The 71,712-nt window shown below is 44.8% G+C and overlaps 1 protein-coding gene and 3 long non-coding RNA genes across 12 annotated transcripts; all 4 read right to left on the bottom strand.

Moving 5' to 3' along the window:
- Positions 1-4,672: 4,672 nt before the first annotated feature.
- LOC144327724 (uncharacterized) lies at positions 4,673-18,504 on the bottom strand. Its single transcript, XR_013392797.1, has 2 exons — positions 17,496-18,504; positions 4,673-7,083 (listed from the first exon to the last, which is right to left on the bottom strand). It is a non-coding gene; the product is annotated as an uncharacterized LOC144327724 (long non-coding RNA).
- Positions 7,013-17,168, bottom strand: LOC114589983 (uncharacterized). Its single transcript, XM_077929534.1, has 5 exons — positions 17,150-17,168; positions 16,762-17,106; positions 10,088-10,179; positions 7,984-8,094; positions 7,013-7,599 (listed from the first exon to the last, which is right to left on the bottom strand). Exons 1-4 carry the CDS (start codon positions 17,166-17,168, stop codon positions 8,077-8,079), a joined length of 474 nt encoding a protein of 157 aa, XP_077785660.1. The 3' UTR covers positions 7,013-7,599; positions 7,984-8,076.
- Positions 18,505-32,326: 13,822 nt separating the features above from the next.
- Positions 32,327-47,276, bottom strand: LOC144327723 (uncharacterized). Of its 9 annotated transcripts, none has more exons than XR_013392790.1 (4): positions 47,106-47,270; positions 38,660-40,533; positions 38,341-38,451; positions 32,327-37,955 (listed from the first exon to the last, which is right to left on the bottom strand). It is a non-coding gene; the product is annotated as an uncharacterized LOC144327723 (long non-coding RNA). The 9 variants fall into 9 exon arrangements; XR_013392789.1 differs by lacking the exon at positions 47,106-47,270 and adding an exon at positions 46,779-47,052; XR_013392795.1 differs by lacking the exon at positions 38,660-40,533 and having other exon boundaries at positions 47,106-47,276.
- A 7,863-nt stretch (positions 47,277-55,139) lies between these two features.
- On the bottom strand, positions 55,140-70,120 carry LOC144327722 (uncharacterized). Its single transcript, XR_013392787.1, has 2 exons — positions 69,524-70,120; positions 55,140-59,481 (listed from the first exon to the last, which is right to left on the bottom strand). It is a non-coding gene; the product is annotated as an uncharacterized LOC144327722 (long non-coding RNA).
- Between the last annotated feature and the right edge of the window lie 1,592 nt (positions 70,121-71,712).

The raw sequence follows: 71,712 nt of genomic DNA, 5'->3' as shown, positions 1-71,712 counted from the left end.
CAGGGAGAGAAGATGAGTCAGGGGTGGCCACGCCTCCATCGCAGAGTGAGGGAACGAAGGGAGAGTCAGGTGCAGCTAGCCTCCCCGAAGGGGGAAGCAATGACAGGAGCAGTGTAACGGTCAGGAGGAAGGTGGCCGGCTGGGCGCGCACGCCAAGTTCGAATATACAGGCGCGCGGCACAGCAGGAAACCCGGATTGGGAACCAGGTCCTAAAGCCCGCCAGAGGGAGGGGGAGGACTCAGGAGACTCAGCGTCAGAAGAGTCTAGGAGAGGCGAGACCCCAGCGGACAGGCGGGCCCAGAGGAGAAGAGAGCAAAGGAAGAGGTGGAGCAAGGCTAGAGTCTTAAACTGGTGTCTGGGGGGAGGAGATTCAGACGGAGCTTCGGCAGTCTAGAGTTTGAGACGTAGAGCTGCGCGCCGCGGCTGTGAAAGCGGAACTGAGCTTTAATAAAGACTGTTTTATATAACGACGAACTGGCGTTGGTCCTTTGTGAGCTGGGACCTAGGGCAGCTCTGACACAACGGCTTTTGCTTTGTCTGGACATTTCACTTCCTTTTGGATTTTTGACGGATATGCATGCACAACCAAAAAACATGAAACCAATCCAAATAAAGCTTATTCGTATTTTTCTATGCAAATAGAAGCAAAATCAATGAGTTTTCGTTTGTTTGGGATTTTATGAAACAAAAGAACTCTGTTTAAAACCCTCCTTTGTTTCGTTTGGGCTTCTTTCACCGCTTTGTGTTTTTTGGGTGAATATGCATTCACACCTAAAGAACCAGAAACCGTGAAATACACCCGAATAAAGTTTGTTCTTTCTATGCAGATGGAATAAAACATAACCAGTTTTCCTTTGCTTGGGATTCTCCCTTCGTTTGCGAATTTTGGGTGCACAGCGAAAGAACCTGAAACCAAGGGAAAGATACCCAAAGAAAGCTTATTCCTCTTTCAGCTATGCATATGGAAGCAAAAACAACGAGTTTTCCTTTCTTAGGGATTCTTTCACTTCGCTTTGCTGTTTTTGTGTGCAAGGCCAGAGAACCTGAAACCATGTCAAAGCCCAATCAAAGCTTATTCATTATTTTCTTTGCAAGGTGACCAAAAAACAATGGCTTTTGCTTTGTTTGGACTTTTCATTTTGCGATTTTTGGGTGAATATGCGTTCACAATCAGAACCCAAGTTAAATAAACGTCTTCTTTATATGCATATGGGTGTGCATATTGAAACAAAGTGAACCTGTTTTGCTTTATTTGGCCTTCTTTGTTTTGCCATGTTTGGGTGAATATGCGTGCACACCCAAAAAAACCCGAAACCAAGATAAGCCCAAACAAAACTTATTCGTCTTCTTACTACGCATATGCAACAAAAAACAGCCTGTGTCTCTCTCATTCTCTCTCTTTCCCCCTTCTCTCTCTTCCTTCCCCCCTCTCTCTCCCTTCTCTCTCTCTCTCTCTCTCTCTCTCTCTCTCTGTCCTTCCTTCTTTGCTTCGTCCTTCCTCCCTTCTCTTTCTTTCCTTCCTTCTTCTCTCTCTCTTTATCTTTCTCTCCTCTTTCTCTCTCTTCCCTTCAATCTTTCTCTCCCTATCGCTTTCTCTCTCTCCCTTCCTTCCTCTCCTCTATCCCCATCCTTCAATCTCTCTTCTCTCTCTTTCCTTCCTTCCTTCCTTCCTTCCTTCCTTCCTTCCTTCTTTCTTTCTTTCTTTCTTTCTTTCTTTCTTTCTTTCTTTCTCTCCTCTTCCTTCCTTCTTTCCATCTCTCTCCCTTCCTTCCATCTCCCTCTCCCCTTCCTTCCACCCTCTCTTTCTCTCTCTCTTTCCCTTTCTCCCTTTCCTCTTCCTTCCTTTCTCTCTCTCTCTCCTTCCTTCCATCTATTTTTCCTCTCTTTTCCCCTTCCTCTCGCTCTCTCCTCTCTTTCTCCCTCCAATTCTCCCTTTCTCTCCCTCTCTCTTTCCTTTTTCTCTTTCTCTCACCCCTTCCTTCCTTCCTGCGCTCATTCCTTCCCTCTCTCACACCTTCCTTCCTTCTCCTGAGCTGTTGAGGGCTTTCTCCATTAGAAGTAGCCCTTGGAATTGGGTGCAGCTGGTGCTGTCAAGGTAGGATCTGTGTCAGATGCTGAATCCGTCTTGCCCCGGTTAGCAACCTGGCTGCCAACTTCTGCACTGGCTTAAATGTCCGAAGTGTCTTTGGAGGCAGCCAAAGCGTCTTTGGAGGCAAGATGCGGACCTTGAGGCTGTCCAGCTGTCATGGCTTTCCCTGTCCGGGGGGGGGGCAGCTGGGTCTCCAGTCGAAGTGGAGGGAAGGCCACAGAGGCCCCCCGGCCTCAAGCAAGGACCCTGAAGCAAAGGACCCCCCTCCTTCCGACAAAGGGTCAGTCGAGGAAGAGCTGCCCACTGGGGTTGCCTTATGATGGGCAAGAGAGCGAAATCATTCAAAGATGAGGCACAGAGAATTTCCGTAGACTTCTTTCTAGTTTTGCCAAGCCTGCTCCTGTCCCTCTAATAGGAGACTGATCTTCAGATATCAGAAAGTCAAGCTTTGGCTGGGTATAAATTATTGGGTTGTCTTTGTTTTTATTATGTATTTTGTGTGTTTTTTTATTTTGTTTATCTGATGCTGTGAACTGCCCTGAGATTTATGGGTAAGAGGATGGTATACAATTTATTATTATTATTATTATTATTATTATTATTATTATTATTATTATTTTGTAAACTTTAAAAAAAGAAGCCAGGGCCATTTGATAATAATCTGCCAAAATAAAAGTTAGCAACCAGAGGCAGCTAGCTTTAATGGTCGTATCGGATCTTCTTCTCCATCTTTTTCAAATATTTCTAATCTTTCAACTCTTTCCAATCCTCAGTGGGAAAAGAAAATGAAAGCTCACCTCACCAGTGTTTCTAGGGGACCCAAGCACCTGGAGGTCACAGCATTATGGGTGAAAGGATGTCAATGGCAAGGAGGCCTGGGACAATGGGCCAGGTGTTTGCATGTGCCCCCCCCCCCCCAGTTCAACTACAGCCTCCACTGGGTTTTCCAGAAGCCATGCAAGATTTTTCAGCCAAGCAGGTCAAGGCAATGTTATTATTACATTGATTAAACTAATTTTATTAAATTTCTATGACACCCCCTCATTGGGGGGATCATATGCTTGTTTCACCTCTGCACTCTAAGTTATGGGTGGCCTTTCTCTCTTGCCAGCATTGTATATTGAAAACAAAAAATGCCCAGTTTGAAATTATTATTATAATTATTATACATTTATTTGTACCCTGCCTTTCCCCCTGATGGGGACCCTGTAGTGCTGCAAAGTCAGAAATAAAGGATGTAAACAGACGTTTCTGACTATCTCTTTTCCCTGCCAGGGAAGCAGGAGGGAGGGGGTGTGCATTTCCCACGCTGGGAAGTGTCGCCTATTGAGACCTAGCCTGGATCCTGCGGGGATTGCAGCCAGGGAGGTCACCGGATACCAAGCCGGGAGCCTGGGAGAGTTGCCAGCTTCTCCCGAAGAAGGAGGCTTGTTTCCAACATTTATATATATATATATATAGAGAGAGAGAGAGAGAGAGTGTATTTTGTACTTCTTTGATTTTACCAACTGAGGGATTGATATAGGCACAAAAGGCCTTATGATCTTCAGATGGACAGCAACTCCGTTGAACCTGTGTGAGTGGTGGAATCTAAAAAATGAAAACACTTTTTAAAAAAAAGGTGTTTTGAAGAATATATTGAATTTGCCATAACCTCACAATTGCCATCTAGTGTCACATTTGTATAATGCACCTTAAACACTTCAAACGTTATATTTGCAGCCGTAGAGTTGACTCTGGTGTCCTGGGCAGCGGTGGTTGGGATCCCAGGGTAAATATAAGGCGCAAGATCTTCTAGCACCACAAGTTTTTGCATGCAGTGGTCTCTATGATAAGCCAGTCATGTGTTGTGCTGAGACTTATAGTTTAGGGGCAAACTACAGTTCCCATGATTCTTGGGGGGTGGAGTCATGTGCTGTAATGTTATGCCATGTCCACAGCCACTAACCGCAACAAAGAGGAATACTTTCTGGTGAATTTTCCTTAAATTGTCTCTTCTCAATTATATTTTTAGCATTTCTCCTGAAAATTTTTTATTGATTTGACATTTGTTTTAAATACAGAACGTAATCTGCATTTCATCCAGTGTTTAATCCAGAAGCTGGCCAGTTTGGTGGAAAGATTAGCAGAGCAAATATTAGCACTGCTCGATCCAAGGAATACTTGGAGGCTTTTAAACCAAGCCCGGTCAGAGAGCAGATACTGTACGGTGTGAAAACCCCTATGAAGAAAAAGAGAAAGGTCAGAGCACTTTCCATTGGGAGTTTCCCAGTTTGGGAGAGAGCAGGAAAGCAAAGGTCTTTTTGTAGTCCAACCCTCTGCAAGGGAAGAATCTTTTTGCCCCTCAAACCCAGGTCTTTGAGATGGATTTTCGGCGTCTGGGCATGCGCAGAAGCAATTTCCAGAGCCGCAGACACACACAGATGCGATTTCTGTGGGAGTGATCTGGCCCATGGCCTTGCCAACCCCTGGGTTAGGGTTAGGATTTTGTTAGGGGTAGGGTTCCCTTCTTGCCAGGGAACTCTGGGAACATGGGGCTCAAAGGATGGCCCTGAGATTAAGAGATTAATGAGCTATATGGATTGATTTAAATAACAAACACTATTTTTTATTATTTAATAATTTACAGTGATGTAAAATAAAGGGCAATATAAATAAATAAATAAATAATCCCTCAACTGCCAAAACAAATGGTCTTGTAGCACTGTCAAAACTAACAGATTTTGGGGAAACTTTTTTAAGAGGGGGCCTTGATGAGTGCTAAGAGGGTGCCATGGAGTCCACGTGCCACCATGGGAACCTCAGTCTGGACCCTAATGATGAAGCGAATCACCAGTCCCTACATAATGGGAACACCATATGTAACATTAACCCCACAAGAGAGGTTGGTCTTTGTTCTCGGCTGGGAGCAGAGCGATCGAGAGAGTGAGGAGGTGCAGGCACAGTAGGTGAGAGATCCTCCCAGGTTGTCCTTGTTACAGTTCAAAGGCCTGGGACGTGCCTCCTTCGCATCCAGCTGCCCCAAGGCACGACACCCACCTCCCAAAGAAGAGAATTACAGAGTCTCATGTGCCTTCCATTTCGGGAGAAACTTCTCAAAGGAATATTTGCTCCCTTACAGGTTAACGGGTGACCTCTCCCTTCTGTTTTAGCTGATTCTGGAAAAACAAAACACTATGGGTAAAATTTTCTGTCCTGGATTGTTGATATTCTCCTGTGTTTTGGCAGGTGAGCTCGTCAGAGTGTTAAATAAATTTATCCCAGCAACACAAATGAGGGATGTGGTTATTTAGCAAACGCAGGGGAGTTTTCCTATTTGTTCCTATTTCCTATTTGTTCTTTGACTGATTGTGCATTAAATTGTGCAAAGATGTGATTTCTCCAGGCCAATGAGACATGGCCTGGAGAATGTGGATGGAGGAAAGTTTTTCTCCCTCTCATAATGGTAGAACTCATGGAGCTGGACGCTGGAAGATTCAGGACACATCAAAGAAAGGAAGTACTTCTTTACAAAGCGCACATTATGGAACTCCCTGCCACAAGAGGCAGTGGTGGCCACCAACTTGCAACTTCCGCTCAGGATTTTCCCCAGGGTAAGCCCCATTTCAGCCAGCATACTTTGCACCCTCCTCAAATGCTTTGGCCTGGTTGGGAGGTTTCCTGGTAACCCCCTCCCTTCCGGTGGTGCCAATGTTCCCCTGGCCTCGAATGCCCCCTTGACCGGTCACCGCAACCCCGTTCATCTCCACTGTCGCCACAGTCCTCGGTGCGGGCAGGGGCCACGCAGCTGCTTGGCAGGCACGGCTTGCCTGGGGTGCAGCTCCAGGGACTTGGAAATGTTGGGACGGTTAATGAGTTGCCTCCAAGCAATCTATCTGGTTGGTCAGGTTTTGGGGAGGCGGAAAATAAAGCTTTACTTTGGGGGCCACAGTTCATGAACTACACGTTGTCCAGTGCCACACTCGCCACCGAGGAGAAGGTCACCTGCGCTCTTGACATGCTCCAGATAAGGAGCCGGCCGGGGAGGGCGAGGAGCCCAAGACCTAACTGGAAAGCACTGTGGACTCTTCCGGTGTAGGCCAGCAGGGGGCGCCAGGTGCCTGAGGATGAGGCAGGGCTTCGCCACAGGGGACAATGTGGTTGCCGTGGCTCAGCTCCACAGGGAAGCTTCCGTTGAGTCCTGCACAGGAAGGGCGGAGGGGTGAGGAACCAGGCGTCATCTAGCCTGGCCCCTGCAGGTGGGAACCATAGTTATATAAACAGAGGAGATGGGACCCGGGGGTCATCTAGCCTGACCCCTGCGAGAATTGCAGAATGACATCTCATCTCAACTGCTCTCATTTTTATCAGTCAGCTGCCAGGAATCCCAAAGGGGGACGGGAAGCAGGGCATCAGTAAATTTCATGATAAGAATGGTATTTCATTATGCTGGCCCTACCAGGCGGGTCAGTGGTCTGGAAATCAATAAATAATAATTATATGATAGCACCACGATATGTCCTGCAGCTTAGAAATGTACGGAATTACGACAACTGTGCCTGGTGGCATTTCCTCCACACAGGGAAAAAGGCCAAGTACATGGCTCTGCTCCTGTTGGTTTTCCGACCAGTGCCCCAAGCTTACCTTTCTCAGCCATACTGTACCAGGTGCGGAGTTCACAGGCTGTGGCTGCGTCACTCATGGTCAGGGAGCGGAGTCAGGCGGCTTGGTTCGCTGCTCCGAGGTGCTCATGTACCAGCCTGGTTGGGGGGTGCCAGGTCAAAGGGGTGCTCTAACTGCTAAGCAATGCTTCTCTGCCTTTCAAATGAAGCAAGTTTACCCTGGTCGGTGCCCAGAATGTGGTTGAAGGGGGAGTCGGGGCCGCACACCCAGCCTCTGCCCCACCCTGGGCACCACCAGTACCCAGACATGCTGACGTCCTCCCAGCTGCAGGCGGTGCCTTCAAAGTCGCAGGCCAAGGTGACACTTGGCGGTTCCAGCCCATTCCGGTAGCCTAGAAGGAGAAGGAATCAGGCGCCCTGAGCAAGCTACAGTTCCCAGAATTCAGGACACCAAGTGATGTTCCTCCCATGAGCTACAGTTCCCAGAGTTCCCTAGAAAAAGAAATGGGCTTGGGAACTAGATCTGTCAAGGGATTCGCAACCCTCAACACCCAGAGCAAGCAATAGTTCCCATGGTGCTTTGGGGAACATCGTGGGAACTGTAGTTTGTTCTGTTTCCCAAAGAGACCCTCTCAGAGTTATAACTCCCAGAGTTCCCTTGGGAAAGGTTGTGCAGAATATTCTCTCCCCCCATAGGAAACTACAGTTCCCAGGGTGCTTTGAGAGATGCCGTGATGGGTTAAATACTATCTGCGAGGGGAATTGAAGCACATCTCCCTGATTCCTTTGGTGACGCCAAAACTAGTGTCAATGGATCTTGTCAGAGCAATCCCAGCAGTCGCAGGCAAAGTTGCAGGCGCCAGCACTTGGCTTCCTGGAGGCGGCCCAGCTAAGAAATGGAGGCCCAGCTAGGAAAAAAAAGGGGGAAGTGCCATTAAAAGGAGAGTAACAGTGAGAGAGATAGGGAGCATGGGAGACATGGAAGGGGCATCAAGAGGCATCTAGTCCAACCCACTGAAAGGAAGCTCAGAGCTATAATTCCCAGGACTTCTTTGGGAAATGAAAGAGGGAAGAGAGAGAAATAAAAAGCATAGAGAGAGGGATGGGATTCACAGCCCCCCCTCCCTCACCCCAGCCCAGCAGGGCACCCCTCAGGCGCGCCGTCCTCACAGCAGCACCCAGCAGGCCTTCGCCCCCACCTTATCTGCAAGCCGGCAGGGTGAGGGGGGCCAAAGGTTGGCAGGGCGGAGGCCCCTGTACCCCAAAAGGCGCCCAGGGGGACAGAAGCCTACCTTGTGGGGCTACCCTGGCCTCCTAGGCGCTTCTTCTCTCGGGTGGAGCCTCCCGTGCCAGTGGCAGTCTACCTGGGCAGCTCCTGAAGGAGCTTAGCGCTCAGGGAAATGCTGCAAGGAAGAGAAGGAGGAGGAGAATAAGGATAATACTGAGGATAATGATAACAGCAGCAGCAGCAGCAACAACAAACCAGAGAAAGGCCAAGGCCCCTAAGGCACTGTTGGAACTCCTCCCTGAGGGGATGGGGGGGCTCCACCCTTCCTTCTCCACAGGGACCCCTAACGTCTCCTGGGACCCCTCAAGAGATGAGGCGCCCACCTCACAAGGGAGACCAGTGCCACAAAATGGCCAGGCTAGGCCCAACTGCCCTCAACCAATATGGCGGTGGTGGCATGTCTTCATTTGCCTCTCCTCTGGTGGCGCCTCTTTCCGGTCACTCTGCCTTCATCCAAAATGGCCTCCTAGGACCCCTAGGACACGTGCACAGCAGCAACATCAACAATAAAAACAGCAGCAGCAGCAGCAAACAAACATTTGTGAGCCAAAATGGCGACGGAGGTAGCAGCCTAGCCAGAACCTCCTGCCTTCAATTAAGCTTTTAATTAGGTTTTAGCCATCTTCTGGCCCTATGTTTATATTTTTAGTTGTCATTTTGTTTTCTTTGCTTTTAGCCTAATGGTTTATTGTTTTAATGTTTTATTATCTACTGTTTTAATGTTTTATTATCTACTGTTTTATGGCTCAATTCGATTTAGCGTAAGAAGGAACACTAAAGAAGGTAGACTGCAGTCTTTGCAACTAACACACAGCTTTCATCCATTGAACATAAGGTCCAGTCATGGCCGACTCTGAGATTGCGCACTCCTCTCGCTTTATTGGCCGAGGGAGCCGGCGTACAGCTTCCGGGTCATGTGGCCAGCATGACTAAGCCACATTTGGCAAACTAGAGCAGCGCACTGAAACACCATTTACCTTCCCGCTGGAGCAGTACCTATTTATCTTACTTGCACTTTGACATGCTTTCAAACTGCTAGGTTGGCAGGAGCAGGGACCGAGCAACGGGAGCTCACCCCGCTGCTAATTATGCCTGCTAGAAGGAAAAAACGAGGCATTAAGAGCCAAAACAGCATATCATATTTTTCACTCTGTAAGACGCACCAGACCACAAGTTTTTGGAGGAGGAAAACAAGAAAAAAAATATTCTGAATCTCAGAAGCCAGAACAGCAGGAGGGATCGCTGTGCGTGAAAGAAGCAATCCCTCTTGCTGTTCTGGCTTCTGGGATAGCTGCGCAGCCTGCATTCGCTCCATAAGACGCACACACATTTCCCCTTACTTTTTAGGTGGGAAAAAGTGAGTCTTATAGAGCAAAAAATACGGTAATTGGGACTCACAATTCCTCCAACGCAGAGAAGCGGCAGAAAGCCAACACCTTCATTCCTAGCTCGGAAACAGAGCAAATTGTGAGTAATGTTGCTGGGGGAACCCTCCCCCACTCTAAGAAGGAAGGAGATGATCCGACCCCTCCCCCCTTTCAAGGAGGGAAGGAGATGATTTCACCCAGAAAACAGGAGTAGGAGGGATCCCCCCCATCCCAAATGCTGACCCACCCATGTCTTTAGAACAAGACAAATAGAGGAACTTGTTTCCAGCAGATTCCAGATATATACCCTTACCAAGAGATTTATATGATGTCAGCAGAAACTATGGTCTAATTAGTTCTTCAAAGACTGAATGAAATATAGAGGAATACTTGGATAATTGCCCTCCCTCTATAAATGCCCAAAGGGCTAAAAGGAGGATTAGACACAACTATGCCAGCGAACTATCAGTACAAGTCATGGATGAAATAAAGCCTTGCCAGGTCCTCCAAGTGAACCAGATAATGCTTGAGATTCATCAAAATGAGTACAAGTGGATGAATCGCAGGTTAATTATGACGTCCTTATCTCAGCTTGTGACCTGCCATTACCAAAAAGTAGATCTAAAAAATTTCCATTTCCTGCCCAGCATAAGAAACATCACACACCTATTTATGACTTTTAGATTGCCAGCTCTTCCATCTCGACTTATGGAGATGAAAAACATTTTATGGCGGTCTCACCTTCTTTACCTGATAAGGGTTTTCAAGGATGAGACAGTGAGGCAGCCAGTCCCCGGCAGAGAACCAAAGCAAACGCCAATAAGAAACAATACCTGCACGAAGGAGGAAGATAAACCCGTGAGTTTGGAATTAGAAGAATTAGAAGAACTGAAGAGGAGATTATTGAGCATAAAGAGCATAAAATCTCAATTGAGCATAAAATCTCAATTCAAAACATAAGGACATTATAGCTCGGAACACTATATGCCCAATAGCCCTTCATCTCGAGGAAAGACGACTATGCAATTCCCTGATCTTTCCCCAAGCGATAGCGATGGAGAAGATGAACCTGGCAACTCTGACACTCTCATGGCAACAACTTCTAAAGAACTTCATGTCGCAGATAGATTGCTGAAACCAAGCACCCAGGCTATACTCGGGCCTTTGCCTAATACTCCTAAAACTTACAAGAATGACTCACCCAAAGGGTGAGATAGGACGGACGGAGTCTCTGAACATGAAGCGGCTCTCTGCTGGCTAGTGACCTCCATTTTACAGCACATGCCTCTTTAATACTCCCAAAGGCACAGAAAGAGTTAATAGCCTGGCTACCTTATGAGGGAGAGAGGGATTGACAGTTAGTGGACCAGTGTGGGGCTCCCCTCGCTACCTGGGGTGTGGCTGGATGGGTTTTACCTATTGGGGATGTTTGTCCTGCTGATTTTTCATCTCAATATCATACCTTTTCAATTTGGGAGACTTGGCCCAGGGATGTTATGTTATCATTCCTCTACAGGGGAGGCTAGCGTGGGGTCTGGGATTGCCACCGTCAAAGGGCAAGGGAGGTACGGCAGTGGGGGTAAATATTATCTATGAAGGATTTTGAGATGCGATGATGCTCGAACCCCTTCCAAGCTACGCCCCATCCCAAGGGACATGAGCAGGGATTATCCACCTCCGTCATTGGTGCTGTGCAATGCCAGGTCCATAGGCAATAAAACTGCCACCTTGCGAGACTTATCTCGCTGGGGGTTGACCTGGCTTGTGTGACAGAGACCTGGGTGCACGAAGGCGAAGTATTCACCTTTTATGAGATGTCACCACCAGGTTTCTCCATCCTCCACCAATCGGGGACTGTGGGTCGGGGGGGAGGGTTAGCGTTGTTAATCCAGAAGGATTGCTCTTTCAGGGCTCTGCCATCACCATCAATCTCCAGCATTGAATGTGCTGGCCTAGTGTGGGGCACAAAGGAGAGCTTGGCTGTCTGGCTGGTGTACCAACCACCAGTAGCCACCCTGTCAGGCCTGTTGGATGTGGTGGCAGGCTGGGTCTTGGAGGTTTTGGGGGACTTCAATGTCCATGCTGATGCCACCCCCTCCTCACAGGCTCTGGACCTGGTGTCTTCCATGGCAATATTAGGGCTCTCACCACATGCTGGATTTGATTTTTGGTGCGGGTATAGTATGATTTTTGGTGAGGATCATGTCCTCACTTGTGGAAGTGCCATGGTCTGATCACTACATTCTGAAAGCCAGGATTGACTTCCCGCCCCCACCCCGCTTGGGTGGTGAGCCTATTTGGGCTTGATGTATTGATGTAATGAGGCACAGGATAATGTAAAATTACAAAAGGGACAAGATAGGGTTGACCCCTGTCACTGTTATTGTTTATTTTAGTTACTGTTTATTTTATTGTTTATTGTATATTTGTATTAGAGACCCTGGCAAGGAACAAAAGATCTGATGAAGAAATAAAAGGTATAACAGATGGGTGCACAGCAAATAAAAGGAGATCATTTGCAGATGACCTTGTAGGAAACCTGTTGGCGAGTATACCAAATATACACAATATCTGAGGTCGGACAGGTGGCAGGATTCAAGTTAAATAAAAATAAAACAAACCTACTGGTGAAAAATATGACAGAACAAAATAAAAATGAGCTACAAGTAGCAACACAATTGATAATTGAGGGGAAAGGGGAAGGCATGGCTAACAGTCAAGAATATAAATATTTTTAAGAATAGGTATGTAACAACGTGGAAAGAGATAAAGAAATTACGGATGTCTGGGGAAGGATGAATTTATCACTTTGGGGAAGAATTTCAGTTATGAAAATGAATGTACAGTTGTCAGGGGTTCAGGGACAGAGGCACAGGTGAGGGAGGAGACGGAGAGCGAGGGGGAAGAATCCCAGGACAGCGAGGAAGAGGATGACAATGACTTGAGGGATTCCATGAGTCTTTCAAGTGAATCGGAGGATTCCCAGAAGGGGGCGCCTGTGGTCAGGCCAAGGGGAGTCACAGGGGGGACTCGTCAGGAGCAGGGGACCAGCGGGGGAACCCAAAGTGGGAGCTGGGAGTCGGGACCGGCTTCTCCGCCAGAGCGCAGTGAAGGGGGTGGAGATTCCAGAGTGACAGGGGAAGCAGGTCCGAAAGCAGAGAGGGAGGGGAGATCGGAGCAAGACATCGTCCCGGAAAGGGAGGGGAGTAGTGCAGGGAGTAGTGTAACTGTCAAGAGGAAGGTTAGAGGTTGCGAACGCGCGCCAAGTTCAAATGTGGAGGCGCGCGGAAGAACAGGGAGCCCGGAGGAGGAGCCAGGTCCCAAAGCACGCAGGAGGGGGGAAGAGCTGTCTGGGGATTCCGCGTCAGGGGAATCCAGGAGGGGCGAAACCCCAGGGGGCAGGAAGACCCTGCGGAAAAGGAAAGAAAGGAAGAGGTGGAGCAGCACAAGCCTCTTAAACTGGTGCAGAGGAGGGACTGACTCAGAGGGGACTTCAGCGGTCCAAGCATAACAGACGTGGGGCTGCGCGCCTCGGCTGTGGAGCGTACAATACACTGCAATAAACATCTTTGTATATAAACTGGACTTGGCGTTGGTCTCTTGTGAGCTGGGACCTGGGGCAGCCCTGACAACAGTATTGCCAAGAATGTTATTTTTATTTCAAACAATACCTGTGGTCAGTGGAGCTTCAAACAATGGCAAAAAGATGTATCTAAATTCATCTGGCAGGGGAAGAAACCAAAGATTAAATACAAACTATTAACAGATAGTAAAGAAAGAGGTGGCTTCTCTCTGCCGAATTTGAAATTATATTATGAGGTGTCATGTCCCTACTGGCTATAGGAATGGATAACTTTTTAAAAATACAGATATTCTAGACTATGAGGGTCATGATAGCAGATAGATGCACATCTAAGGTATGAGAAGACCAAAGTGCATAAATGGTTTTTGAAACATTTGGTAAAAAAAGCAATTTATGGGGAAAATATAAAAACTTGTTGGAGCAGAAGACATCATGGTGGCTTTCCCCAGGGAAGCGATATCCCTGAGAAAGACTAATGCAAAAAATGAATGGGCAACCTATAGAGAGTTGCTTATGGAAGTAGAGCAACAATTGAAATTGAAAAAGTTTTGAGGATATAAGACAGTAACAGACTGGTTGCAATATCAATTAAATGATGTGTTTAAAATAGATAAGAAAATTGGATTCAGTAAAGAAATTTCAAGGTTTGAAAAATCTTTAATGGAAAATAATGTGGTTACTTTCTAAAATGTATAAATTGTTGCTAAAGTGGCATACCAAAGATGAAAAAGTTAAATCGGTAATGATATATTTGGCACAAGATATTGGGCATAATATCCAATTTTCATCTTGGGAAAAATTATGGAGGGTTAGAACTGCTTCAAATGTTTGTTGGAAATGCAAAGAGAAAGAAATGTGGTGGACAAAAGCATTCTGAGAAATGATTTATAATAAATTGAAAAAAATGTTTAAAGTAACGTTTGCGAAAAATCCAGAGTCTTTTATTAGGTGTTAAATAGTGGGTAGACATAGCAGACAACACAGCAATTTCTCCAAAGCAGCTCTTTATTTGTAAGCTGGAACAGAACAGAATAGCAAACAGCTCAGCCGGCCTGCTTTTATAGGCAGCCGGCTGTCAACATTGTAGCAACAACAACCCAGGGTTTCCCGCCTAAAGTAACTGATGTGGATCTGTGTGAATACTATATACTATACACGATACTCCAGGTGGCCAGGGTGAGAACTTCAATACATAACACCAGGTATTTTAGGTGCAGAAATTCCAAAGGAGCAGAAATGACTATTTATGTAGGCGATGACAGCAGTGTGGATACTATTGCAAAGAAGATAAAGTCCTGAGCAGAGATGAATGGTTGATATGGCGAAATTGGAAATTGACTGGGAAAATCAGAAACCAGGAAGAGACTAAATTTAAGAAAGAATAGGAAAAAATTATATTGTATAAGCTACTAAAAACTTTAGCAGGATTTGAGAAATGCTTGTAATGTACAAAAAAAATGGTAGAAAGATTATTTTTATATTAAAAAAAGAGGTAAAATAAGGGAAGCAGCTGGGGAGGGAGATTGATAATGGGAACCATGGAAGGGTGGAGGGGAGTCGAAGGATTCAGGGAATCCTAAATGATTATTAAATGTCTGAATTTAAATTTGTTATGTAAAACTTAATAAAAATATGTTTTCATTTTAAAAAAGGATAATGTTCCAAGTATAATAATACTTTATTATAATAGTAAAAAAGGTAAAGGTACCCCTGCCCGTACGGGCCAGTCTTGCCAGACTCTAGGGTTGTGCGCCCATCTCACTCAAGAGGCCGGGGGCCAGCGCTGTCCGGAGACACTTCCGGGTCACGTGGCCAGCGTGACATCGCTGCTCTGGTGAGCCAGAGCCGCACACGGAAACGCCGTTTACCTTCCCGCTGGTAAGCGGTCCCTATTTATCTACTTGCACCCGGGGGTGCTTTCGAACTGCTAGGTTGGCAGGCGCTGGGACCGAACGACGGGAGCGCACCCCGCCGCAGGGATTCGAACTGCCGACCTTTCGATCGGCAAGCCCTAGGCTCTGAGGCTTTTACCCACAGCGCCACCTGCGTCCCATTTATTATAATAATAAAGTGCAAATATATAGATATAGCTAGCAGTATGCAGTAGAGCTACATACCAAATTTGGTCAAATCCCAAACTCAATCAAACCAGTTCAAGGCACAGATCCACCTTCCCTGATAAGGGTTCCATGACAAATCTAAGCTCCAATTCCCTCCACACAAAGCAGCCCATCATATGCCCATCAAAGCACTTTGCCCATTCAGTGACCGGAATGGGATGCTCTATCCCATACCAATAGTCAACTGAGGGCCAGATAACAGTTGACCTTAACTGCATAGTTCTGTGCAGGTTTCTTTTCTTCATCCCTTCACAAACTGCAGATGCAGAGTTCCTGATTTAGTTTGCAAATTGAGCATATAGGAGGACCTTGCTGTGGCCCTGGCCCCTGACTCTGGGGTTGCGGCACTCATCTCGCTTTACTGGCTGAGGGAGCCAGCGTTTGTCTGCAGACAGCTTCCGAGTCATGTGGACAGCATGACAAAGCCGCTTCTGGCGAACCAGAGCAGCACATGGAAATGCCATTTACCTTCCTGCCGGAGTGGTACCTATTTATCTACTTGCACTTGACGTGCTTTCAATCTGCTAGGTTGGCAGGAGCAGGGACCGAGCAATGGGAGCTCACCCTGTCGTGGGGATATGAACCACGGACCTTCTGATTGGCAAGCCCTAGGCCCTGTGGTTTAGACCACAGCACCATCCTTGTCCCAGTCCACCCTAACCTTATACCGTAACCCTAAACCCTACCCCCAACCTGACCCTAACTCCTAAACCGTAGGACACCCCTTACCCCCTAAACCACAGATACTTCTTGCACCATTAGGGTTAGGGTTGGGTTTGAGTTAGGGTTAGGGCCAGGGTTAGGGTAATGATTACAATCAGGGTTAGGGTTAAGTTAAGAGTTAGGTTTAAATTAGAATTAGGGTTAAGGTTAGGTTTAGGGTTAAATTAGGCTTAGGTTTAGGTTTAGGCTTAAGTTTGGGTTAGGGTTAAGGTTCGGGATAGGGTTGGGTTTAAGTTAATATTAGTGAGCGCTAGGGTGAGGGTTAGGTTTGAGTTAGGGTGAGCATTAAGGTTAAGGTTTGGGATAGGGTTGGGTTTGAGTAAGAGAAGAACAGCAGCAGGAGCAATATAATTATATTATTTATACTCCACCCATCTGGCTGCGTTTCCCAAGTCACTTGTGGCCACTTTCAATAAAAGGTAAAAACATGAGTGGATGCTCATGAATGCTCATGAATTTAGAAACTCTCAATTCCCATAGAATTCCCAAAGAAGACCTGGGAATTGTAGCTCTGAGCTTCTTTACAGAGGGTTGGACTAGATGACCCTTGGGTTCCCTTCCATCTCTACCATTCCCTCTCTACCATTCTAGGATGCTCCCTGTCTCTCTCTCTCTCTCTCGCTCACTCACACACTCACTCCTCCTTTTCATGGCAGTTTCACCTTTTTCTGCACTCCTAGCTCGGAAGGGCTGAAGAGGCTGCGCTGTCACCATGTTGGGCGCGGGCAGGGGTATCGGAAGGAGGGGCCGCCGGAGGAGAGGCAAGAGGACAGGAAGGGGAGGGAAATGGGCGAGGGCAGGGATACCGGAAGGAGGTTCCAACCGGAGGAGAGACGAGCGGAAAGGGAGGGGAAAGGGCGGAAGAGGCGCTGCGACGCTGGGCCAGCAGAGACGTGCCGAGCCAGGCTGGCCCTCTCTCTTTCTCCCAGCCGCTCTCTCTCGACCCCGCTCTCCCCAGGGTGCAGCCCTGCCCCCCGCCCCGCCCTCACCTGCCTTTCTCCCCCAGTGGCTTTCTTCTAGTGCCGCCATTTTGGGCTGTGCTGCCGCCATGCTGGGCGAGGGCAGGTGTACCGGAAGGAGGTGCCACAGGAGAGGCAAGAGGACAGGAAGGAGAGGGAACTGGGCGGAAGAGGCTGTGCTGCCGCCATGTTGGGCGAGGGCAGGAGTACCGGAAGGAGGTGCCAGCGGAGGAGAGGCAAGAGGACAGGAAGGGGAGGGGAAAGGGGGGAAGAGGCGCTGCGACGCTGGGCCAGCAGAGACGTGCCGAGCCAGGCTGGCCCTCTCTCTTTCTCCCAGCCGCTCTCTCTCGACCCCGCTCTCCCCAGGGTGCAGCCCTGCCCCCCGCCCCGCCCTCACCTGCCTTTCTCCCCCAGTGGCTTTCTTCTAGTGCCGCCATTTTGGGCTGTGCTGCCGCCATGCTGGGCGAGGGCAGGTGTACCGGAAGGAGGTGCCACAGGAGAGGCAAGAGGACAGGAAGGAGAGGGAACTGGGCGGAAGAGGCTGTGCTGCCGCCATGTTGGGCGAGGGCAGGAGTACCGGAAGGAGGTGCCAGCGGAGGAGAGGCAAGAGGACAGGAAGGGGAGGGGAAAGGGGGGAAGAGGCGCTGCGACGCTGGGCCAGCAGAGACGTGCCGAGCCAGGCTGGCCCTCTCTCTTTCTCCCAGCCGCTCTCTCTCGACCCCGCTCTCCCCAGGGTGCAGCCCTGCCCCCCGCCCCGCCCTCACCTGCCTTTCTCCCCCAGTGGCCTTCCTCTCGTGCCCCTTTGCGGAGGGATGGTGCGGGTGGGCTGCGGAAGCCAAACGGAGCCTCTCGTGGGCGAGGAACTGCAGCTTGCCGCCCCTGCCTCACGCGCGACCACAACAGCAACACGCGCGAAGGTGGGGGCCGGCCTTCTCGCTTGCAGGAGAGAGCGACTCTGCGCGCGCATAGAGTTCTGCGCATCTCATATATGCTTACACAGGAAGGGAGGTATTTTGTTAGAGCATTCAAAAAATATGATGTCATGCCTACCCATGGAAGTGACACAGTCCAGAATCAAGCTACCTGCTATTTGTGGGTGAATGAACAAAGAAAAGAAAAATCAAAGCTGATTCATCCACTTTCTATTGCGATGGAACCAAAACACCGATGCATGAAATGGGCTGATAACAAACATTTCACTCTGCGAATTCTTGGTGAATGTGCAAAAACACCAATTTGAAATAAGCACATAGTTTTATGATCTTTTTGTGTACATGGAACCCAAAACTCCTTTTTGCTTTGTTTGGGGCGATTCTGGTGCACACCCAAAAACCACGATGCGAATTGAAATAAGCCAAATCAAAGCTTATTCGTCTTCTTTCTACGCATATGGAAGCGAAAAGACGGTGTTTTGCTATTTTGGTCTCATTACATACTTTTTTGCGATTTCTGGGTTAATGTTGCCTTCACACCAAAGAACACAACTTGAAATAAGCGAAATCCAAGATTCTTCTTTCTATGTAGTTGGAACGCAAAACAACCTCTTTTGCCTAGTTTAGACTTATTACACTTTGCTTTGCTATTTGTGGGTGAATGAACAAAGAAAGAGAAATCAAAGCTGATTCGTCCACTTTCTATTGCGATGGAACCAAAACACCGATGCATGAAATGGGCTGATAACAAACATTTCACTCTGCGAATTCTTGGTGAATGTGCAAAAACACCAATTTGAAATAAGCACATAGTTTTATGATCTTTTTGTGTACATGGAACCCAAAACTCCTTTTCGCTATGGGGCGATTCTGGTGCACACCCAAAAACCACGATGCGAATTGAAATAAGCCAAATCAAAGCTTATTCGTCTTCTTTCTACGCATATGGAAGCGAAAAGACGGTGTTTTGCTATTTTGGTCTCATTACATACCTTTTGCGATTTCTGGGTTAATGTTGCATTCACACCAAAGAACACAACTTGAAATAAGCGAAATCCAAGATTCTTCTTTCTATGTAGTTGGAATCCAAAATAACCTGTTTTGCCGTGTTTAGACTTATTACACTTTGCTTTGCTATTTGTGGGTGAATGAACAAAGAAAGAAAAATCAAAGCTGATTTGTCCACTTTCTATTGCGATAGAACCAAAACAGCTATGCAGGAATTGGGCTGATAACAAAGGTTTCACTGCGATTTCTTGGTGAATGTGCAAAAACACTGCAAAAACACCAATTTGAAATAAGCACATAGTTTTATGATCTTTTTGTGTAGATGGAACCCAAAACTCCTTTTTGCTTTGTTTGCGGCGATTCTGGTGCACACCCAAACAACACCATGCCAATTGAAATAAGCGCAAGCATAGCTTATTCGTCTTCTTTCCACGCATATGGAAGTGAAGAGACGGTATTTTGTTATTTTGGTCTCATTACATACCTTTTGCGATTTCTGGGTTAATGTTGCATTAACACCAAAGAACACAACTTGAAATAAGCGAAATCCAAGATTCTTCTTTCTATGTAGTTGGAATCCAAAATAACCTGTTTTGCCTTGTTTAGACTTATTACACTTTGCTTTGCTATTTGTGGGTGAATAAATAAATTAAGAAAAATCAAAGCTGATTTGTCCACTTTATATTGCGATGGAACCAAAACACCGATGCATGAATTGGGCTGATAACAAAGGTTTCACTGCGAATTCTTGGTGAATGTGCAGAAACACCGCAAAAACACCAATTTGAAATAAGCACATAGTTTTATCATCTTCTTTTTGTGTAGATGGAACCCAAAACTCCTTTTTGCTTTGGTTGGGGGCTACTCTGGTGCACACCCAAAAACCACCATGCGAATTGAAATAAGCCCAATCAAAGCTTATTCGTCTTTCTACGCATATGGAAGCGAAAAGACCGTGCTTTGTTATTTTGGTCTCATTACATACTTTTTGGAATTTCTGGGTTAATGTTGCATTAACACCAAAGAACACAACTTGAAATAAGCGAAATCCAAGATTCTTTCTATGTAGTTGGAATCCAAAATAACTTTGTTTTGCCTTGTTTAGACATTACACTTTGCTTTGCTATTTGTGGGTGAATGAATAAATTAAGAAAAATCAAAGCTGATTTGTCCACTTTCTATTGCGTAAGTGCAAAACAGCTATGCATGAATTGGGCTGATAACAAACGTTTCACTGTGCGATTTCTTGGTGAATGTGCAAAAACACCGCAAAAACACCAATTTGAAAGAAGCACATAGTTTTATGATCTTCTTTTTGTGTAGATGGAACCCAAAACTCCTTTTTGCTTTGGTTGGGGGCTACTCTGGTGCACACCCAAAAACAACCATGCGAATTGAAATAAGCCCAATCAAGGCTTATTCGTCTTTCTACGCATATGGAAGCGAAAAGACCGTGTTTTGTTATTTTGGTCTCATTACATACTTTTTGCGATTTCTAGGTTAATGTTGCATTAACACCAAAGAACACAACTTGGAATAAGCGAAATCCAAAATTCTTCTTTCTACGTACTTGGAACGCAAAACAACCTCTTTTGCATAGTTTAGACTTATTACACTTTGCTATTTGTGGGTGAATGAGCAAAGAAAGAAAAATCAAAGCTGATTCGTCCACTTTCTATTGCGATGGAAACGAAACACCTATGCATGAATGGGGCTGATAACAAACATTTCAGTCTGCGATTTCTCGGTGAATGTGCATTCTAACCCCTAAAACACCAATTTGAAATAACCCCAATCAGAGCTTTAATATCTACTATTATGCAGATGGAACCCAAAACGCCTTTTTGCTTTGGTTGGGGGTGATTCTGGTGCACACCCAAACAACACCATGCCAATTGAAATAAGCCCAATCAAAGCTTATTCGTCTTCTTTCAACGCATATGGAAGCGAAAAGACGGTGTTTTGCTATTTTGGTCTCATTACATACTTTTTGCGATTTCTGGGCTAATGTTGCATTAACACCAAAGAACACAACTTGAAATAAGCGAAATCCAAAATTCTTCTTTCTACGTACTTGGAACGCAAAACAACCTCTTTTGCATACTTTAGACTTATTACACTTTGCTATTTGTGGGTGAATGAACAAAGAAAGAAAAATCAAAGCTGATTCGTCCACTTTCTATTGCGATGGAAACAAAACACCTATGCATGAATTGGGCTGATAACAAAGATTTCAGTGTGGTATTTCTGGGTGAATGTGCATTCTAACCCCAAAAACACCAATTTGAAATAACCCCAATCAGAGCTTTAACATCACTTTTATGCAGATGGAACCCAAAACGCCTTTTTGCTTTGGTTGGGGGTGATTCTGGTGCACACCCAAACAACACCATGCCAATTGAAATAAGCGCAATCATAGCTTATTCGTCTTCTTTCCACGCATATGGAAGTGAAAAGACGGTATTTTGTTATTTTGGTCTCATTACATACCTTTTTGCGATTTCTGGGTTAATGTTGCATTAACACCAAAGAACACAACTTGAAATAAGCGAAATCCAAGATTCTTCTTTCTATGTAGTTGGAATCCAAAATAACCTGTTTTGCCGTGTTTAGCCTTATTACACTTTGTTTTGCTATTTGTGGGTGAATGAACAAAGAAAGAAAAATCAAAGCTGATTTGTCCACTTTCTATTGCGATAGAACCAAAACAGCTATGCAGGAATTGGGCTGATAACAAACATTTCAGTCTGCGATTTCTGGGTGAATGTGCAAAAACACCGCAAAAACACCAATTTGAAAGAAGCACATAGTTTTATGATCTTCTTTTTGTGTAGATGGAACCCAAAACTCCTTTTTGCTTTGGTTGAGGGCTACTCTGGTGCACACCCAAAAACCACCATGCGAATTGAAATAAGCCCAATCAAAGCTTATTCGTCTTTCTACGCATATGGAAGCGAAAAGACCGTGTTTTGTTATTTTGGTCTCATTACATACTTTTTGCGATTTCTGGGTTAATGTTGCATTAACACCAAAGAACACAACTTGGAATAAGCGAAATCCAAAATTCTTCTTTCTACGTACTTGGAACGCAAAACAACCTCTTTTGCATACTTTAGACTTATTACACTTTGCTATTTGTGGGTGAATGAGCAAAGAAAGAAAAATCAAAGCTGATTCGTCCACTTTCTATTGCGATGGAAACAAAACACCTATGCATGAATTGGGCTGATAACAAACATTTCAGTCTGCGATTTCTGGGTGAATGTGCATTCTAACCCCTAAAACACCAATTTGAAATAACCCCAATCAGAGCTTTAATATCTACTATTATGCAGATGGAACCCAAAACGCCTTTTTGCTTTGGTTGGGGGTGATTCTGGTGCACACCCAAACAACACCATGCCAATTGAAATAAGCCCAATCAAAGCTTATTCGTCTTCTTTCAACGCATATGGAAGCGAAAAGACGGTGTTTTGCTATTTTGGTCTCATTACATACTTTTTGCGATTTCTGGGCTAATGTTGCATTAACACCAAAGAACACAACTTGAAATAAGCGAAATCCAAAATTCTTCTTTCTACGTACTTGGAACGCAAAACAACCTCTTTTGCATACTTTAGACTTATTACACTTTGCTATTTGTGGGTGAATGAACAAAGAAAGAAAAATCAAAGCTGATTCGTCCACTTTCTATTGCGATGGAAACAAAACACCTATGCATGAATTGGGCTGATAACAAAGATTTCAGTGTCGTATTTCTGGGTGAATGTGCATTCTAACCCCAAAAACACCAATTTGAAATAACCCCAATCAGAGCTTTAACATCACTTTTATGCAGATGGAACCCAAAACGCCTTTTTGCTTTGGTTGGGGGTGATTCTGGTGCACACCCAAACAACACCATGCCAATTGAAATAAGCGCAATCATAGCTTATTCGTCTTCTTTCCACGCATATGGAAGTGAAAAGACGGTATTTTGTTATTTTGGTCTCATTACATACCTTTTTGCGATTTCTGGGTTAATGTTGCATTAACACCAAAGAACACAACTTGAAATAAGCGAAATCCAAGATTCTTCTTTCTATGTAGTTGGAATCCAAAATAACCTGTTTTGCCGTGTTTAGACATTACACTTTGTTTTGCTATTTGTGGGTGAATGAACAAAGAAAGAAAAATCAAAGCTGATTTGTCCACTTTCTATTGCGATAGAACCAAAACAGCTATGCAGGAATTGGGCTGATAACAAACATTTCAGTCTGCGATTTCTGGGTGAATGTGCATTCTAACCCCTAAAACACCAATTTGAAATAACCCCAATCAGAGCTTTAATATCTACTATTATGCAGATGGAACCCAAAACGCCTTTTTGCTTTGGTTGGGGGCTACTCTAGTGCACACCCAAACAACACCATGCCAATTGAAATAAGCCCAATCAAAGCTTATTCGTCTTCTTTCAACGCATATGGAAGCGAAAAGACGGTGTTTTGCTATTTTGGTCTCATTACATACTTTTTGCGATTTCTGGGCTAATGTTGCATTAACACCAAAGAACAACTTGGAATAAGCGAAATCCAAAATTCTTCTTTCTACGTACTTGGAACGCAAAACAACCTCTTTTGCATACTTTAATTACACTTTGCTATTTGTGGGTGAATGAGCAAAGAAAGAAAAATCAAAGCTGATTCGTCCACTTTCTATTGCGATGGAAACAAAACACCTATGCATGAATTGGGCTGATAACAAACATTTCAGTCTGCGATTTCTGGGTGAATGTGCATTCTAACCCCTAAAACACCAATTTGAAATAACCCCAATCAGAGCTTTAACATCTACTATTATGCGGATGGAACCCAAAACGCCTTTTTGCTTTGGTTGGGGGTGATTCTGGTGCACACCCAAACAACACCATGCCAATTGAAATAAGCCCAATCAAAGCTTATTCGTCTTCTTTCAACGCATATGGAAGCGAAAAGACGGTGTTTTGCTATTTTGGTCTCATTACATACTTTTTGCGATTTCTGGGCTAATGTTGCATTAACACCAAAGAACACAACTTGAAATAACCGAAATCCAAAGTTCTTCTTTCTACGTACTTGGAACACAAAACAACCTCTTTTGCGTAGTTTAGACTTATTACACTTTGCTTTGCTATTTGTTGGTGAATGAACAAAGAAAGAAAAATCAAAGCTGATTCATCCACCTTCTATTGCGATGGAACCAAAACACCGATGCATGAATTGGGCTGATAACAAACATTTCAGTCTGCGATTTCTGGGTGAATGTGCATTCTAACCCCAAAAACACCAATTTGAAATAACCCCAATCAGAGCTTTAACATCTACTTTTATGCAGATGGAACCCAAAACGCCTTTTTGCTTTGGTTGGGGATGATTCTGGTGCACACCCAAACAACACCATTCCAATTGAAATAAGCCCAATCAAAGCTTATTCGTCTTCTTTCAACGCATATGGAAGCGAAAAGACGGTGTTTTGTTATTTTGATCTCATTACATACCTTTTGCGATTTCTGGGTTAATGTTGCATTAACACCAAAGAACACAACTTGAAATAAGCGAAATCCAAGATTCTTCTTTCTATGTAGTTGGAATCCAAAATAACCTGTTTTGCCTTCTTTAGACTTATTACACTTTGTTTTGCTATTTGTGGGTGAATGAACAAAGAAAGAAAAATCAAAGCTGATTTGTCCACTTTCTATTGCGATAGAACCAAAACAGCTATGCAGGAATTGGGCTGATAACAAACATTTCAGTCTGCGATTTCTGGGTGAATGTGCAAAAACACCGCCAAAACACCAATTTGAAAGAAGCACATAGTTTTATGATCTTCTTTTTGTGTAGATGGAACCCAAAACTCCTTTTTGCTTTGGTTGGGGGCTACTCTGGTGCACACCCAAAAACCACCATGCGAATTGAAATAAGCCCAATCAAAGCTTATTCGTCTTTCTACGCATATGGAAGCGAAAAGACCGTGTTTTGTTATTTTGGTCTCATTACATACTTTTTGCGATTTCTGGGTTAATGTTGCATTAATACCAAAGAACACAACTTGGAATACGCGAAATCCCAAATTCTTCTTTCTACGTACTTGGAACGCAAAACAACCTCTTTTGCATACTTTAGACTTATTACACTTTGCTATTTGTGGGTGAATGAGCAAAGAAAGAAAAATCAAAGTTGATTCGTCCACTTTCTATTGCGATGGAAACAAAACACCTGTGCATGAATTGGGCTGATAACAAACATTTCAGTCTGCGATTTCTGGGTGAATGTGCATTCTAAACCCCTAAAACACCAATTTGAAATAACCCCAATCAGAGCTTTAATATCTACTATTATGCAGATGGAACCCAAAACGCCTTTTTGGGGGTGATTTGGGGGTGATTCTGGTGCACACCCAAACAACACCATGCCAATTGAAATAAGCCCAATCAAAGCTTATTCGTCTTCTTTCAACGCATATGGAAGCGAAAAGACGGTGTTTTGCTATTTTGGTCTCATTACATACTTTTTGCGATTTCTGGGCTAATGTTGCATTAACACAACTTGAAATAACCGAAATCCAAAGTTCTTCTTTCTACGTACTTGGAACACAAAACAACCTCTTTTGCGTAGTTTAGACTTATTACACTTTGCTTTGCTATTTGTTGGTGAATGAACAAAGAAAGAAAAATCAAAGCTGATTCATCCACCTTCTATTGCGATGGAACCAAAACACCGATGCATGAATTGGGCTGATAACAAACATTTCAGTCTGCGATTTCTGTGTGAATGTGCATTCTAACCCCAAAAACACCAATTTGAAATAACCCCAATCAGAGCTTTAACATCTACTTTTATGCAGATGGAACCCAAAACGCCTTTTTGCTTTGGTTGGGGGTGATTCTGGTGCACACCCAAACAACACCATGCCAATTGAAATAAGCCCAATTAAAGCTTATTCGTCTTCTTTCAACGCATATGGAAGCGAAAAGACGGTGTTTTGTTATTTTGGTCTCATTACATACCTTTTGCGATTTCTGGGTTAATGTTGCATTAACACCAAATAACACAACTTGAAATAAGCGAAATCCAAGATTCTTCTTTCTATGTAGTTGGAATCCAAAATAACCTGTTTTGCCGTGTTTAGACTTATTACACTTTGTTTTGCTATTTGTGGGTGAATGAACAAAGAAAGAAAAATAAAAGCTGATTTGTCCACTTTCTATTGCGATAGAACCAAAACAGCTATGCAGGAATTGGGCTGATAACAAACATTTCAGTCTGCGATTTCTGGGTGAATGTGCAAAAACACCGCAAAAACACCAATTTGAAAGAAGCACATAGTTTTATGATCTTTTTGTGTAGATGGAACCCAAAACTCCTTTTTGCTTTGGTTGGGGGCTACTCTGGTGCACACCCAAAAACCACCATGCGAATTGAAATAAGCCCTATCAAAGCTTATTCGTCTTTCTACGCATATGGAAGCGAAAAGACCGTGTTTTGTTATTTTGGTCTCATTACATACTTTTTGCGATTTCTGGGTTAATGTTGCATTAACACCAAAGAACACAACTTGGAATAAGCGAAATCCAAAATTCTTCTTTCTACGTACTTGGAACGCAAAACAACCTCTTTTGCATAGTTTAGACTTATTACACTTTGCTATTTGTGGGTGAATGAGCAAAGAAAGAAAAATCAAAGCTGATTCGTCCACTTTCTATTGCGATGGAAACAAAACACCTATGCATGAATTGGGCTGATAACAAACATTTCAGTCTGCGATTTCTGGGTGAATGTGCATTCTAACCCCTAAAACACCAATTTGAAATAACCCCAATCAGAGCTTTAATATCTACTATTATGCAGATGGAACCCAAAACGCCTTTTTGCTTTGGTTGGGGGTGATTCTGGTGCACACCCAAACAACACCATGCCAATTGAAATAAGCCCAATCAAAGCTTATTCGTCTTCTTTCAACGCATATGGAAGCGAAAAGACGGTGTTTTGCTATTTTGGTCTCATTACATACTTTTTGCGATTTCTGGGCTAATGTTGCATTAACACCAAAGAACACAACTTGAAATAAGCGAAATCCAAAATTCTTCTTTCTACGTACTTGGAACGCAAAACAACCTCTTTTGCATACTTTAGACTTATTACACTTTGCTATTTGTGGGTGAATGAACAAAGAAAGAAAAATCAAAGCTGATTCGTCCACTTTCTATTGCGATGGAAACAAAACACCTATGCATGAATTGGGCTGATAACAAAGATTTCAGTGTGGTATTTCTGGGTGAATATGCATTCTAACCCCAAAAACACCAATTTGAAATAACCCCAATCAGAGCTTTAACATCACTTTTATGCAGATGGAACCCAAAACGCCTTTTTGCTTTGGTTGGGGGTGATTCTGGTGCACACCCAAACAACACCATGCCAATTGAAATAAGCGCAATCATAGCTTATTCGTCTTCTTTCCACGCATATGGAAGTGAAAAGACGGTATTTTGTTATTTTGGTCTCATTACATACCTTTTTGCGATTTCTGGGTTAATGTTGCATTAACACCAAAGAACACAACTTGAAATAAGCGAAATCCAAGATTCTTCTTTCTATGTAGTTGGAATCCAAAATAACCTGTTTTGCCGTGTTTAGACATTACACTTTGTTTTGCTATTTGTGGGTGAATGAACAAAGAAAGAAAAATCAAAGCTGATTTGTCCACTTTCTATTGCGATAGAACCAAAACAGCTATGCAGGAATTGGGCTGATAACAAACATTTCAGTCTGCGATTTCTGGGTGAATGTGCATTCTAACCCCTAAAACACCAATTTGAAATAACCCCAATCAGAGCTTTAATATCTACTATTATGCAGATGGAACCCAAAACGCCTTTTTGCTTTGGTTGGGGGCTACTCTAGTGCACACCCAAACAACACCATGCCAATTGAAATAAGCCCAATCAAAGCTTATTCGTCTTCTTTCAACGCATATGGAAGCGAAAAGACGGTGTTTTGCTATTTTGGTCTCATTACATACTTTTTGCGATTTCTGGGCTAATGTTGCATTAACACCAAAGAACAACTTGGAATAAGCGAAATCCAAAATTCTTCTTTCTACGTACTTGGAACGCAAAACAACCTCTTTTGCATACTTTAATTACACTTTGCTATTTGTGGGTGAATGAGCAAAGAAAGAAAAATCAAAGCTGATTCGTCCACTTTCTATTGCGATGGAAACAAAACACCTATGCATGAATTGGGCTGATAACAAACATTTCAGTCTGCGATTTCTGGGTGAATGTGCATTCTAACCCCTAAAACACCAATTTGAAATAACCCCAATCAGAGCTTTAACATCTACTATTATGCGGATGGAACCCAAAACGCCTTTTTGCTTTGGTTGGGGGTGATTCTGGTGCACACCCAAACAACACCATCCCAATTGAAATAAGCCCAATCAAAGCTTATTCGTCTTCTTTCAACGCATATGGAAGCGAAAAGACGGTGTTTTGCTATTTTGGTCTCATTACATACTTTTTGCGATTTCTGGGCTAATGTTGCATTAACACCAAAGAACAACTTGGAATAAGCGAAATCCAAAATTCTTCTTTCTACGTACTTGGAACGCAAAACAACCTCTTTTGCATACTTTAGACTTATTACACTTTGCTATTTGTGGGTGAATGAACAAAGAAAGAAAAATCAAAGCTGATTCGTCCACTTTCTATTGCGATGGAAACAAAACACCTATGCATGAATTGGGCTGATAACAAAGATTTCAGTCTGCGATTTCTGGGTGAATGTGCATTCTAACCCCTAAAACACCAATTTGAAATAACCCCAATCAGAGCTTTAACATCTACTATTATGCGGATGGAACCCAAAACGCCTTTTTGCTTTGGTTGGGGGTGATTCTGGTGCACACCCAAACAACACCATGCCAATTGAAATAAGCCCAATCAAAGCTTATTCGTCTTCTTTCAACGCATATGGAAGCGAAAAGACGGTGTTTTGCTATTTTGGTCTCATTACATACTTTTTGCGATTTCTGGGCTAATGTTGCATTAACACCAAAGAACACAACTTGAAATAACCGAAATCCAAAGTTCTTCTTTCTACGTACTTGGAACACAAAACAACCTCTTTTGCGTAGTTTAGACTTATTACACTTTGCTTTGCTATTTGTTGGTGAATGAACAAAGAAAGAAAAATCAAAGCTGATTCATCCACCTTCTATTGCGATGGAACCAAAACACCGATGCATGAATTGGGCTGATAACAAACATTTCAGTCTGCGATTTCTGGGTGAATGTGCATTCTAACCCCAAAAACACCAATTTGAAATAACCCCAATCAGAGCTTTAACATCTACTTTTATGCAGATGGAACCCAAAACGCCTTTTTGCTTTGGTTGGGGGTGATTCTGGTGCACACCCAAACAACACCATTCCAATTGAAATAAGCCCAATCAAAGCTTATTCGTCTTCTTTCAACGCATATGGAAGCGAAAAGACGGTGTTTTGTTATTTTGGTCTCATTACATACCTTTTGCGATTTCTGGGTTAATGTTGCATTAACACCAAAGAACACAACTTGAAATAAGCGAAATCCAAGATTCTTCTTTCTATGTAGTTGGAATCCAAAATAACCTGTTTTGCCGTGTTTAGACTTATTACACTTTGTTTTGCTATTTGTGGGTGAATGAACAAAGAAAGAAAAATCAAAGCTGATTTGTCCACTTTCTATTGCGATAGAACCAAAACAGCTATGCAGGAATTGGGCTGATAACAAACATTTCAGTCTGCGATTTCTGGGTGAATGTGCAAAAACACCGCCAAAACACCAATTTGAAAGAAGCACATAGTTTTATGATCTTCTTTTTGTGTAGATGGAACCCAAAACTCCTTTTTGCTTTGGTTGGGGGCTACTCTGGTGCACACCCAAAAACCACCATGCGAATTGAAATAAGCCCAATCAAAGCTTATTCGTCTTTCTACGCATATGGAAGCGAAAAGACCGTGTTTTGTTATTTTGGTCTCATTACATACTTTTTGCGATTTCTGGGTTAATGTTGCATTAATACCAAAGAACACAACTTGGAATACGCGAAATCCAAAATTCTTCTTTCTACGTACTTGGAACGCAAAACAACCTCTTTTGCATACTTTAGACTTATTACACTTTGCTATTTGTGGGTGAATGAGCAAAGAAAGAAAAATCAAAGTTGATTCGTCCACTTTCTATTGCGATGGAAACAAAACACCTATGCATGAATTGGGCTGATAACAAACATTTCAGTCTGCGATTTCTGGGTGAATGTGCATTCTAACCCCTAAAACACCAATTTGAAATAACCCCAATCAGAGCTTTAATATCTACTATTATGCAGATGGAACCCAAAACGCCTTTTGGGGGGTGATTTGGGGGTGATTCTGGTGCACACCCAAACAACACCATGCCAATTGAAATAAGCCCAATCAAAGCTTATTCGTCTTCTTTCAACGCATATGGAAGCGAAAAGACGGTGTTTTGCTATTTTGGTCTCATTACATACTTTTTGCGATTTCTGGGCTAATGTTGCATTAACACCAAAGAACACAACTTGAAATAACCGAAATCCAAAGTTCTTCTTTCTACGTACTTGGAACACAAAACAACCTCTTTTGCGTAGTTTAGACTTATTACACTTTGCTTTGCTATTTGTTGGTGAATGAACAAAGAAAGAAAAATCAAAGCTGATTCATCCACCTTCTATTGCGATGGAACCAAAACACCGATGCATGAATTGGGCTGATAACAAACATTTCAGTCTGCGATTTCTGGGTGAATGTGCATTCTAACCCCAAAAACACCAATTTGAAATAACCCCAATCAGAGCTTTAACATCTACTTTTATGCAGATGGAACCCAAAACGCCTTTTTGCTTTGGTTGGGGGTGATTCTGGTGCACACCCAAACAACACCATTCCAATTGAAATAAGCCCAATTAAAGCTTATTCGTCTTCTTTCAACGCATATGGAAGCGAAAAGACGGTGTTTTGTTATTTTGGTCTCATTACATACCTTTTGCGATTTCTGGGTTAATGTTGCATTAACACCAAAGAACACAACTTGAAATAAGCGAAATCCAAGATTCTTCTTTCTATGTAGTTGGAATCCAAAATAACCTGTTTTGCCGTGTTTAGACTTATTACACTTTGTTTTGCTATTTGTGGGTGAATGAACAAAGAAAGAAAAATCAAAGCTGATTTGTCCACTTTCTATTGCGATAGAACCAAAACAGCTATGCAGGAATTGGGCTGATAACAAACGTTTCACTCTGCGATTTCTTGGTGAATGTGCAAAAACACTGCAAAAACACCAATTTGAAATAAGCACATAGTTTTATGATCTTTTTGTGTAGATGGAACCCAAGACTGCTTTTTGCTTTGGGGCGATTCTGGTGCACACCGAAAAAACACCATGCGAATTGAAATCAAACCTTATTCGTCTTCTTTCTACGCATATGAAAGTGAAAAGAGGGTGTTTTGTTATTTTGGTCTCATTACATACCTTTTGCGATTTCTGGGTTAATGTTGCATAAACACCAAAGAACACAACTTGAAATAAGCGAAATCCAAGATTCTTCTTTCTATGTAGTTGGAACGCAAAGCAACCTCTTTTGCCTAGTTTAGACTTATTACACTTTGCTTTGCTATTTGTGGGTGAATGAACACCGATAGCACAATTAAAGCTTGTTCGTCCTCTTTCTATTGAGATGGAACCAAAACACCTATGCTTGATTTGGGCTGATAACAAACATTTAACTATGCGGTTTTTGGGTGAATGTGCATTCTATCCCCCAAAACAACAATTGGAAATAAGCCCATCATCTGATTATTATTATTATTATTATTATTATTATTATTTTGTAAACTTTAAAAAAAGAAGCCAGGGCCATTTGATAATAATCTGCCAAAATAAAAGTTAGCAACCAGAGGCAGCTAGCTTTAATGGTCGTATCGGATCTTCTTCTCCATCTTTTTCAAATATTTCTAATCTTTCAACTCTTTCCAATCCTCAGTGGGAAAAGAAAATGAAAGCTCACCTCACCAGTGTTTCTAAGGGACCCAAGCACCTGGAGGTCACAGCATTATGGGTGAAAGGATGTCAGTGGCAAGGAGGCCTGGGACAATGGGCCAGGTGTTTGCATGTGCCCCCCCCCCCCAGTTCAGCTACAGCCTCCACTGGGTTTTCCAGAAGCCATGCAAGATTTTTCAGCCAAGCAGGTCAAGGCAATGTTATTATTACATTGATTAAACTAATTTTATTAAATTTCTATGACACCCCTCATTGGGGGATCATATGCTTGTTTCACCTCTGCACTCTAAGTTATGGGTGGCCTTTCTCTCTTGCCAGCATTGTATATTGAAAACAAAAAATGCCCAGTTTGAAATTATTATTATAATTATTATACATTTATTTGTACCCTGCCTTTTCCCCTGATGGGGACCCAAGGCAGTTTACGGATGAAAAGAAGACAAGCTAAAACCTGGGCGGGGGATCTACAATTAAAAAGCAATTAAACACTGATAGAATTAAAACTGTGTGTGTATACATATAAAAATCTTGTAAAACCAAATAATGGCAATAAAAACAGCACAGCAGAAGCCCTTTCATTAAAAGCACATTTTTATTTTATATTGATGTATACTTCGCTAATTGTAGAGTTGGAAGGGACCCCAAGGGTCATGCAGGAATCTTTCACGCAACATGGGACTCAAACCCATGAGTCTTGGTCAAAATTTTAGGCCTTTATAGTGCAATCCTATACATATTCTCTCAGAAGTTCTTTGAAGTTCAGTGAGTTTGATTCCCAGGTAAGTGCATAGCCCCGCAGCCTTCCAGCAAAGGCTCCTCAGTGTGTTGGAATTTATTGTTACAATATGAGCTTATCGCAGTTGCAGACAGCCAGTTTGTTGACATCATGTGATATGGCTAGCTGTGGGAAAGAAGCTTCCCGGAAGTTCACAGGCTGGAAAAGTCTTTGTGAAGAGTGTAATATGAGACCTTCCTCTTGCGTATATACAGGAAGTCTCTCTCTCGTTTGCTGGATTTTGAAGTGAACGGACATGTTTTCTGTAGTGCTGCAAAGTCAGAAATAAAGGATGTAAACAGACGTTTCTGACTATCTCTTTTCCCTGCCAGGGAAGCAGGAGGGAGGGGGTGTGCATTTCCCACGCTGGGAAGTGTCGCCTATTGAGACCTAGCCTGGATCCTGCGGGGATTGCAGCCAGGGAGGTCACCGGACACCAAGCCGGGAGCCTGGGAGAGTTGCCAGCTTCTCCCGAAGAAGGAGGCTTGTTTCCAACATTTATATATATATATATATATATATATAGAGAGAGAGAGAGAGAGAGAGAGAGAGAGAGAGAGAGAGAGAGTTGTAAAGTATTTTGTACTTCTTTGATTTTACCAACTGAGGGATTGATATAGGCACAAAAGGCCTTATGATCTTCAGATGGACAGCAACTCCGTTGAACCTGTGTGAGTGGTGGAATCTAAAAAATGAAAACACTTTAAAAAAAAAAAAGGTGTTTTGAAGAATATATTGAATTTGCCATAACCTCACAATTGCCATCTAGTGTCACATTTGTATAATGCACCTTAAACACTTCAAATGTTATATTTGCAGCCGTAGAGTTGACTCTGGTGTCCTGGGCAGGGGTGGTTGGGATCCCAGGGTAAATATAAGGCGCAAGATCTTCTAGCACCACAAGTTTTTGCATGCAGTGGTCTCTATGATAAGCCAGTCATGTGTTGTGCTGAGACTTATAGTTTAGGGGCAAACTACAGTTCCCATGATTCTTGGGGGGTGGAGTCATGTACTGTAATGTTATGCCATGTCCACAGCCACTAACCGCAACAAAGAGGAATACTTTCTGGTGAATTTTCCTTAAATTGTCTCTTCTCAATTATATTTTTAGCATTTCTCTTGAAAAATTTTTATTGATTTGACATTTGTTTTAAATACAGAACGTAATCTGCATTTCATCCAGTGTTTAATCCAGAAGCTGGCCAGTTTGGTGGAAAGATTAGCAGAGCAAATATTAGCACTGCTCGATCCAAGGAATATTTGGAGGCTTTTAAACCAAGCCCGGTCAGAGAGCAGATACTGTACGGTGTGAAAACCCCTATGAAGAAAAAGAGAAAGGTCAGAGCACTTTCCATTGGGAGTTTCCCAGTTTGGGAGAGAGCAGGAAAGCAAAGGTCTTTTTGTAGTCCAACCCTCTGCAAGGGAAGAATCTTTTTGCCCCTCAAACCCAGGTCTTTGAGATGGAAAGTCTCCTGCTCTACAGACTGAGCTGTCACAGTGATTTTCGGCGTCTGGGCATGCGCAGAAGCAATTTCCAGAGCCGCAGACACACACTGTCAGGGGTTCAGGAGCAGAGGGACAGGAAAGGGAGGAATTAGAGACCGAGGGAGAGGAATCCGAGGGAGAGGTCAGCGATGATAGCCGTCCGGGGTCTCTAAGTCTCTCCAGCGAATCAGAGGATTCACAGAAAGGGGCTCCCGTGGTCAGAGCTAGGGGGTTGCCAGAGGGAACACCTCAGGAAGGAGGGGCCAGAGGGGACTCAGAGAGCAGCAGCTGGAAATCGGGACCAGCTTCCCCACCGGAGAGCAGTAGGGGGGAGGAGCCCCAGGCATCGGCAGCAGGCAGCGTTCCGTCAGCGGAAGAACATGAGTCAGGGTTAGCCACGCCTGCATCAGAGAGCGAGGAAACGGTCAAAAGGAAGGTCAGGGGCAGCGCGCGCGCGCCAAGTTCAAATGTACAAGAGGGTGGCGCAATGAGCAGCCCGGAGAGGGAGCCGGGTCCCAAAGCCCGCCGAAGAGAGGGGGAGGAGTCCGAGGGGTCCGCATCCGAGGCGTCCAGGAAGGAAGGCACCCCGGGGGGTAGTAGGACCCAGAGGCGGAAGGAGAAACGAAGAAGGTGGAGTAAGGCTAGAGTCTTAAACTGGTGTACAGGGGGCGGAGACTCAGACGAGGCTTCGCTGGTCTAGGGTCTAGACGTAGAGACGCACGCTAGGGCTTGAAAATGGGAACTAAACTTCAATAAAGACTTTTGTACAGTTCTGCTGGCTAGCGTTGGTCTTCTGTGAGCTGGGACCTGGAGGCAGTCTCTGACACACACAGATGCGATTTCTGTGGGAGTGATCTGGCCCATGGCCTTGCCAACCCCTGGGTTAGGGTTAGGATTTTGTTAGGGGTAGGGTTCCCTTCTTGCCAGGGAACTCTGGGAACATGGGGCTCAAAGGATGGCCCTGAGATTAAGAGTCTTGTGCTCTGCCCAATGAGCTATATGGATTGATTTAAATAACAAACACTATTTTTTATTATTTAATAATTTACAGTGATGTAAAATAAAGGGCAATATAAATAAATAAATAAATAAATAATCCCTCAACTGCCAAAACAAATGGTCTTGTAGCACTGTAAAAACTAACAGATTTTGGGGAAACTTTTTTAAGAGGGGGCCTTGGTGAGTGCTAAGAGGGTGCCATGGAGTCCACGTGCCACCCTGGGAACCTCAGTCTGGACCCTAATGATGAAGCGAATCACCAGTCCCTAAATAATGGGAACACCATATGTAACATTAACCCCACAAGAGAGGTTGGTCTTTGTTCTCGGCTGGGAGCAGAGCGATTGAGAGAGTGAGTAGGTGCAGGCACAGTAGGTGAGAGATCCTCCCAGGTTGTCCTTGTTACAGTTCAAAGGCCTGGGACGTGCCTCCTTCGCATCCAGCTCACCAAGGCCACTTTGCACGACACCCACCTCCCAAAGAAGAGAATTACAGAGTCTCATGTGCCTTCCATTTCGGGAGAAACTTCTCAAAGGAATATTTGCTCCCTTACAGGTTAACGGGTGACCTCTCCCTTCTGTTTTAGCTGATTCTGGAAAAACAAAACACTATGGGTAAAATTTTCTGTCCTGGATTGTTGATATTCTCCTGTGTTTTGGCAGGTGAGCTCGTCAGAGTGTTAAATAAATTTATCCCAGCAACACAAATGAGGGATGTGGTTATTTAGCAAACGTAGGGGAGTTTTCCTATTTGTTCCTATTTCCTATTTGTTCTTTGACTGTTTGTGCATTAAATTGTGCAAAGATGTGATTTCTCCAGGCCAATGAGACATGGCCTGGAGAATGTGGATGGAGGAAAGTTTTTCTCCCTCTCATAATGGTAGAACTCATGGAGCTGGACGCTGGAAGATTCAGGACACATCAAAGAAAGGAAGTACTTCTTTACAAAGCGCACATTATGGAACTCCCTGCCACAAGAGGCAGTGGTGGCCACCAACTTGCAACTTCCGCTCAGGATTTTCCCCAGGGTAAGCCCCATTTCAGCCAGCATACTTTGCACCCTCCTCAAATGCTTTGGCCTGGTTGGGAGGTTTCCTGGTAACCCCCTCCCTTCCGGTGGTGCCAATGTTCCCCTGGCCTCGAATGCCCCCTTGACCGGTCACCGCAACCCCGTTCATCTCCACTGTCGCCACAGTCCTCGGTGCGGGCAGGGGCCACGCAGCTGCTTGGCAGGCACGGCTTGCCTGGGGTGCAGCTCCAGGGACTTGGAAATGTTGGGACGGTTAATGAGTTGCCTCCAAGCAATCTATCTGGTTGGTCAGGTTTTGGAGAGGCGGAAAATAAAGCTTTACTTTGGGAGCCACAGTTCATGAACTACACGTTGTCCAGTGCCACACTCGCCACCGAGGAGAAGGTCACCTGCGCTCTTGACATGCTCCAGATAAGGAGCCGGCCGGGGAGGGCGAGGAGCCCAAGACCTAACTGGAAAGCACTGTGGACTCTTCCGGTGTAGGCCAGCAGAGGGCGCCAGGTGCCTGAGGATGAGGCAGGGCTTCGCCACAGGGGACAATGTGGTTGCCGTGGCTCAGCTCCACAGGGAAGCTTCCGTTGAGTCCTGCACAGGAAGGGTGGAGGGGTGAGGAACCAGGCGTCATCTAGCCTGGCCCCTGCAGGTGGGAACCATAGTTATATAAACAGAGGAGATGGGACCCGGGGGTCATCTAGCCTGACCCCTGCGAGAATTGCAGAATGACATCTCATCTCAACTGCTCTCATTTTTATCAGTCAGCTGCCAGGAATCCCAAAGGGGGACGGGAAGCAGGGCATCAGTAAATTTCATGATAAGAATGGTATTTCATTATGCTGGCCCTACCAGGCGGGTCAGTGGTCTGGAAATCAATAAATAATAATTATATGATAGCACCACGATATGTCCTGCAGCTTAGAAATGTACGGAATTACGACAACTGTGCCTGGTGGCATTTCCTCCACACAGGGAAAAAGGCCAAGTACATGGCTCTGCTCCTGTTGGTTTTCCGACCAGTGCCCCAAGCTTACCTTTCTCAGCCATACTGTACCAGGTGCGGAGTTCACAGGCTGTGGCTGCGTCACTCATGGTCAGGGAGCGGAGTCAGGCGGCTTGGTTCGCTGCTCCGAGGTGCTCATGTACCAGCCTGGTTGGGGGGTGCCAGGTCAAAGGGGTGCTCTAACTGCTAAGCAATGCTTCTCTGCCTTTCAAATGAAGCAAGTTTACCCTGGTCGGTGCCCAGAATGTGGTTGAAGGGGGAGTCGGGGCCGCACACCCAGCCTCTGCCCCACCCTGGGCACCACCAGTACCCAGACATGCTGACGTCCTCCCAGCTGCAGGCGGTGCCTTCAAAGTCGCAGGCCAAGGTGACACTTGGCGGTTCCAGCCCATTCCGGTAGCCTAGAAGGAGAAGGAATCAGGCGCCCTGAGCAAGCTACAGTTCCCAGAATTCAGGACACCAAGTGATGTTCCTCCCATGAGCTACAGTTCCCAGAGTTCCCTAGAAAAAGAAATGGGCTTGGGAACTAGATCTGTCAAGGGATTCGCAACCCTCAACACCCAGAGCAAGCAATAGTTCCCATGGTGCTTTGGGGAACATCGTGGGAACTGTAGTTTGTTCTGTTTCCCAAAGAGACCCTCTCAGAGTTATAACTCCCAGAGTTCCCTTGGGAAAGGTTGTGCAGAATATTCTCTCCCCCCATAGGAAACTACAGTTCCCAGGGTGCTTTGAGAGATGCCGTGATGGGTTAAATACTATCTGCGAGGGGAATTGAAGCACATCTCCCTGATTCCTTTGGTGACGCCAAAACTAGTGTCAATGGATCTTGTCAGAGCAATCCCAGCAGTCGCAGGCAAAGTTGCAGGCGCCAGCACTTGGCTTCCTGGAGGCGGCCCAGCTAAGAAATGGAGGCCCAGCTAGGAAAAAAAAGGGGGAAGTGCCATTAAAAGGAGAGTAACAGTGAGAGAGATAGGGAGCATGGGAGACATGGAAGGGGCATCAAGAGGCATCTAGTCCAACCCACTGAAAGGAAGCTCAGAGCTATAATTCCCAGGACTTCTTTGGGAAATGAAAGAGGGAAGAGAGAGAAATAAAAAGCATAGAGAGAGGGATGGGATTCACAGCCCCCCCCTCCCTCACCCCAGCCCAGCAGGGCACCCCTCAGGCGCGCCGTCCTCACAGCAGCACCCAGCAGGCCTTCGCCCCCACCTTATCTGCAAGCCGGCAGGGTGAGGGGGGCCAAAGGTTGGCAGGGCGGAGGCCCCTGTACCCCAAAAGGCGCCCAGGGGGACAGAAGCCTACCTTGTGGGGCTACCCTGGCCTCCTAGGCGCTTCTTCTCTCGGGTGGAGCCTCCCGTGCCAGTGGCAGTCTACCTGGGCAGCTCCTGAAGGAGCTTAGCGCTCAGGGAAATGCTGCAAGGAAGAAAAGGAGGAGGAGAATAAGGATAATACTGAGGATAATGATAACAGCAGCAGCAGCAGCAACAACAAACCAGAGAAAGGCCAAGGCCCCTAAGGCACTGTTGGAACTCCTCCCTGAGGGGATGGGGGGGCTCCACCCTTCCTTCTCCACAGGGACCCCTAACGTCTCCTGGGACCCCTCAAGAGATGAGGCGCCCACCTCACAAGGGAGACCAGTGCCACAAAATGGCCAGGCTAGGCCCAACTGCCCTCAACCAATATGGCGGTGGTGGCATGTCTTCATTTGCCTCTCCTCTGGTGGCGCCTCTTTCCGGTCACTCTGCCTTCATCCAAAATGGCCTCCTAGGACCCCTAGGACACGTGCACAGCAGCAACATCAACAATAAAAACAGCAGCAGCAGCAAACAAACATTTGTGAGCCAAAATGGCGACGGAGGTAGCAGCCTAGCCAGAACCTCCTGCCTTCAATTAAGCTTTTAATTAGGTTTTAGCCATCTTCTGGCCCTATGTTTATATTTTTAGTTGTCATTTTGTTTTCTTTGCTTTTAGCCTAATGGTTTATTGTTTTAATGTTTTATTATCTACTGTTTTAATGTTTTATTATCTACTGTTTTATGGCTCAATTCGATTTAGCGTAAGAAGGAACACTAAAGAAGGTAGACTGCAGTCTTTGCAACTAACACACAGCTTTCATCCATTGAACATAAGGTCCAGTCATGGCCGACTCTGAGATTGCGCACTCCTCTCGCTTTATTGGCCGAGGGAGCCGGCGTACAGCTTCCGGGTCATGTGGCCAGCATGACTAAGCCACATTTGGCAAACTAGAGCAGCGCACTGAAACACCATTTACCTTCCCGCTGGAGCAGTACCTATTTATCTTACTTGCACTTTGACATGCTTTCAAACTGCTAGGTTGGCAGGAGCAGGGACCGAGCAACGGGAGCTCACCCCGCTGCTAATTATGCCTGCTAGAAGGAAAAAACGAGGCATTAAGAGCCAAAACAGCATATCATATTTTTCACTCTGTAAGACGCACCAGACCACAAGTTTTTGGAGGAGGAAAACAAGAAAAAAAATATTCTGAATCTCAGAAGCCAGAACAGCAGGAGGGATCGCTGTGCGTGAAAGAAGCAATCCCTCTTGCTGTTCTGGCTTCTGGGATAGCTGCGCAGCCTGCATTCGCTCCATAAGACGCACACACATTTCCCCTTACTTTTTAGGTGGGAAAAAGTGAGTCTTATAGAGCAAAAAATACGGTAATTGGGACTCACAATTCCTCCAACGCAGAGAAGCGGCAGAAAGCCAACACCTTCATTCCTAGCTCGGAAACAGAGCAAATTGTGAGTAATGTTGCTGGGGGAACCCTCCCCCACTCTAAGAAGGAAGGAGATGATCCGACCCCTCCCCCCTTTCAAGGAGGGAAGGAGATGATTTCACCCAGAAAACAGGAGTAGGAGGGATCCCCCCCATCCCAAATGCTGACCCACCCATGTCTTTAGAACAAGACAAATAGAGGAACTTGTTTCCAGCAGATTCCAGATATATACCCTTACCAAGAGATTTATATGATGTCAGCAGAAACTATGGTCTAATTAGTTCTTCAAAGACTGAATGAAATATAGAGGAATACTTGGATAATTGCCCTCCCTCTATAAATGCCCAAAGGGCTAAAAGGAGGATTAGACACAACTATGCCAGCGAACTATCAGTACAAGTCATGGATGAAATAAAGCCTTGCCAGGTCCTCCAAGTGAACCAGATAATGCTTGAGATTCATCAAAATGAGTACAAGTGGATGAATCGCAGGTTAATTATGACGTCCTTATCTCAGCTTGTGACCTGCCATTACCAAAAAGTAGATCTAAAAAATTTCCATTTCCTGCCCAGCATAAGAAACATCACACACCTATTTATGACTTTTAGATTGCCAGCTCTTCCATCTCGACTTATGGAGATGAAAAACATTTTATGGCGGTCTCACCTTCTTTACCTGATAAGGGTTTTCAAGGATGAGACAGTGAGGCAGCCAGTCCCCGGCAGAGAACCAAAGCAAACGCCAATAAGAAACAATACCTGCACGAAGGAGGAAGATAAACCCGTGAGTTTGGAATTAGAAGAACTGAAGAGGAGATTATTGAGCATAAAGAGCATAAAATCTCAATTGAGCATAAAATCTCAATTCAAAACATAAGGACATTATAGCTCGGAACACTATATGCCCAATAGCCCTTCATCTCGAGGAAAGACGACTATGCAATTCCCTGATCTTTCCCCAAGCGATAGCGATGGAGAAGATGAACCTGGCAACTCTGACACTCTCATGGCAACAACTTCTAAAGAACTTCATGTCGCAGATAGATTGCTGAAACCAAGCACCCAGGCTATACTCGGGCCTTTGCCTAATACTCCTAAAACTTACAAGAATGACTCACCCAAAGGGTGAGATAGGACGGACGGAGTCTCTGAACATGAAGCGGCTCTCTGCTGGCTAGTGACCTCCATTTTACAGCACATGCCTCTTTAATACTCCCAAAGGCACAGAAAGAGTTAATAGCCTGGCTACCTTATGAGGGAGAGAGGGATTGACAGTTAGTGGACCAGTGTGGGGCTCCCCTCGCTACCTGGGGTGTGGCTGGATGGGTTTTACCTATTGGGGATGTTTGTCCTGCTGATTTTTCATCTCAATATCATACCTTTTCAATTTGGGAGACTTGGCCCAGGGATGTTATGTTATCATTCCTCTACAGGGGAGGCTAGCGTGGGGTCTGGGATTGCCACTGTCAAAGGGCAAGGGAGGTACGGCAGTGGGGGTAAATATTATCTATGAAGGATTTTGAGATGCGATGATGCTCGAACCCCTTCCAAGCTACGCCCCATCCCAAGGGACATGAGCAGGGATTATCCACCTCCGTCATTGGTGCTGTGCAATGCCAGGTCCATAGGCAATAAAACTGCCACCTTGCGAGACTTATCTCGCTGGGGGTTGACCTGGCTTGTGTGACAGAGACCTGGGTGCACGAAGGCGAAGTATTCACCTTTTATGAGATGTCACCACCAGGTTTCTCCATCCTCCACCAATCGGGGACTGTGGGTCGGGGGGGAGGGTTAGCGTTGTTAATCCAGAAGGATTGCTCTTTCAGGGCTCTGCCATCACCATCAATCTCCAGCATTGAATGTGCTGGCCTAGTGTGGGGCACAAAGGAGAGCTTGGCTGTCTGGCTGGTGTACCAACCACCAGTAGCCACCCTGTCAGGCCTGTTGGATGTGGTGGCAGGCTGGGTCTTGGAGGTTTTGGGGGACTTCAATGTCCATGCTGATGCCACCCCCTCCTCACAGGCTCTGGACCTGGTGTCTTCCATGGCAATATTAGGGCTCTCACCACATGCTGGATTTGATTTTTGGTGCGGGTATAGTATGATTTTTGGTGAGGATCATGTCCTCACTTGTGGAAGTGCCATGGTCTGATCACTACATTCTGAAAGCCAGGATTGACTTCCCGCCCCCACCCCGCTTGGGTGGTGAGCCTATTTGGGCTTGATGTATTGATGTAATGAGGCACAGGATAATGTAAAATTACAAAAGGGACAAGATAGGGTTGACCCCTGTCACTGTTATTGTTTATTTTAGTTACTGTTTATTTTATTGTTTATTGTATATTTGTATTAGAGACCCTGGCAAGGAACAAAAGATCTGATGAAGAAATAAAAGGTATAACAGATGGGTGCACAGCAAATAAAAGGAGATCATTTGCAGATGACCTTGTAGGAAACCTGTTGGCGAGTATACCAAATATACACAATATCTGAGGTCGGACAGGTGGCAGGATTCAAGTTAAATAAAAATAAAACAAACCTACTGGTGAAAAATATGACAGAACAAAATAAAAATGAGCTACAAGTAGCAACACAATTGATAATTGAGGGGAAAGGGGAAGGCATGGCTAACAGTCAAGAATATAAATATTTTTAAGAATAGGTATGTAACAACGTGGAAAGAGATAAAGAAATTACGGATGTCTGGGGAAGGATGAATTTATCACTTTGGGGAAGAATTTCAGTTATGAAAATGAATGTACAGTTGTCAGGGGTTCAGGGACAGAGGCACAGGTGAGGGAGGAGACGGAGAGCGAGGGGGAAGAATCCCAGGACAGCGAGGAAGAGGATGACAATGACTTGAGGGATTCCATGAGTCTTTCAAGTGAATCGGAGGATTCCCAGAAGGGGGCGCCTGTGGTCAGGCCAAGGGGAGTCACAGGGGGGACTCGTCAGGAGCAGGGGACCAGCGGGGGAACCCAAAGTGGGAGCTGGGAGTCGGGACCGGCTTCTCCGCCAGAGCGCAGTGAAGGGGGTGGAGATTCCAGAGTGACAGGGGAAGCAGGTCCGAAAGCAGAGAGGGAGGGGAGATCGGAGCAAGACATCGTCCCGGAAAGGGAGGGGAGTAGTGCAGGGAGTAGTGTAACTGTCAAGAGGAAGGTTAGAGGTTGCGAACGCGCGCCAAGTTCAAATGTGGAGGCGCGCGGAAGAACAGGGAGCCCGGAGGAGGAGCCAGGTCCCAAAGCACGCAGGAGGGGGGAAGAGCTGTCTGGGGATTCCGCGTCAGGGGAATCCAGGAGGGGCGAAACCCCAGGGGGCAGGAAGACCCTGCGGAAAAGGAAAGAAAGGAAGAGGTGGAGCAGCACAAGCCTCTTAAACTGGTGCAGAGGAGGGACTGACTCAGAGGGGACTTCAGCGGTCCAAGCATAACAGACGTGGGGCTGCGCGCCTCGGCTGTGGAGCGTACAATACACTGCAATAAACATCTTTGTATATAAACTGGACTTGGCGTTGGTCTCTTGTGAGCTGGGACCTGGGGCAGCCCTGACAACAGTATTGCCAAGAATGTTATTTTTATTTCAAACAATACCTGTGGTCAGTGGAGCTTCAAACAATGGCAAAAAGATGTATCTAAATTCATCTGGCAGGGGAAGAAACCAAAGATTAAATACAAACTATTAACAGATAGTAAAGAAAGAGGTGGCTTCTCTCTGCCGAATTTGAAATTATATTATGAGGTGTCATGTCCCTACTGGCTATAGGAATGGATAACTTTTTAAAAATACAGATATTCTAGACTATGAGGGTCATGATAGCAGATAGATGCACATCTAAGGTATGAGAAGACCAAAGTGCATAAATGGTTTTTGAAACATTTGGTAAAAAAAGCAATTTATGGGGAAAATATAAAAACTTGTTGGAGCAGAAGACATCATGGTGGCTTTCCCCAGGGAAGCGATATCCCTGAGAAAGACTAATGCAAAAAATGAATGGGCAACCTATAGAGAGTTGCTTATGGAAGTAGAGCAACAATTGAAATTGAAAAAGTTTTGAGGATATAAGACAGTAACAGACTGGTTGCAATATCAATTAAATGATGTGTTTAAAATAGATAAGAAAATTGGATTCAGTAAAGAAATTTCAAGGTTTGAAAAATCTTTAATGGAAAATAATGTGGTTACTTTCTAAAATGTATAAATTGTTGCTAAAGTGGCATACCAAAGATGAAAAAGTTAAATCGGTAATGATATATTTGGCACAAGATATTGGGCATAATATCCAATTTTCATCTTGGGAAAAATTATGGAGGGTTAGAACTGCTTCAAATGTTTGTTGGAAATGCAAAGAGAAAGAAATGTGGTGGACAAAAGCATTCTGAGAAATGATTTATAATAAATTGAAAAAAATGTTTAAAGTAACGTTTGCGAAAAATCCAGAGTCTTTTATTAGGTGTTAAATAGTGGGTAGACATAGCAGACAACACAGCAATTTCTCCAAAGCAGCTCTTTATTTGTAAGCTGGAACAGAACAGAATAGCAAACAGCTCAGCCGGCCTGCTTTTATAGGCAGCCGGCTGTCAACATTGTAGCAACAACAACCCAGGGTTTCCCGCCTAAAGTAACTGATGTGGATCTGTGTGAATACTATATACTATACACGATACTCCAGGTGGCCAGGGTGAGAACTTCAATACATAACACCAGGTATTTTAGGTGCAGAAATTCCAAAGGAGCAGAAATGACTATTTATGTAGGCGATGACAGCAGTGTGGATACTATTGCAAAGAAGATAAAGTCCTGAGCAGAGATGAATGGTTGATATGGCGAAATTGGAAATTGACTGGGAAAATCAGAAACCAGGAAGAGACTAAATTTAAGAAAGAATAGGAAAAAATTATATTGTATAAGCTACTAAAAACTTTAGCAGGATTTGAGAAATGCTTGTAATGTACAAAAAAAATGGTAGAAAGATTATTTTTATATTAAAAAAAGAGGTAAAATAAGGGAAGCAGCTGGGGAGGGAGATTGATAATGGGAACCATGGAAGGGTGGAGGGGAGTCGAAGGATTCAGGGAATCCTAAATGATGATTAATGTCTGAATTTAAATTTGTTATGTAAAACTTAATAAAAATATGTTTTCATTTTAAAAAAGGATAATGTTCCAAGTATAATAATACTTTATTATAATAGTAAAAAAGGTAAAGGTACCCCTGCCCGTACGGGCCAGTCTTGCCAGACTCTAGGGTTGTGCGCCCATCTCACTCAAGAGGCCGGGGGCCAGCGCTGTCCGGAGACACTTCCGGGTCACGTGGCCAGCGTGACATCGCTGCTCTGGTGAACCAGAGCCGCACACGGAAACGCCGTTTACCTTCCCGCTGGTAAGCGGTCCCTATTTATCTACTTGCACCCGGGGGTGCTTTCGAACTGCTAGGTTGGCAGGCGCTGGGACCGAACGACGGGAGCGCACCCCGCCGCAGGGATTCGAACTGCCGACCTTTCGATCGGCAAGCCCTAGGCTCTGAGGCTTTTACCCACAGCGCCACCTGCGTCCCATTTATTATAATAATAAAGTGCAAATATATAGATATAGCTAGCAGTATGCAGTAGAGCTACATACCAAATTTGGTCAAATCCCAAACTCAATCAAACCAGTTCAAGGCACAGATCCACCTTCCCTGATAAGGGTTTCATGACAAATCTAAGCTCCAATTCCCTCCACACAAAGCAGCCCATCATATGCCCATCAAAGCACTTTGCCCATTCAGTGACCGGAATGGGATGCTCTATCCCATACCAATAGTCAACTGAGGGCCAGATAACAGTTGACCTTAACTGCATAGTTCTGTGCAGGTTTCTTTTCTTCATCCCTTCACAAACTGCAGATGCAGAGTTCCTGATTTAGTTTGCAAATTGAGCATATAGGAGGACCTTGCTGTGGCCCTGGCCCCTGACTCTGGGGTTGCGGCACTCATCTCGCTTTACTGGCTGAGGGAGCCAGCGTTTGTCTGCAGACAGCTTCCGAGTCATGTGGACAGCATGACAAAGCCGCTTCTGGCGAACCAGAGCAGCACATGGAAATGCCATTTACCTTCCTGCCGGAGTGGTACCTATTTATCTACTTGCACTTGACGTGCTTTCAATCTGCTAGGTTGGCAGGAGCAGGGACCGAGCAATGGGAGCTCACCCTGTCGTGGGGATATGAACCACGGACCTTCTGATTGGCAAGCCCTAGGCCCTGTGGTTTAGACCACAGCACCATCCTTGTCCCAGTCCACCCTAACCTTATACCGTAACCCTAAACCCTACCCCCAACCTGACCCTAACTCCTAAACCGTAGGACACCCCTTACCCCCTAAACCACAGATACTTCTTGCACCATTAGGGTTAGGGTTGGGTTTGAGTTAGGGTTAGGGCCAGGGTTAGGGTAATGATTACAATCAGGGTTAGGGTTAAGTTAAGAGTTAGGTTTAAATTAGAATTAGGGTTAAGGTTAGGTTTAGGGTTAAATTAGGCTTAGGTTTAGGTTTAGGCTTAAGTTTGGGTTAGGGTTAAGGTTCGGGATAGGGTTGGGTTTAAGTTAATATTAGTGAGCGCTAGGGTGAGGGTTAGGTTTGAGTTAGGGTGAGCATTAAGGTTAAGGTTTGGGATAGGGTTGGGTTTGAGTAAGAGAAGAACAGCAGCAGGAGCAATATAATTATATTATTTATACTCCACCCATCTGGCTGCGTTTCCCAAGTCACTTGTGGCCACTTTCAATAAAAGGTAAAAACATGAGTGGATGCTCATGAATGCTCATGAATTTAGAAACTCTCAATTCCCATAGAATTCCCAAAGAAGACCTGGGAATTGTAGCTCTGAGCTTCTTTACAGAGGGTTGGACTAGATGACCCTTGGGTTCCCTTCCATCTCTACCATTCCCTCTCTACCATTCTAGGATGCTCCCTGTCTCTCTCTCTCTCTCTCGCTCACTCACACACTCACTCCTCCTTTTCATGGCAGTTTCACCTTTTTCTGCACTCCTAGCTCGGAAGGGCTGAAGAGGCTGCGCTGTCACCATGTTGGGCGAGGGCAGGGGTATCGGAAGGAAGTGCCGCCGGAGGAGAGGCAAGAGGACAGGAAGGGGAGGGAAATGGGCGAGGGCAGGGATACCGGAAGGAGGTTCCAACCGGAGGAGAGACGAGCGGAAAGGGAGGGGAAAGGGCGGAAGAGGCGCTGCGACGCTGGGCCAGCAGAGACGTGCCGAGCCAGGCTGGCCCTCTCTCTTTCTCCCAGCCGCTCTCTCTCGACCCCGCTCTCCCCAGGGTGCAGCCCTGCCCCCCGCCCCGCCCTCACCTGCCTTTCTCCCCCAGTGGCTTTCTTCTAGTGCCGCCATTTTGGGCTGTGCTGCCGCCATGCTGGGCGAGGGCAGGTGTACCGGAAGGAGGTGCCACAGGAGAGGCAAGAGGACAGGAAGGAGAGGGAACTGGGCGGAAGAGGCTGTGCTGCCGCCATGTTGGGCGAGGGCAGGAGTACTGCGCATAGAGTTCTGCGCATCTCATATATGCTTACACAGGAAGGGAGGTATTTTGTTAGAGCATTCAAAAAATATGATGTCATGCCTACCCATGGAAGTGACACAGTCCAGAATCAAGCTACCTGCTATTTGTGGGTGAATGAACAAAGAAAAGAAAAATCAAAGCTGATTCATCCACTTTCTATTGCGATGGAACCAAAACACCGATGCATGAAATGGGCTGATAACAAACATTTCACTCTGCGAATTCTTGGTGAATGTGCAAAAACACCAATTTGAAATAAGCACATAGTTTTATGATCTTTTTGTGTACATGGAACCCAAAACTCCTTTTTGCTTTGTTTGGGGCGATTCTGGTGCACACCCAAAAACCACGATGCGAATTGAAATAAGCCAAATCAAAGCTTATTCGTCTTCTTTCTACGCATATGGAAGCGAAAAGACGGTGTTTTGCTATTTTGGTCTCATTACATACTTTTTTGCGATTTCTGGGTTAATGTTGCCTTCACACCAAAGAACACAACTTGAAATAAGCGAAATCCAAGATTCTTCTTTCTATGTAGTTGGAACGCAAAACAACCTCTTTTGCCTAGTTTAGACTTATTACACTTTGCTTTGCTATTTGTGGGTGAATGAACAAAGAAAGAGAAATCAAAGCTGATTCGTCCACTTTCTATTGCGATGGAACCAAAACACCGATGCATGAAATGGGCTGATAACAAACATTTCACTCTGCGAATTCTTGGTGAATGTGCAAAAACACCAATTTGAAATAAGCACATAGTTTTATGATCTTTTTGTGTACATGGAACCCAAAACTCCTTTTCGCTTTGTTTGGGGCGATTCTGGTGCACACCCAAAAACCACGATGCGAATTGAAATAAGCCAAATCAAAGCTTATTCGTCTTCTTTCTACGCATATGGAAGCGAAAAGACGGTTGTCAGAGACTGCCTCCCGGTCTCAGCTCACAGAAGACCAACGCTAGCCATTAGAACTGTACAGAAGTCTTTATTGGCATTTAGTTTCCATTTCCAAACACTAGCGTGCGTCTCTACGTCTAAACCCTAGACCAGCGAAGCCTCGTCTGAGTCTCCGCCCCCTGTACACCAGCTTAAGACTCTAGCCTTACTCCACCTTCTACGTTTCTCCTTCCTCCTCTGGGTCCTACTACCCCCCTGGGTGCCTTCTTTCCGGGATGCCTCGGAAGCGGACCCTTCGGACTCCTCCCCTTCTCTCCGGCGGGCTTTGGGACCCGGCTCTCTCTCCGGACTGCCCATTGCGCCCCCCTCCTGTACATTTGAACTTGGCGCGCGCGCGCTGCCCCTGACCTTCCTTTTGACCGTTACCTCGCTCTCTGATGCAGGCGTGGCTAACCCTGACTCATGTCCTTCCGCTGAGGGAAGGCTGCCTGCTGCCGATGTTTGGGACTCCTCCCCCTTACTGCTCTCCGGTGGGAAAGTTGGTCCCGATTTCCAGCTGCTGCTCTCTGAATCCCCTCTGGCCCCTCCTTCCTGGGGTGTTCCCTCTGGCAACCCCCTGGCTCTGACCACTGGGGCCCCTTTCTGTGAATCCTCTGATTCACTGGAGAGACTTAGAGACCTCGGATGGCTACCCTCGCTGACTTCTCCCTCAGATTCCTCTCCCTCGGTCTCTACTTCCTCCCTCTCCTGTCCCTCTGCTCCTGAACCCCTGACAACGGTGTTTTGCTATTTTGGTCTCATTACATACCTTTTGCGATTTCTGGGTTAATGTTGCATTCACACCAAAGAACACAACTTGAAATAAGCGAAATCCAAGATTCTTCTTTCTATGTAGTTGGAATCCAAAATAACCTGTTTTGCCATGTTTAGACTTATTACACTTTGCTTTGCTATTTGTGGGTGAATGAACAAAGAAAGAAAAATCAAAGCTGATTTGTCCACTTTCTATTGCGATAGAACCAAAACAGCTATGCAGGAATTGGGCTGATAACAAAGGTTTCACTGCGATTTCTTGGTGAATGTGCAAAAACACTGCAAAAACACCAATTTGAAATAAGCACATAGTTTTATGATCTTTTTGTGTAGATGGAACCCAAAACTCCTTTTTGCTTTGTTTGGGGCGATTCTGGTGCACACCCAAACAACACCATGCCAATTGAAATAAGCGCAATCATAGCTTATTCGTCTTCTTTCCACGCATATGGAAGTGAAAAGACGGTATTTTGTTATTTTGGTCTCATTACATACCTTTTGCGATTTCTGGGTTAATGTTGCATTAACACCAAAGAACACAACTTGAAATAAGCGAAATCCAAGATTCTTCTTTCTATGTAGTTGGAATCCAAAATAACCTGTTTTGCCTTGTTTAGACTTATTACACTTTGCTTTGCTATTTGTGGGTGAATAAATAAATTAAGAAAAATCAAAGCTGATTTGTCCACTTTCTATTGCGATACAACCAAAACAGCTATGCATGAATTGGGCTGATAACAAAGGTTTCACTCTGCGATTTCTTGGTGAATGTGCAAAAACACCGCAAAAACACCAATTTGAAAGAAGCACATAGTTTTATGATCTTCTTTTTGTGTAGATGGAACCCAAAACTCCTTTTTGCTTTGGTTGGGGGGCTACTCTGGTGCACACCCAAAAACCACCATGCGAATTGATATAAGCCCAATCAAAGCTTATTCGTCTTTCTACGCATATGGAAGCGAAAAGACCGTGTTTTGTTATTTTGGTCTCATTACATACTTTTTGCGATTTCTGGGTTAATGTTGCATTAACACCAAAGAACACAACTTGGAATAAGCGAAATCCAAAATTCTTCTTTCTACGTACTTGGAACGCAAAACAACCTCTTTTGCATAGTTTAGACTTATTACACTTTGCTATTTGTGGGTGAATGAACAAAGAAATAAAAATCAAAGCTGATTCGTGCACTTTCTATTGCGATGGAACCAAAACACCGATGCATGAATTGGGCTCATAACAAACATTTCAGTCTGCGATTTCTGGGTGAATGTGCATTCTAACCCCAAAAACACCAATTTGAAATAACCCCAATCAGAGCTTTAACATCACTTTTATGCAGATGGAACCCAAAACGCCTTTTTGCTTTGGTTGGGGGTGATTCTGGTGCACACCCAAACAACACCATGCCAATTGAAATAAGCGCAATCATAGCTTATTCGTCTTCTTTCCACGCATATGGAAGTGAAAAGACGGTATTTTGTTATTTTGGTCTCATTACATACCTTTTTGCGATTTCTGGGTTAATGTTGCATTAACACCAAAGAACACAACTTGAAATAAGCGAAATCCAAGATTGTTCTTTCTATGTAGTTGGAATCCAAAATAACCTGTTTTGCCGTGTTTAGACTTATTACACTTTGTTTTGCTATTTGTGGGTGAATGAACAAAGAAAAAAAAATCAAAGCTGATTTGTCCACTTTCTATTGCGATAGAACCAAAACAGCTATGCAGGAATTGGGCTGATAACAAACATTTCAGTCTGCGATTTCTGGGTGAATGTGCAAAAACACCGCAAAAACACCAATTTGAAAGAAGCACATAGTTTTATGATCTTCTTTTTGTGTAAATGAACCCAAAACTCCTTTTTGCTTTGGTTGGGGGCTACTCTGGTGCACACCCAAAAACCACCATGCGAATTGAAATAAGCCCAATCAAAGCTTATTCGTCTTTCTACGCATATGGAAGCGAAAAGACCGTGTTTTGTTATTTTGGTCTCATTACATACTTTTTGCGATTTCTGGGTTAATGTTGCATTAACACCAAAGAACACAACTTGGAATAAGCGAAATCCAAAATTCTTCTTTCTACGTACTTGGAACGCAAAACAACCTCTTTTGCATAGTTTAGACTTATTACACTTTGCTATTTGTGGGTGAATGAACAAAGAAAGAAAAATCAAAGCTGATTCGTCCACTTTCTATTGCGATGGAAACAAAACACCTATGCATGAATTGGGCTGATAACAAACATTTCAGTCTGCGATTTCTGGGTGAATGTGCATTCTAACCCCTAAAACACCAATTTGAAATAACCCCAATCAGAGCTTTAACATCTACTAATATGCAGATGGAACCCAAAACGCCTTTTTGCTTTGGTTTGGGGTGATTCTGGTGCACACCCAAACAACACCATGCCAATTGAAATAAGCCCAATCAAAGCTTATTCGTCTTCTTTCAACGCATATGGAAGCGAAAAGACGGTGTTTTGCTATTTTGGTCTCATTACATACTTTTTGCGATTTCTGGGCTAATGTTGCAATAACACCAAAGAACACAACTTGAAATAACCGAAATCCAAAGTTCTTTCTACGTACTTGGAACACAAAACAACCTCTTTTGCGTAGTTTAGACTTATTACACTTTGCTTTGCTATTTGTTGGTGAATGAACAAAGAAAGAAAAATCAAAGCTGATTCATCCACCTTCTATTGCGATGGAACCAAAACACCGATGCATGAATTGGAATGATAACAAACATTTCAGTCTGCGATTTCTGGGTGAATGTGCATTCTAACCCCAAAAACACCAATTTGAAATAACCCCAATCAGAGCTTTAACATCTACTTTTATGCAGATGGAACCCAAAACGCCTTTTTGCTTTGGTTGGGGGTGATTCTGGTGCACACCCAAAGAACACCATTCCAATTGAAATAAGCCCAATCAAAGCTTATTCGTCTTCTTTCCACGCATATGGAAGTGAAAAGACGGTGTTTTGTTATTTTGGTCTCATTACATACCTTTTGCGATTTCTGGGTTAATGTTGCATTAACACCAAAGAACACAACTTGAAATAAGCGAAATCCAAGATTCTTCTTTCTATGTAGTTGGAATCCAAAATAACCTGTTTTGCCGTGTTTAGACTTATTACACTTTGTTTTGCTATTTGTGGGTGAATGAACAAAGAAAGAAAAATCAAAGCTGATTTGTCCACTTTCTATTGCGATAGAACCAAAACAGCTATGCAGGAATTGGGCTGATAACAAACATTTCAGTCTGCGATTTCTGGGTGAATGTGCAAAAACACCGCCAAAACACCAATTTGAAATAAGCACATAGTTTTATGATCTTCTTTTTGTGTAGATGGAACCCAAAACTCCTTTTTGCTTTGGTTGGGGGCTACTCTGGTGCACACCCAAAAACCACCATGCGAATTGAAATAAGCCCAATCAAAGCTTATTCGTCTTTCTACGCATATGGAAGCGAAAAGACCGTGTTTTGTTATTTTGGTCTTATTACATACTTTTTGCGATTTCTGGGTTAATGTTGCATTAATACCAAAGAACACAACTTGGAATACGCGAAATCCAAAATTCTTCTTTCTACGTACTTGGAACGCAAAACAACCTCTTTTGCATACTTTAGACTTATTACACTTTGCTATTTGTGGGTGAATGAGCAAAGAAAGAAAAATCAAAGCTGATTCGTCCACTTTCTATTGCGATGGAAACAAAACACCTATGCATGAATTGGGCTGATAACAAACATTTCAGTCTGCGATTTCTGGGTGAATGTGCATTCTAACCCCTAAAACACCAATTTGAAATAACCCCAATCAGAGCTTTAATATCTACTATTATGCAGATGGAACCCAAAACGCCTTTTTGGGGGTGATTTGGGGGTGATTCTGGTGCACACCCAAACAACACCATGCCAATTGAAATAAGCCCAATCAAAGCTTATTCGTCTTCTTTCAACGCATATGGAAGCGAAAAGACGGTGTTTTGCTATTTTGGTCTCATTACATACTTTTTGCGATTTCTGGGCTAATGTTGCATTAACACCAAAGAACACAACTTGAAATAACCGAAATCCAAAGTTCTTCTTTCTACGTACTTGGAACACAAAACAACCTCTTTTGCGTAGTTTAGACTTATTACACTTTGCTTTGCTATTTGTTGGTGAATGAACAAAGAAAGAAAAATCAAAGCTGATTCATCCACCTTCTATTGCGATGGAACCAAAACACCGATGCATGAATTGGGCTGATAACAAACATTTCAGTCTGCGATTTCTGCGTGAATGTGCATTCTAACCCCAAAAACACCAATTTGAAATAACCCCAATAACATCTACTTTTATGCAGATGGAACCCAAAACGCCTTTTTGCTTTGGTTGGGGGTGATTCTGGTGCACACCCAAACAACACCATGCCAATTGAAATAAGCCCAATTAAAGCTTATTCGTCTTCTTTCAACGCATATGGAAGCGAAAAGACGGTGTTTTGTTATTTTGGTCTCATTACATACCTTTTGCGATTTCTGGGTTAATGTTGCATTAACACCAAAGAACACAACTTGAAATAAGCGAAATCCAAGATTCTTCTTTCTATGTAGTTGGAATCCAAAATAACCTGTTTTGCCGTGTTTAGACTTATTACACTTTGTTTTGCTATTTGTGGGTGAATGAACAAAGAAAGAAAAATCAAAGCTGATTTGTCCACTTTCTATTGCGATAGAACCAAAACAGCTATGCAGGAATTGGGCTGATAACAAACGTTTCACTCTGCGATTTCTTGGTGAATGTGCAAAAACACTGCAAAAACACCAATTTGAAATAAGCACATAGTTTTATGATCTTTTTGTGTAGATGGAACCCAAGACTGCTTTTTGCTTTGTTTGGGGCGATTCTGGTGCACACCGAAAAAACACCATGCGAATTGAAATCAAACCTTATTCGTCTTCTTTCTACGCATATGAAAGTGAAAAGAGGGTGTTTTGTTATTTTGGTCTCATTACATACCTTTTGCGATTTCTGGGTTAATGTTGCATAAACACCAAAGAACACAACTTGAAATAAGCGAAATCCAAGATTCTTCTTTCTATGTAGTTGGAACGCAAAGCAACCTCTTTTGCCTAGTTTAGACTTATTACACTTTGCTTTGCTATTTGTGGGTGAATGAACACCGATAGCACAATTAAAGCTTGTTCGTCCTCTTTCTATTGAGATGGAACCAAAACACCTATGCTTGATTTGGGCTGATAACAAACATTTAACTATGCGGTTTTTGGGTGAATGTGCATTCTATCCCCCAAAACAACAATTGGAAATAAGCCCATCATCTGATTATTATTATTATTATTATTATTATTATTATTATTATTTTGTAAACTTTAAAAAAAGAAGCCAGGGCCATTTGATAATAATCTGCCAAAATAAAAGTTAGCAACCAGAGGCAGCTAGCTTTAATGGTCGTATCGGATCTTCTTCTCCATCTTTTTCAAATATTTCTAATCTTTCAACTCTTTCCAATCCTCAGTGGGAAAAGAAAATGAAAGCTCACCTCACCAGTGTTTCTAAGGGACCCAAGCACCTGGAGGTCACAGCATTATGGGTGAAAGGATGTCAGTGGCAAGGAGGCCTGGGACAATGGGCCAGGTGTTTGCATGTGCCCCCCCCCCCCCCAGTTCAGCTACAGCCTCCACTGGGTTTTCCAGAAGCCATGCAAGATTTTTCAGCCAAGCAGGTCAAGGCAATGTTATTATTACATTGATTAAACTAATTTTATTAAATTTCTATGACACCCCTCATTGGGGGATCATATGCTTGTTTCACCTCTGCACTCTAAGTTATGGGTGGCCTTTCTCTCTTGCCAGCATTGAAAACAAAAAATGCCCAGTTTGAAATTATTATTATAATTATTATATATTTATTTGTACCCTGCCTTTTCCCCTGATGGGGACCCAAGGCAGTTTACGGATGAAAAGAAGACAAGCTAAAACCTGGGTGGGGGATCTACAATTAAAAAGCAATTAAACACTGATAGAATTAAAACTGTGTGTGTATACATATAAAAATCTTGTAAAACCAAATAATGGCAATAAAAACAGCACAGCAGAAGCCCTTTCATTAAAAGCACATTTTTATTTTATATTGATGTATACTTCGCTAATTGTAGAGTTGGAAGGGACCCCAAGGGTCATGCAGGAATCTTTCACGCAACATGGGACTCAAACCCATGAGTCTTGGTCAAAATTTTAGGCCTTTATAGTGCAATCCTATACATATTCTCTCAGAAGTTCTTTGAAGTTCAGTGAGTTTGATTCCCAGGTAAGTGCATAGCCCCGCAGCCTTCCAGCAAAGGCTCCTCAGTGTGTTGGAATTTATTGTTACAATATGAGCTTATCGCAGTTGCAGACAGCCAGTTTGTTGACATCATGTGATATGGCTAGCTGTGGGAAAGAAGCTTCCCGGAAGTTCACAGGCTGGAAAAGTCTTTGTGAAGAGTGTAATATGAGACCTTCCTCTTGCGTATGTACAGGAAGTCTCTCTCTCGTTTGCTGGATTTTGAAGTGAACGGACATGTTTTCTGTAGTGCTGCAAAGTCAGAAATAAAGGATGTAAACAGACGTTTCTGACTATCTCTTTTCCCTGCCAGGGAAGCAGGAGGGAGGGGGTGTGCATTTCCCACGCTGGGAAGTGTCGCCTATTGAGACCTAGCCTGGATCCTGCGGGGATTGCAGCCAGGGAGGTCACCGGACACCAAGCCGGGAGCCTGGGAGAGTTGCCAGCTTCTCCCGAAGAAGGAGGCTTGTTTCCAACATTTATATATATATATATATATATAGAGAGAGAGAGAGAGAGAGAGAGAGAGAGAGAGAGAGAGTTGTAAACTATTTTGTACTTCTTTGATTTTACCAACTGAGGGATTGATATAGGCACAAAAGGCCTTATGATCTTCAGATGGACAGCAACTCCGTTGAACCTGTGTGAGTGGTGGAATCTAAAAAATGTAAACACTTTAAAAAAAAAAAGGTGTTTTGAAGAATATATTGAATTTGCCATAACCTCACAATTGCCATCTAGTGTCACATTTGTATAATGCACCTTAAACACTTCAAATGTTATATTTGCAGCCGTAGAGTTGACTCTGGTGTCCTGGGCAGGGGTGGTTGGGATCCCAGGGTAAATATAAGGCGCAAGATCTTCTAGCACCACAAGTTTTTGCATGCAGTGGTCTCTATGATAAGCCAGTCATGTGTTGTGCTGAGACTTATAGTTTAGGGGCAAACTACAGTTCCCATGATTCTTGGGGGGTGGAGTCATGTACTGTAATGTTATGCCATGTCCACAGCCACTAACCGCAACAAAGAGGAATACTTTCTGGTGAATTTTCCTTAAATTGTCTCTTCTCAATTATATTTTTAGCATTTCTCCTGAAAAATTTTTATTGATTTGACATTTGTTTTAAATACAGAACGTAATCTGCATTTCATCCAGTGTTTAATCCAGAAGCTGGCCAGTTTGGTGGAAAGATTAGCAGAGCAAATATTAGCACTGCTCGATCCAAGGAATATTTGGAGGCTTTTAAACCAAGCCCGGTCAGAGAGCAGATACTGTACGGTGTGAAAACCCCTATGAAGAAAAAGAGAAAGGTCAGAGCACTTTCCATTGGGAGTTTCCCAGTTTGGGAGAGAGCAGGAAAGCAAAGGTCTTTTTGTAGTCCAACCCTCTGCAAGGGAAGAATCTTTTTGCCCCTCAAACCCAGGTCTTTGAGATGGAAAGTCTCCTGCTCTACAGACTGAGCTGTCACAGTGATTTTCGGCGTCTGGGCATGCGCAGAAGCAATTTCCAGAGCCGCAGACACACACAGATGCGATTTCTGTGGGAGTGATCTGGCCCATGGCCTTGCCAACCCCTGGGTTAGGGTTAGGATTTTGTTAGGGGTAGGGTTCCCTTCTTGCCAGGGAACTCTGGGAACATGGGGCTCAAAGGATGGCCCTGAGATTAAGAGTCTTGTGCTCTGCCCAATGAGCTATATGGATTGATTTAAATAACAAACACTATTTTTTATTATTTAATAATTTACAGTGATGTAAAATAAAGGGCAATATAAATAAATAAATAAATAAATAATCCCTCAACTGCCAAAACAAATGGTCTTGTAGCACTGTAAAAACTAACAGATTTTGGGGAAACTTTTTTAAGAGGGGGCCTTGGTGAGTGCTAAGAGGGTGCCATGGAGTCCACGTGCCACCCTGGGAACCTCAGTCTGGACCCTAATGATGAAGCGAATCACCAGTCCCTAAATAATGGGAACACCATATGTAACATTAACCCCACAAGAGAGGTTGGTCTTTGTTCTCGGCTGGGAGCAGAGCGATTGAGAGAGTGAGGAGGTGCAGGCACAGTAGGTGAGAGATCCTCCCAGGTTGTCCTTGTTACAGTTCAAAGGCCTGGGACGTGCCTCCTTCGCATCCAGCTCACCAAGGCCACTTTGCACGACACCCACCTCCCAAAGAAGAGAATTACAGAGTCTCATGTGCCTTCCATTTCGGGAGAAACTTCTCAAAGGAATATTTGCTCCCTTACAGGTTAACGGGTGACCTCTCCCTTCTGTTTTAGCTGATTCTGGAAAAACAAAACACTATGGGTAAAATTTTCTGTCCTGGATTGTTGATATTCTCCTGTGTTTTGGCAGGTGAGCTCGTCAGAGTGTTAAATAAATTTATCCCAGCAACACAAATGAGGGATGTGGTTATTTAGCAAACGCAGGGGAGTTTTCCTATTTGTTCCTATTTCCTATTTGTTCTTTGACTGTTTGTGCATTAAATTGTGCAAAGATGTGATTTCTCCAGGCCAATGAGACATGGCCTGGAGAATGTGGATGGAGGAAAGTTTTTCTCCCTCTCATAATGGTAGAACTCATGGAGCTGGACGCTGGAAGATTCAGGACACATCAAAGAAAGGAAGTACTTCTTTACAAAGCGCACATTATGGAACTCCCTGCCACAAGAGGCAGTGGTGGCCACCAACTTGCAACTTCCGCTCAGGATTTTCCCCAGGGTAAGCCCCATTTCAGCCAGCATACTTTGCACCCTCCTCAAATGCTTTGGCCTGGTTGGGAGGTTTCCTGGTAACCCCCTCCCTTCCGGTGGTGCCAATGTTCCCCTGGCCTCGAATGCCCCCTTGACCGGTCACCGCAACCCCGTTCATCTCCACTGTCGCCACAGTCCTCGGTGCGGGCAGGGGCGACGCAGCTGCTTGGCAGGCACGGCTTGCCTGGGGTGCAGCTCCAGGGACTTGGAAATGTTGGGACGGTTAATGAGTTGCCTCCAAGCAATCTATCTGGTTGGTCAGGTTTTGGGGAGGCGGAAAATAAAGCTTTACTTTGGGGGCCACAGTTCATGAACTACACGTTGTCCAGTGCCACACTCGCCACCGAGGAGAAGGTCACCTGCGCTCTTGACATGCTCCAGATAAGGAGCCGGCCGGGGAGGGCGAGGAGCCCAAGACCTAACTGGAAAGCACTGTGGACTCTTCCGGTGTAGGCCAGCAGGGGGCGCCAGGTGCCTGAGGATGAGGCAGGGCTTCGCCACAGGGGACAATGTGGTTGCCGTGGCTCAGCTCCACAGGGAAGCTTCCGTTGAGTCCTGCACAGGAAGGGTGGAGGGGTGAGGAACCAGGCGTCATCTAGCCTGGCCCCTGCAGGTGGGAACCATAGTTATATAAACAGAGGAGATGGGACCCGGGGGTCATCTAGCCTGACCCCTGCGAGAATTGCAGAATGACATCTCATCTCAACTGCTCTCATTTTTATCAGTCAGCTGCCAGGAATCCCAAAGGGGGACGGGAAGCAGGGCATCAGTAAATTTCATGATAAGAATGGTATTTCATTATGCTGGCCCTACCAGGCGGGTCAGTGGTCTGGAAATCAATAAATAATAATTATATGATAGCACCACGATATGTCCTGCAGCTTAGAAATGTACGGAATTACGACAACTGTGCCTGGTGGCATTTCCTCCACACAGGGAAAAAGGCCAAGTACATGGCTCTGCTCCTGTTGGTTTTCCGACCAGTGCCCCAAGCTTACCTTTCTCAGCCATACTGTACCAGGTGCGGAGTTCACAGGCTGTGGCTGCGTCACTCATGGTCAGAGAGCGGAGTCAGGCGGCTTGGTTCGCTGCTCCGAGGTGCTCATGTACCAGCCTGGTTGGGGGGTGCCAGGTCAAAGGGGTGCTCTAACTGCTAAGCAATGCTTCTCTGCCTTTCAAATGAAGCAAGTTTACCCTGGTCGGTGCCCAGAATGTGGTTGAAGGGGGAGTCGGGGCCGCACACCCAGCCTCTGCCCCACCCTGGGCACCACCAGTACCCAGACATGCTTACGTCCTCCCAGCTGCAGGCGGTGCCTTCAAAGTCGCAGGCCAAGGTGACACTTGGCGGTTCCAGCCCATTCCGGTAGCCTAGAAGGAGAAGGAATCAGGCGCCCTGAGCAAGCTACAGTTCCCAGAATTCAGGACACCAAGTGATGTTCCTCCCATGAGCTACAGTTCCCAGAGTTCCCTAGAAAAAGAAATGGGCTTGGGAACTAGATCTGTCAAGGGATTCGCAACCCTCAACACCCAGAGCAAGCAATAGTTCCCATGGTGCTTTGGGGAACATCGTGGGAACTGTAGTTTGTTCTGTTTCCCAAAGAGACCCTCTCAGAGTTATAACTCCCAGAGTTCCCTTGGGAAAGGTTGTGCAGAATATTCTCTCCCCCCATAGGAAACTACAGTTCCCAGGGTGCTTTGAGAGATGCCGTGATGGGTTAAATACTATCTGCGAGGGGAATTGAAGCACATCTCCCTGATTCCTTTGGTGACGCCAAAACTAGTGTCAATGGATCTTGTCAGAGCAATCCCAGCAGTCGCAGGCAAAGTTGCAGGCGCCAGCACTTGGCTTCCTGGAGGCGGCCCAGCTAAGAAATGGAGGCCCAGCTAGGAAAAAAAAGGGGGAAGTGCCATTAAAAGGAGAGTAACAGTGAGAGAGATAGGGAGCATGGGAGACATGGAAGGGGCATCAAGAGGCATCTAGTCCAACCCACTGAAAGGAAGCTCAGAGCTATAATTCCCAGGACTTCTTTGGGAAATGAAAGAGGGAAGAGAGAGAAATAAAAAGCATAGAGAGAGGGATGGGATTCACAGCCCCCCCCTCCCTCACCCCAGCCCAGCAGGGCACCCCTCAGGCGCGCCGTCCTCACAGCAGCACCCAGCAGGCCTTCGCCCCCACCTTATCTGCAAGCCGGCAGGGTGAGGGGGGCCAAAGGTTGGCAGGGCGGAGGCCCCTGTACCCCAAAAGGCGCCCAGGGGGACAGAAGCCTACCTTGTGGGGCTACCCTGGCCTCCTAGGCGCTTCTTCTCTCGGGTGGAGCCTCCCGTGCCAGTGGCAGTCTACCTGGGCAGCTCCTGAAGGAGCTTAGCGCTCAGGGAAATGCTGCAAGGAAGAAAAGGAGGAGGAGAATAAGGATAATACTGAGGATAATGATAACAGCAGCAGCAGCAGCAACAACAAACCAGAGAAAGGCCAAGGCCCCTAAGGCACTGTTGGAACTCCTCCCTGAGGGGATGGGGGGGCTCCACCCTTCCTTCTCCACAGGGACCCCTAACGTCTCCTGGGACCCCTCAAGAGATGAGGCGCCCACCTCACAAGGGAGACCAGTGCCACAAAATGGCCAGGCTAGGCCCAACTGCCCTCAACCAATATGGCGGTGGTGGCATGTCTTCATTTGCCTCTCCTCTGGTGGCGCCTCTTTCCGGTCACTCTGCCTTCATCCAAAATGGCCTCCTAGGACCCCTAGGACACGTGCACAGCAGCAACATCAACAATAAAAACAGCAGCAGCAGCAAACAAACATTTGTGAGCCAAAATGGCGACGGAGGTAGCAGCCTAGCCAGAACCTCCTGCCTTCAATTAAGCTTTTAATTAGGTTTTAGCCATCTTCTGGCCCTATGTTTATATTTTTAGTTGTCATTTTGTTTTCTTTGCTTTTAGCCTAATGGTTTATTGTTTTAATGTTTTATTATCTACTGTTTTAATGTTTTATTATCTACTGTTTTATGGCTCAATTCGATTTAGCGTAAGAAGGAACACTAAAGAAGGTAGACTGCAGTCTTTGCAACTAACACACAGCTTTCATCCATTGAACATAAGGTCCAGTCATGGCCGACTCTGAGATTGCGCACTCCTCTCGCTTTATTGGCCGAGGGAGCCGGCGTACAGCTTCCGGGTCATGTGGCCAGCATGACTAAGCCACATTTGGCAAACTAGAGCAGCGCACTGAAACACCATTTACCTTCCCGCTGGAGCAGTACCTATTTATCTTACTTGCACTTTGACATGCTTTCAAACTGCTAGGTTGGCAGGAGCAGGGACCGAGCAACGGGAGCTCACCCCGCTGCTAATTATGCCTGCTAGAAGGAAAAAACGAGGCATTAAGAGCCAAAACAGCATATCATATTTTTCACTCTGTAAGACGCACCAGACCACAAGTTTTTGGAGGAGGAAAACAAGAAAAAAAATATTCTGAATCTCAGAAGCCAGAACAGCAGGAGGGATCGCTGTGCGTGAAAGAAGCAATCCCTCTTGCTGTTCTGGCTTCTGGGATAGCTGCGCAGCCTGCATTCGCTCCATAAGACGCACACACATTTCCCCTTACTTTTTAGGTGGGAAAAAGTGAGTCTTATAGAGCAAAAAATACGGTAATTGGGACTCACAATTCCTCCAACGCAGAGAAGCGGCAGAAAGCCAACACCTTCATTCCTAGCTCGGAAACAGAGCAAATTGTGAGTAATGTTGCTGGGGGAACCCTCCCCCACTCTAAGAAGGAAGGAGATGATCCGACCCCTCCCCCCTTTCAAGGAGGGAAGGAGATGATTTCACCCAGAAAACAGGAGTAGGAGGGATCCCCCCCATCCCAAATGCTGACCCACCCATGTCTTTAGAACAAGACAAATAGAGGAACTTGTTTCCAGCAGATTCCAGATATATACCCTTACCAAGAGATTTATATGATGTCAGCAGAAACTATGGTCTAATTAGTTCTTCAAAGACTGAATGAAATATAGAGGAATACTTGGATAATTGCCCTCCCTCTATAAATGCCCAAAGGGCTAAAAGGAGGATTAGACACAACTATGCCAGCGAACTATCAGTACAAGTCATGGATGAAATAAAGCCTTGCCAGGTCCTCCAAGTGAACCAGATAATGCTTGAGATTCATCAAAATGAGTACAAGTGGATGAATCGCAGGTTAATTATGACGTCCTTATCTCAGCTTGTGACCTGCCATTACCAAAAAGTAGATCTAAAAAATTTCCATTTCCTGCCCAGCATAAGAAACATCACACACCTATTTATGACTTTTAGATTGCCAGCTCTTCCATCTCGACTTATGGAGATGAAAAACATTTTATGGCGGTCTCACCTTCTTTACCTGATAAGGGTTTTCAAGGATGAGACAGTGAGGCAGCCAGTCCCCGGCAGAGAACCAAAGCAAACGCCAATAAGAAACAATACCTGCACGAAGGAGGAAGATAAACCCGTGAGTTTGGAATTAGAAGAATTAGAAGAACTGAAGAGGAGATTATTGAGCATAAAGAGCATAAAATCTCAATTGAGCATAAAATCTCAATTCAAAACATAAGGACATTATAGCTCGGAACACTATATGCCCAATAGCCCTTCATCTCGAGGAAAGACGACTATGCAATTCCCTGATCTTTCCCCAAGCGATAGCGATGGAGAAGATGAACCTGGCAACTCTGACACTCTCATGGCAACAACTTCTAAAGAACTTCATGTCGCAGATAGATTGCTGAAACCAAGCACCCAGGCTATACTCGGGCCTTTGCCTAATACTCCTAAAACTTACAAGAATGACTCACCCAAAGGGTGAGATAGGACGGACGGAGTCTCTGAACATGAAGCGGCTCTCTGCTGGCTAGTGACCTCCATTTTACAGCACATGCCTCTTTAATACTCCCAAAGGCACAGAAAGAGTTAATAGCCTGGCTACCTTATGAGGGAGAGAGGGATTGACAGTTAGTGGACCAGTGTGGGGCTCCCCTCGCTACCTGGGGTGTGGCTGGATGGGTTTTACCTATTGGGGATGTTTGTCCTGCTGATTTTTCATCTCAATATCATACCTTTTCAATTTGGGAGACTTGGCCCAGGGATGTTATGTTATCATTCCTCTACAGGGGAGGCTAGCGTGGGGTCTGGGATTGCCACCGTCAAAGGGCAAGGGAGGTACGGCAGTGGGGGTAAATATTATCTATGAAGGATTTTGAGATGCGATGATGCTCGAACCCCTTCCAAGCTACGCCCCATCCCAAGGGACATGAGCAGGGATTATCCACCTCCGTCATTGGTGCTGTGCAATGCCAGGTCCATAGGCAATAAAACTGCCACCTTGCGAGACTTATCTCGCTGGGGGTTGACCTGGCTTGTGTGACAGAGACCTGGGTGCACGAAGGCGAAGTATTCACCTTTTATGAGATGTCACCACCAGGTTTCTCCATCCTCCACCAATCGGGGACTGTGGGTCGGGGGGGAGGGTTAGCGTTGTTAATCCAGAAGGATTGCTCTTTCAGGGCTCTGCCATCACCATCAATCTCCAGCATTGAATGTGCTGGCCTAGTGTGGGGCACAAAGGAGAGCTTGGCTGTCTGGCTGGTGTACCAACCACCAGTAGCCACCCTGTCAGGCCTGTTGGATGTGGTGGCAGGCTGGGTCTTGGAGGTTTTGGGGGACTTCAATGTCCATGCTGATGCCACCCCCTCCTCACAGGCTCTGGACCTGGTGTCTTCCATGGCAATATTAGGGCTCTCACCACATGCTGGATTTGATTTTTGGTGCGGGTATAGTATGATTTTTGGTGAGGATCATGTCCTCACTTGTGGAAGTGCCATGGTCTGATCACTACATTCTGAAAGCCAGGATTGACTTCCCGCCCCCACCCCGCTTGGGTGGTGAGCCTATTTGGGCTTGATGTATTGATGTAATGAGGCACAGGATAATGTAAAATTACAAAAGGGACAAGATAGGGTTGACCCCTGTCACTGTTATTGTTTATTTTAGTTACTGTTTATTTTATTGTTTATTGTATATTTGTATTAGAGACCCTGGCAAGGAACAAAAGATCTGATGAAGAAATAAAAGGTATAACAGATGGGTGCACAGCAAATAAAAGGAGATCATTTGCAGATGACCTTGTAGGAAACCTGTTGGCGAGTATACCAAATATACACAATATCTGAGGTCGGACAGGTGGCAGGATTCAAGTTAAATAAAAATAAAACAAACCTACTGGTGAAAAATATGACAGAACAAAATAAAAATGAGCTACAAGTAGCAACACAATTGATAATTGAGGGGAAAGGGGAAGGCATGGCTAACAGTCAAGAATATAAATATTTTTAAGAATAGGTATGTAACAACGTGGAAAGAGATAAAGAAATTACGGATGTCTGGGGAAGGATGAATTTATCACTTTGGGGAAGAATTTCAGTTATGAAAATGAATGTACAGTTGTCAGGGGTTCAGGGACAGAGGCACAGGTGAGGGAGGAGACGGAGAGCGAGGGGGAAGAATCCCAGGACAGCGAGGAAGAGGATGACAATGACTTGAGGGATTCCATGAGTCTTTCAAGTGAATCGGAGGATTCCCAGAAGGGGGCGCCTGTGGTCAGGCCAAGGGGAGTCACAGGGGGGACTCGTCAGGAGCAGGGGACCAGCGGGGGAACCCAAAGTGGGAGCTGGGAGTCGGGACCGGCTTCTCCGCCAGAGCGCAGTGAAGGGGGTGGAGATTCCAGAGTGACAGGGGAAGCAGGTCCGAAAGCAGAGAGGGAGGGGAGATCGGAGCAAGACATCGTCCCGGAAAGGGAGGGGAGTAGTGCAGGGAGTAGTGTAACTGTCAAGAGGAAGGTTAGAGGTTGCGAACGCGCGCCAAGTTCAAATGTGGAGGCGCGCGGAAGAACAGGGAGCCCGGAGGAGGAGCCAGGTCCCAAAGCACGCAGGAGGGGGGAAGAGCTGTCTGGGGATTCCGCGTCAGGGGAATCCAGGAGGGGCGAAACCCCAGGGGGCAGGAAGACCCTGCGGAAAAGGAAAGAAAGGAAGAGGTGGAGCAGCACAAGCCTCTTAAACTGGTGCAGAGGAGGGACTGACTCAGAGGGGACTTCAGCGGTCCAAGCATAACAGACGTGGGGCTGCGCGCCTCGGCTGTGGAGCGTACAATACACTGCAATAAACATCTTTGTATATAAACTGGACTTGGCGTTGGTCTCTTGTGAGCTGGGACCTGGGGCAGCCCTGACAACAGTATTGCCAAGAATGTTATTTTTATTTCAAACAATACCTGTGGTCAGTGGAGCTTCAAACAATGGCAAAAAGATGTATCTAAATTCATCTGGCAGGGGAAGAAACCAAAGATTAAATACAAACTATTAACAGATAGTAAAGAAAGAGGTGGCTTCTCTCTGCCGAATTTGAAATTATATTATGAGGTGTCATGTCCCTACTGGCTATAGGAATGGATAACTTTTTAAAAATACAGATATTCTAGACTATGAGGGTCATGATAGCAGATAGATGCACATCTAAGGTATGAGAAGACCAAAGTGCATAAATGGTTTTTGAAACATTTGGTAAAAAAAGCAATTTATGGGGAAAATATAAAAACTTGTTGGAGCAGAAGACATCATGGTGGCTTTCCCCAGGGAAGCGATATCCCTGAGAAAGACTAATGCAAAAAATGAATGGGCAACCTATAGAGAGTTGCTTATGGAAGTAGAGCAACAATTGAAATTGAAAAAGTTTTGAGGATATAAGACAGTAACAGACTGGTTGCAATATCAATTAAATGATGTGTTTAAAATAGATAAGAAAATTGGATTCAGTAAAGAAATTTCAAGGTTTGAAAAATCTTTAATGGAAAATAATGTGGTTACTTTCTAAAATGTATAAATTGTTGCTAAAGTGGCATACCAAAGATGAAAAAGTTAAATCGGTAATGATATATTTGGCACAAGATATTGGGCATAATATCCAATTTTCATCTTGGGAAAAATTATGGAGGGTTAGAACTGCTTCAAATGTTTGTTGGAAATGCAAAGAGAAAGAAATGTGGTGGACAAAAGCATTCTGAGAAATGATTTATAATAAATTGAAAAAAATGTTTAAAGTAACGTTTGCGAAAAATCCAGAGTCTTTTATTAGGTGTTAAATAGTGGGTAGACATAGCAGACAACACAGCAATTTCTCCAAAGCAGCTCTTTATTTGTAAGCTGGAACAGAACAGAATAGCAAACAGCTCAGCCGGCCTGCTTTTATAGGCAGCCGGCTGTCAACATTGTAGCAACAACAACCCAGGGTTTCCCGCCTAAAGTAACTGATGTGGATCTGTGTGAATACTATATACTATACACGATACTCCAGGTGGCCAGGGTGAGAACTTCAATACATAACACCAGGTATTTTAGGTGCAGAAATTCCAAAGGAGCAGAAATGACTATTTATGTAGGCGATGACAGCAGTGTGGATACTATTGCAAAGAAGATAAAGTCCTGAGCAGAGATGAATGGTTGATATGGCGAAATTGGAAATTGACTGGGAAAATCAGAAACCAGGAAGAGACTAAATTTAAGAAAGAATAGGAAAAAATTATATTGTATAAGCTACTAAAAACTTTAGCAGGATTTGAGAAATGCTTGTAATGTACAAAAAAAATGGTAGAAAGATTATTTTTATATTAAAAAAAGAGGTAAAATAAGGGAAGCAGCTGGGGAGGGAGATTGATAATGGGAACCATGGAAGGGTGGAGGGGAGTCGAAGGATTCAGGGAATCCTAAATGATGATTAATGTCTGAATTTAAATTTGTTATGTAAAACTTAATAAAAATATGTTTTCATTTTAAAAAAGGATAATGTTCCAAGTATAATAATACTTTATTATAATAGTAAAAAAGGTAAAGGTACCCCTGCCCGTACGGGCCAGTCTTGCCAGACTCTAGGGTTGTGCGCCCATCTCACTCAAGAGGCCGGGGGCCAGCGCTGTCCGGAGACACTTCCGGGTCACGTGGCCAGCGTGACATCGCTGCTCTGGTGAGCCAGAGCCGCACACGGAAACGCCGTTTACCTTCCCGCTGGTAAGCGGTCCCTATTTATCTACTTGCACCCGGGGGTGCTTTCGAACTGCTAGGTTGGCAGGCGCTGGGACCGAACGACGGGAGCGCACCCCGCCGCAGGGATTCGAACTGCCGACCTTTCGATCGGCAAGCCCTAGGCTCTGAGGCTTTTACCCACAGCGCCACCTGCGTCCCATTTATTATAATAATAAAGTGCAAATATATAGATATAGCTAGCAGTATGCAGTAGAGCTACATACCAAATTTGGTCAAATCCCAAACTCAATCAAACCAGTTCAAGGCACAGATCCACCTTCCCTGATAAGGGTTCCATGACAAATCTAAGCTCCAATTCCCTCCACACAAAGCAGCCCATCATATGCCCATCAAAGCACTTTGCCCATTCAGTGACCGGAATGGGATGCTCTATCCCATACCAATAGTCAACTGAGGGCCAGATAACAGTTGACCTTAACTGCATAGTTCTGTGCAGGTTTCTTTTCTTCATCCCTTCACAAACTGCAGATGCAGAGTTCCTGATTTAGTTTGCAAATTGAGCATATAGGAGGACCTTGCTGTGGCCCTGGCCCCTGACTCTGGGGTTGCGGCACTCATCTCGCTTTACTGGCTGAGGGAGCCAGCGTTTGTCTGCAGACAGCTTCCGAGTCATGTGGACAGCATGACAAAGCCGCTTCTGGCGAACCAGAGCAGCACATGGAAATGCCATTTACCTTCCTGCCGGAGTGGTACCTATTTATCTACTTGCACTTGACGTGCTTTCAATCTGCTAGGTTGGCAGGAGCAGGGACCGAGCAATGGGAGCTCACCCTGTCGTGGGGATATGAACCACGGACCTTCTGATTGGCAAGCCCTAGGCCCTGTGGTTTAGACCACAGCACCATCCTTGTCCCAGTCCACCCTAACCTTATACCGTAACCCTAAACCCTACCCCCAACCTGACCCTAACTCCTAAACCGTAGGACACCCCTTACCCCCTAAACCACAGATACTTCTTGCACCATTAGGGTTAGGGTTGGGTTTGAGTTAGGGTTAGGGCCAGGGTTAGGGTAATGATTACAATCAGGGTTAGGGTTAAGTTAAGAGTTAGGTTTAAATTAGAATTAGGGTTAAGGTTAGGTTTAGGGTTAAATTAGGCTTAGGTTTAGGTTTAGGCTTAAGTTTGGGTTAGGGTTAAGGTTCGGGATAGGGTTGGGTTTAAGTTAATATTAGTGAGCGCTAGGGTGAGGGTTAGGTTTGAGTTAGGGTGAGCATTAAGGTTAAGGTTTGGGATAGGGTTGGGTTTGAGTAAGAGAAGAACAGCAGCAGGAGCAATATAATTATATTATTTATACTCCACCCATCTGGCTGCGTTTCCCAAGTCACTTGTGGCCACTTTCAATAAAAGGTAAAAACATGAGTGGATGCTCATGAATGCTCATGAATTTAGAAACTCTCAATTCCCATAGAATTCCCAAAGAAGACCTGGGAATTGTAGCTCTGAGCTTCTTTACAGAGGGTTGGACTAGATGACCCTTGGGTTCCCTTCCATCTCTACCATTCCCTCTCTACCATTCTAGGATGCTCCCTGTCTCTCTCTCTCTCTCTCGCTCACTCACACACTCACTCCTCCTTTTCATGGCAGTTTCACCTTTTTCTGCACTCCTAGCTCGGAAGGGCTGAAGAGGCTGCGCTGTCACCATGTTGGGCGCGGGCAGGGGTATCGGAAGGAGGGGCCGCCGGAGGAGAGGCAAGAGGACAGGAAGGGGAGGGAAATGGGCGAGGGCAGGGATACCGGAAGGAGGTTCCAACCGGAGGAGAGACGAGCGGAAAGGGAGGGGAAAGGGCGGAAGAGGCGCTGCGACGCTGGGCCAGCAGAGACGTGCCGAGCCAGGCTGGCCCTCTCTCTTTCTCCCAGCCGCTCTCTCTCGACCCCGCTCTCCCCAGGGTGCAGCCCTGCCCCCCGCCCCGCCCTCACCTGCCTTTCTCCCCCAGTGGCTTTCTTCTAGTGCCGCCATTTTGGGCTGTGCTGCCGCCATGCTGGGCGAGGGCAGGTGTACCGGAAGGAGGTGCCACAGGAGAGGCAAGAGGACAGGAAGGAGAGGGAACTGGGCGGAAGAGGCTGTGCTGCCGCCATGTTGGGCGAGGGCAGGAGTACCGGAAGGAGGTGCCAGCGGAGGAGAGGCAAGAGGACAGGAAGGGGAGGGGAAAGGGGGGAAGAGGCGCTGCGACGCTGGGCCAGCAGAGACGTGCCGAGCCAGGCTGGCCCTCTCTCTTTCTCCCAGCCGCTCTCTCTCGACCCCGCTCTCCCCAGGGTGCAGCCCTGCCCCCCGCCCCGCCCTCACCTGCCTTTCTCCCCCAGTGGCCTTCCTCTCGTGCCCCTTTGCGGAGGGATGGTGCGGGTGGGCTGCGGAAGCCAAACGGAGCCTCTCGTGGGCGAGGAACTGCAGCTTGCGGCCCCTGCCTCACGCGCGACCACAACAGCAACACGCGCGAAGGTGGGGGCCGGCCTTCTCGCTTGCAGGAGAGAGCGACTCTGCGCGCGCATAGAGTTCTGCGCATCTCATATATGCTTACACAGGAAGGGAGGTATTTTGTTAGAGCATTCAAAAAATATGATGTCATGCCTACCCATGGAAGTGACACAGTCCAGAATCAAGCTACCTGCTATTTGTGGGTGAATGAACAAAGAAAAGAAAAATCAAAGCTGATTCATCCACTTTCTATTGCGATGGAACCAAAACACCGATGCATGAAATGGGCTGATAACAAACATTTCACTCTGCGAATTCTTGGTGAATGTGCAAAAACACCAATTTGAAATAAGCACATAGTTTTATGATCTTTTTGTGTACATGGAACCCAAAACTCCTTTTTGCTTTGTTTGGGGCGATTCTGGTGCACACCCAAAAACCACGATGCGAATTGAAATAAGCCAAATCAAAGCTTATTCGTCTTCTTTCTACGCATATGGAAGCGAAAAAACGGTGTTTTGCTATTTTGGTCTCATTACATACTTTTTTGCGATTTCTGGGTTAATGTTGCATTCACACCAAAGAACACAACTTGAAATAAGCGAAATCCAAGATTCTTCTTTCTATGTAGTTGGAACGCAAAACAACCTCTTTTGCCTAGTTTAGACTTATTACACTTTGCTTTGCTATTTGTGGGTGAATGAACAAAGAAAGAGAAATCAAAGCTGATTCGTCCACTTTCTATTGCGATGGAACCAAAACACCGATGCATGAAATGGGCTGATAACAAACATTTCACTCTGCGAATTCTTGGTGAATGTGCAAAAACACCAATTTGAAATAAGCACATAGTTTTATGATCTTTTTGTGTACATGGAACCCAAAACTCCTTTTCGCTTTGTTTGGGGCGATTCTGGTGCACACCCAAAAACCACGATGCGAATTGAAATAAGCCAAATCAAAGCTTATTCGTCTTCTTTCTACGCATATGGAAGCGAAAAGACGGTGTTTTGCTATCTTGGTCTCATTACATACCTTTTGCGATTTCTGGGTTAATGTTGCATTCACACCAAAGAACACAACTTGAAATAAGCGAAATCCAAGATTCTTCTTTCTATGTAGTTGGAATCCAAAATAACCTGTTTTGCCGTGTTTAGACTTATTACACTTTGCTTTGCTATTTGTGGGTGAATGAACAAAGAAAGAAAAATCAAAGCTGATTTGTCCACTTTCTATTGCAATAGAACCAAAACAGCTATGCAGGAATTGGGCTGATAACAAAGGTTTTACTGCGATTTCTTGGTGAATGTGCAAAAACACTGCAAAAACACCAATTTGAAATAAGCACATAGTTTTATGATCTTTTTGTGTAGATGGAACCCAAAACTCCTTTTTGCTTTGTTTGGGGCGATTCTGGTGCACACCCAAACAACACCATGCCAATTGAAATAAGCGCAATCATAGCTTATTCGTCTTCTTTCCACGGATATGGAAGTGAAAAGACGGTATTTTGTTATTTTGGTCTCATTACATACCTTTTGCGATTTCTGGGTTAATGTTGCATTAACACCAAAGAACACAACTTGAAATAAGCGAAATCCAAGATTCTTCTTTCTATGTAGTTGGAATCCAAAATAACCTGTTTTGCCTTGTTTAGACTTATTACACTTTGCTTTGCTATTTGTGGGTGAATAAATAAATTAAGAAAAATCAAAGCTGATTTGTCCACTTTCTATTGCGATACAACGAAAACAGCTATGCAGGAATTGGGCTGATAACAAACGTTTCACTGCGATTTCTTGGTTAATGTGCAAAAACACTGCAAAAACACCAATTTGAAATAAGCACATAGTTTTATGATCTTTTTGTGTAGATGGAACCCAAAACTCCTTTTTGCTTTGGTTGGGGGCTACTCTGGTGCACACCCAAAAACCACCATGCGAATTGATATAAGCCCAATCAAAGCTTATTCGTCTTTCTACGCATATGGAAGCGAAAAGACCGTGTTTTGTTATTTTGGTCTCATTACATACTTTTTGCGATTTCTGGGTTAATGTTGC

This window comes from Podarcis muralis, chromosome 5 (genome assembly GCF_964188315.1).
Source record: "Podarcis muralis chromosome 5, rPodMur119.hap1.1, whole genome shotgun sequence".
Classification (NCBI taxonomy): domain Eukaryota; kingdom Metazoa; phylum Chordata; class Lepidosauria; order Squamata; family Lacertidae; genus Podarcis; species Podarcis muralis.
The sequence above is the reverse complement of the archived record's forward strand: the minus strand, read 5'-3'. Positions and strand labels throughout refer to the sequence as shown.

Excerpts from the sequence above, each read along its gene's own strand:
- LOC114589983 (XM_077929534.1), bottom strand. Across the intron at positions 10,180-16,761 it reads CCACTGGGGGAGAAAGGCAG|GTATTGTTTCTTATTGGCGT; the intron begins GTGAGGGCGGGG and ends TCCTTCGTGCAG.